This window comes from Prosopis cineraria, unplaced genomic scaffold (genome assembly GCF_029017545.1).
Source record: "Prosopis cineraria cultivar Desert tree isolate PC_DT_omini unplaced genomic scaffold, ASM2901754v1 PC3, whole genome shotgun sequence".
Lineage (NCBI taxonomy): Eukaryota > Viridiplantae > Streptophyta > Magnoliopsida > Fabales > Fabaceae > Prosopis > Prosopis cineraria.
The window spans coordinates 44,139,793-44,208,533 of NW_026555334.1; the positions used below are offsets into that span (position 1 = coordinate 44,139,793).

The window sequence follows — 68,741 nt, forward strand, 5'->3', positions numbered from 1 at the left end:
TTCGATTTCACTCACCGTTGTTTGTTGCCACTTGCCATCGACGAGACTTCATCAGATATCCTCGGCGGCCACCATCAAGCGAGCGTTCATTTGAATTCTTCATCGATCTAAGCTGCCGCTGCCTCTCCTTCAGTGAAGAAGGTTGTTGGAAAGGGGGAAAATCGTTGATGACTTCACTGGCAAGGGTGTGATTGATCAAGTGTGCCAATTCATTGGTGATGTTGTTGATCTTGACGGCAACACAAAGCAAGAACAGGCCAAGAAATCAGTTTTGGTGTTGTTTGCGACAAGCGAAATCTTGAAGGTGGCCCCACTGCAGTCTGGCGAGGTTCGAGTCTAGATTCTTTACACTGCTCTCTGCCATACCGATGCTTATACTTGGAGAGACAAGGATCTTGAAAGTCTTTTCCCACGTATTCTGGGTCATGAAGCTGCCGGAATTGTAGAAAGTGCCGTTGTACTATTATATAAGCTTGGCGTTGTACACACTTTCCGTCGCGAAGGCTGGGGCTTCTAAACAAGTCTACTTGATGCAGAATGCAATGATGGGTCGAGACTTAAAAAAAAAGGTAATTGGCTTTATCAATGGGGATTGTTTCAAGTATACAGCACGGTTGCTTGAGATATTCCAGAGGTTTGATGTAGAGTTTCAACTTTCATGGATTGTTGTTAGTGATTTGGATCTTCTATCTGCTCAAATAATTGAAGAAATTGTGCGGAGGGGTCCGGGTCACTAAAATCTCAAGTCCACTTATCATGAAGCAAGGACCTGTTTTTCATGGATTTTACTTGCAAGTTTCTTATCATTGTTTCAAAACATGGAAGAGTTACTTTGTATGGGGCGGATGCTGATCAAGGAAGAAGTCATTCAAGTCACCAGATCGAGGAGTGGTTTGCATAATTACTGAAATGATGCCACGAGTTCAAGCAAGAGAAGATAAACACGTCTCGAGATATCTTCAAGTTGTTCATGTTGTTTTGTAAGTTGAAAATGTTGGTTAGTTGACCAAATTTGAGAGTGATCTAGTTGATCAAAGTTTTATGGTAAATATTTCAACAAGTGTTTTTCCTCCTTGCGTTGTGTTGGCAAGCTGAGCACCTGGAATCGAAGAGGTGTCAACTTCAACTTGAAGGGAGTGTTGGATATAAAGGGTGCTCTGTTGGCGCCCCCCCCCCCCCCCCCCAAAAAAAAAAAGGAGATTTCTCTATCCTTAGATATATTTTCGATATTGCGATGTCAGTATGATTCTATTATCAATTGGGTATAAACACCATACCATTAAATTAAAATAATAATACAAAAATTATCACTGCATTTTACAGCCAAACTATTTCCACTTTACAACAGTGACGTTTACATGAACAAATGACAAACTCAAGTATCCATGAATCAACTTCTCAAAATAAAACTGATATCGAAAAGGCGAAAACAGAACTCTGATAAACAACAAACACAAACAGATATAAAATATGTATACATAATGAGCAGGCGAACCAAGACCTATCGAATATACATTGCTATGTTACAGACATCTTGAACTCGATCGCTAGTTTGTAGTGGTGCTCTCTCTCAAGCCTCTCCCAACGCCTTCTTGATGTCATTCTGTGAAAGAACAATGATTCAGCACATTTGCTTACCAACCTCAGCAGTTAGTACGACACATACAGAGAACGACAGAGTGGGAATATGAAGAGGAAGAATACCTCAAATGCCAATGGTGGAGTGGTTGGACCATAACGCTGGATCACATGGCCCTCCTTGTCAACCAAAAACTTGGTGAAATTCCATTTTATCCGAGAACCCAGAAACCCATTTTTCTGTGATTTAAGGAATTTATAAACCGGAGAGGCATCTGGTCCATTGACACGTACCTGCATGTATAAAGGAGTATGTTAACAACCAATGCTATACAGTAAAGCAACATATCGCATATCAAAGGACGCATCACACACCAAAGAACAAGTTTATTAATTCTTTCTAAAAAGATCAACATAATCATCCATGCGCAGGGCATATTACACCTTCACCTCAAACAAGTTTTTTTCCAGATGGCTTCTCTAAAATGTATGGAAATGGGGAGCACTAAACTCCAACCAAACATTTCTGAGGCTCAGAGCATGCTTAAATATCAATATCTTAATTCTTAACTACAAGAAAATTCAGATTCCAAGATACTGTTTCTTGTTCAGCGTTCAAATCACAGATGAAAGATGATGAACCGCACTCAAAAGTTTCAACAACTTCACAATTTGTCTTTTGTTACTAATTCCCGTCATAAGGTGTACATTAGCTAAATATTTTCACAACATCACACTAAGGTCGATAAAATAAGCATACTATCACCTCTTTTGTTTTGTCCATTTTCTTATAGAAAATGAAAAGCCCTAGAAGTATCCCAACTTGAAAATGACATTATATGGTTTTAGAAAGCTCTAAAATTTTACAAAGTATAAACATTAGTCTATCTTCATGCTCAAGTGAAGTATATTTCAAGCCGTATCTCAAATATTCCCTAAGGTATATCATACTTGATGATAATTCTTATTATCTTTAGAAGCATATTAAGCTTCTTGCTCAAGTTCAATTTCAACTAGCTCAATTCAGCTGTGTATTTATCAACCAACAATATTCCTGCCTCCCTCCCTAAAACCCCATATAAGGAAAAGAATATCTAACAATGCACTTGCAATTTGCATATCATAAATTTGGCGAGCAAGAATATTTGAAAATGCTAAAACTTTCAAATATACAATATAAGTTCCTACCAGATGTCCTTTGTAAGCAATCCAATTGCATAGAAAGGCTAGTCTGGCCAGTATAAATACTCATGCTTAGAAAAAAATGTCTAATGGATGATTTTGGAAATTGATGCTGGAATCCTGCCTAGCGGTTTTTTTTGTTTGGTGATATTGCAGCATCCATAAAAAAACAGGAGTAAGTCAGACTTTAGGAAACATGAAATGCTAGGAAGCAAATTAAGCCTCTTGCTCAAGTTCAATTTCCATTAGCTCAATTCAGCCATCTTTAGCTGTCCATGCATCAAGTTAAGCAGATAGATCATAGAAACCTTCTCATGCTTGAATTAATCTAGAAGTAAAGCAGAATATTTAGCATATTTTTAAATAAAAGTATATTTATCAGAAAAAGAAAAGTGTTGGCCCCAAAATTTGTCTAGATAGAAGTCAAGCAGCGTATTTAGCATGTTCTTAAATTGAGGGGGAATGGGTAAGCAATTTATCTGTCCGCTAAGGAAATTTATCAACCAACAATAGTCCTGCTTCCCTCCCTAAACCCCATAAAAGGAAAATAATATCTAACAATGCATTTGCATATATCTTAAATTGGAGAGAAAGAATCGTGCTCTTCAAGGGAAGCAGTCTATGCCTTCAAAACCCATTCATGCAATCAACAAAAACTTGAAAAAGCTAAATACTTTCAGGCACAATATAAGTTCCTACTAGATGTTCTTTGCAACCAATCCACTCGCACGGAAGGCAAGTCTGGCCAGTATAAACAGTCAGGCTTAGAAAAGAAGTCTAATGGATGATTTTGCAAATAGGTGCTGGAATCTTGCCTAGGGTTCTTTCTTGTTTTGTTTTGCGATCTTGCATGCAGCATCCATAAAAAAAAAAAAAAAAAAAAAAACAGGAGAGAATCACACTTGAGGAAACAAAAAAATGTTCGGAGGATGCAATTAGGAAGCCAGAGCGATGCATGCCTTCACTATTCTCTTTTAAAGGCACAACACACTCATATGCATCTTCGTTTCTTTTTCTTTTTTTTTCTTTTTGGTTTTTTTCTGGTTAAAAGATGAAATTGTGTCCATATCCATGCTCGTTGAGTCATAATAAGAGAGAAGTTGGAGAAGGAACCAGCCTCTAGTTTGGGGTGACACAGAGAGGTTAGGATTCTCCTAATTAGACATCACATTTAATATGCACCGACTGTGCTTTTTATGGAAGAAGAAACCTTAACTCTTTTATCATAATTCTAATGCATCGTACATGATGACTTCAATTTATTGTATCTTGTAAGGACTTTACAAAGGTTCAGCGTGATTTTAAGTGCTAATGACTTTATAACTACAAACAGCAGTTTATCCGTGTACAATATGAATTCCTAACATTTGAAATGTCAATTATAATCATTAGAAATTAATGAAGGTGGATCAAGCAGTCAATTAAAAAATGCAATGTAATAGTAGATTCATTCATTTTGGTATCTTCTATTGTCACTCTATATGGTAGTTATTTACTTATTTCCGCTTTAAGCTAAAAAAATGTCTAATTAACATACATCTGACAGAAAAAAGGAAGTTAATCATAATCTAAGTAAAGGATCCAGCTGCTCTACGTAAACTACATTCTTAATAGCTAATACCTTTCCAAAAATAGGATATTCGGCCTTGTATCTTGTGCATGCAAACTCTTGCGCCTCTTGGCTTGTCCCAGGCTCTTGCTTCAGAAATTGATTGCACGGAAATGCCAATATTTCAAGTCCTGGAGTGAACCAAACAAAAAATTCTCAACCATGATAAAAGGAAATTTCTTACGGCCAATCATTCAAACTCAATTAACAATACATCGGTAGCTGCAAAGGCACAAAACATACCCTTATCCTTGTATCTGCCGTAAAGTTCAGTTAACTGAGTGTAATTGGAATCCGTAAATCCACTGTTTTATTTTTGACGGAAAAACCCACGAATTCAGTTAGCTAACACCCAAAGAAAAGACTGAAAATTTTTAGCCGCAAATGAAAGAAATGGAAAGACGCCCGGAGGGTTGGATTGGGAAAAGAAAATAACCATTTAGAAGCGACGTTAACAACAAGAAGTACTTTCCCTTTGTAGATGCCGAGGTCCACGTCACTGCCTCTGGCATCCTGTAAAGAGTTTACCCAGAAAATGAACAATAATTCCTACAAATCCATCACTGTAAGTGAGAGTAGAGACTTGAGACGAAAATACCTTGACAGTGAATTCATGGATGCTTTCTTGTGGGACTGATTGTGAAGCGCCCATTTTCTCTCTTCAGGTATTCTTCTCCAAAAGGCCCGTCGTCTATTGCCGCCGCGCTTCTTTATTCTTCGACGTTTTTATAGTCCTGTTCTCCTGTTCTATATATATATATATATATATAATTAACAAAACAAAAAGAAAATACAGGTATTTAGATCTACAGTTGACAACATTTATTACTAGTTTAATTTAATTTAATTTATTTGTAAAGCTACCAATATTTTATTCCTCCACGCAAAAAAAAGTTGAGCACTACACGATTTCTGAAATATCCATGCCATCAAAATGCAGACCGGTCTTGCATTCCACTTGGTATCTGAAGGGATTAACAATTTAACATGGCTGGCATGACTAGAGTGATAAGATCCAGAGCATTTAAATTAAATTTGAATAGTATAAATTTTAAATTTTTATATTAATTAAAATATAAATTAATAAAAATTGTAAATTTTTTTTAATAAATATGTTTATCATCTATTTAGAGAGTCCATATTTAATTTGAAGAGTTTAAATTTAATATTAATATTTTATAATTTTTATAAAATAATTATCCAGATTTATTTTGAAATGTTCAAGTTTAAATTTTTTAACTTATATAAATTTTTTGAAACTGATAGTTAGGAGATTATTTTTATTTTTAATATTATATTTATTGAAAGAAAAATTTATAAAAAATTGAATATTAAATTTAGACAGTCTATATTAGGATAATCAATTTATATTACAAAATTTATTAATATTAAATTGAACAATTTAAATTAAATATGTACTTTCGTGATAAGCAGGTTTATTAAAAAATTTCATAAATTTCATAAATTCTTATTTTAATAAATATAGAATAAAATTATAAAATAAAGATTTTAAATTTAGACAGTTAAAATTAAATTTAGACAGTTCAAATCTCGTCAGTCATACGATGATTGCCAGAGATAATCTATATCTGACACAGCAACACCTTCCTCCTTCCAAATATAGACTGTTGAGATTCGGAATTCATTTTTCTTTTCGTCGGTTTTATAATAAAATATCAGAATACAATAATTACGGTAATCACATGTATTTTCGCTATTTCAATTTTGTAATAAAATGGTTACCCCCATGATACAAAATTAAATTTTTGATAATATATTTATGCTATTTCAAAGTTGTAAGTTGTAACCCAGCGAACACGCTTAGAAGTCAAAGGCCTTTTCCGTCGACTTTTGCAACTTGCATGTGGACACAAGTAATGAGGGGAAGGCACAAGCGGCTTTGCACGTTGCTGCTGACCCAAATCACGTATCCCTCGTGATGTGAGCTGCCAACCATCTTAATAAATTCCCACACGCCACCCGATTGTTGAAGCCCAGTCGCAACTGCCTACGCCACGCTTGACATTTCGCTAAGCACTTCAGGTTCCATTAATGAAAGGGCACAAGGAGCACCTGGTATCTTATATCAATGTTGTAAAATAAATTATCAACTTATTTAAATCAGGGCGCCTAACATTCTCTATCAAATCTAAAACATCACCGGTCTTCAGATTCTCAATGTGCAGCAGAACCATGGTGACTTCTCGTTGAGTCTGAAGTATGTCGATCTCTTGTTGAACTCCTTTAACTGTGAGATTCCAAGTGTCATTCCCAACCTTCCTCAGGTTTAACAGATCAACTTGTTGTATAACCAATTCTTGGGCGAGATTCCGGCTACCTTGGGAGAGCTTCAGCAGCTCAAATACCTCTAGCTCAACTCCTCAACCACAATCTTCTTGAGGGAACCCTGCCTTCAACACTCGCTAATTGCTCATCAGTCATCACTCATGCATCTGAGCGTCCTGGGAAATTAATGTGCTTGGAGGAGTGATTCTGGCAGCCATTGCAACTCTTTCGAGGCTTCATATGACATCTCTCTCTTAGAATATTAATCTTACCAGATCGATCCCTTCTCCCCTTTTCACGATAATCCACAAGATCAACGTCGCAAGCTTCCTACTAAAACTGATATCAAAACATAGTTGATGAGAGCATGCAAGTCCGCTAAACCCACTTCTAAACGTGCATGTGACCTCGGAGGATTGCAGAGTGGGGTTATGACATGCCACGTAGCACAATGATGTTTCTAAAAATGAGAGATGTTCGAATTTGAAGAAAGTAGAGCTAGGCCCACGAGGAGAATAAACATCCATTTGTTTACATTTGATGGAAGATGTCAGACGTTTTGATTTAAATAGTTTGATAATTTATTTGATACCATCTTATAATATAAGGTATTAGATATTCCTTAAAAAATAATTCATGATTAAATTTATACTTTTACCTTTAATTAAATACCAACAAATTGTTACATTAACTTAAATTTAACTTGCAGACGACCAAACAAATTGAACTTAAAGGAATTACTTACGGCCTTCAAATGCTTTGGACTAGCTACAGAATCAAGTTGGGATTGTGGAAGAACAGCTCCACCACAATGGGACGCCCCCCATGCTACACAGTAATTTCCTGGCTTATCGGTATTGGGTAAACGATGGCCCTTTCTTTTACGAATCAACAATTCCCTCCCGCAAGCATTGTAGAGTGTGGCCTTGGTTGTCATTTTTTCATACATGCATGAGGCAACTACGCAAAACCGAGGCCCAATTGGTTGCAACAACGGAACATCATCAAAGTTCAAACATTTTACGGTTTCATGCAAAGCAGCGAACATAACCATCCCTTCACACAAACATCACAGTACGTGGAACAATGTAGAAGGTCAAGGTAGATCTGCATTTTCTCCTTGAGTTATTTCCCTTCATTATAAGGCCCGCACCTACTGAGGTGTAGTAGTACACTCAAAGGCCTTTGTCAAACTAAAATTCAGAATGCAACACTGGCATTGCTCCGTTCCAGCCCAAATCGTAAAATGTTCCGATCATAGGAAATATAAAAAAAAATATATAATTTTTAATCCTAATGTTATTGAGTTTTACTTTTAACCCTTCTAATTTTTTTTTTCAAGATTCTCAATCTTTGCAAGTACTAAAATCACTAAAAAATAAAAATTATAGAGAAAAATAAAAATCACTTAATTCTTTTTAAATCTATAGGAAATAAAAATATTGAAACAAACTATAGAGACTAAAAATAAAATAAGATCAAACTACAAAAACCAAATATTATGTTCTTCCTAATATAAATCACAAATCGTGAAGAATACTTCCAACCCTGACCAAAAAAAAAAAAAAGTGACATATCCTAGTCCAGGCGCAGCACCATCCGGGACTGAACTTCCCGCGTGATTTAATCGTTCTACTACTGCTGCTAGGGAGCGCGTGAGCGAGCTAATAAACAACAAGTAAAAAATTTCGAGCACATACAACGATTATTAAGCAGCGATCAATACCCTTTAGACCTGTTTTAGTTCTTCAACGAGGGGAAATAACAAATTATTGAAATCTATATGGAAATGCCAACAAAACATACTACATTTACTTATCATAGATATGAATACAAGAGAACTAAGAATGGCACCTAGTCCTATGAGTGATTATAATCTCTATCTAAAGATTTCACTCTCTTCAGAGAAGGAAAAAGGGGGGCGGGGGGGTTGTGTTACATAAAGCTGTCCAGTGTTCGGACTAGAGCCTTTGCTTCACCCGTCTACCATTCATGTCACTGCCATCAAGTATTCCTTCATTCCTATCCTTGCACATGAAGTCTGAATGCTCAGTGAATCTAGCCACGTACTCCAAGAGCTCAGTCAGGACAGATTGGCAACTCTCCTTCAGGTACTCAAAACCATCAGTCTGCATCACAGCTGAAGATAAAGAAATAAAAATGCTTCAGTTGGCGATTTTATATGATGAAAAGTAGGTGCCGCCACTAATACATCAGATCCCATCAGAACTCCCGCAGTTAAGTAAACTGTCAGAAAATATTTATTGATGTTGGTCCCATTTACTGCCACAATACATTTTGAAAACGTCTTTCAGCTGTACCGCTTTCGTAATAAGTTGAATAAGATGCGTTTGGAACTGACAAATTACAAATAATTATTCCATCCTCAGTAAAATCCAAATCGTGGAAAACATATCTCGCCCAATCCCTATGTCATTCAAAGTAAGGAAAGGAAAAAAATTTCTTCTATTACATGAATCCGATTTTCATTTCATCCAGAAAAAAAAAACCATCTTTTCCTCAAGATATGTTTGTCGCTCATTCCAATAAAAATACATTAGACAGGATCAGATTCGACAGATACTAATAACTCTTGAATTGTGTATTAAACTGGAAAAAAACCCACCAGGCCAAAACACATCTCATATTCAATTTGCATCTTATTGTTCAACCCCAAACCACAGGCAACTGGCATTAACAGTCAACAATAAATTTAACTCCAGCCTCTCTCACCATGACATGCTGAATTAAAGATAATCTAATATCACAATTACAACGTCCATCTCGCACGGAAAAAAAAGAGAGGCAGAAGCTGGATAAAAATCTTCTCTAATCAAAATAAAATTAGAGTTCATAGATGGAGAACTAACCTCTGAGATTTTCAGGTGTCGCAATAAATTTGAGACAAACTGCTTTGAGCTGGAAACAATGATGCTGCTCTGCCAAGGCTAAAGTTGTAGCCACAGTATTTATTGCAACATCTTCACAGAGACTGGCTTCACACATCAACCTAAGCCTCTCTAAGCCATACCGGTCTGCTGCAGCTAGCAGATGTTGAGCCATTAAGGTTGTTGCCCATTTCGAGTTCAACCCTGTAAGCTCTTGCATGTCAGGCAGTGAATCCCAGTATATAAAATGAAGCAATGCCTGCAAAATAGCGTAACATGGAAGGTTCAAGTGAAGAATAATTCCAAATTAACATTGCTTGACTTCATTTTATCAAGCTAATGACTGGCACTTTTTAAAGAGAAAAAGCATGAAATCGAATCCACAATAAGTTTAAGCATCAAAATGAAACTGGTGATTTCTTGCTAATAAAAACCTGAACCTAGAACATTTGCATTCCTTTCTCACAACTCAGATATAGATAGACAGACCCACTGAAACCAATTTCTTCTAAACAAATCTCAGCACAACACATCCACAAAAATGCAGGAACTGTGCACAAGACCAATTGTTGATCAGTCACAAGAAGTAAAAACAGCAACACAGACCAGTTCAGCTCCCCTTTTTATTTATAACACTGTCTATAATCCTTCCTGATTTTATTATATCACTTTATCGCTGACCAATCTTTTATGAAAAGAGAATAAAACAAAGCCAGAGGGAAAAATGCACAATATATGCAAAGCATATATGGAAAAAATCACAATAACCAAACAACGGATAAAAAACAGATTAACCAAAGGGGCCATACAAAAAGCAAGTATTCAAACCTTAAAAACAGGAGCCTCCATGTCTTCAACTTTTATACAATCAGTGTCCTGATCTTTCATAGGACCAAAAAGCTGGGCTCTGAAAACAGGAGAACGAGCTGCTAATATCAATTTATGAGCAGCAAAAATTTCACCATCAACTTCAAAATTCACATCACTTCCTTTTTCACTTTCAAGTAGCCGCCCAAATTGGTGGCCTATGTCAGATTGTGGTATTGGTATAGAGTAGATTTTAGGGCCCTCTGTGTATGACCTCACAACACCAACGCTGCAAGTAACACAGAGGCAGTCATCTTTAAGGTAATCTGAGGTCTCCAGAACTGTTCTCTTGAAAAATCGCTTGTAACCCCTGAACCATCCAATAGAAATCAATTAGCCTTTACATACCTGTTACCTTCTCACAGATAGTTTCATATGTATTGCAGAGAATTTAGCCATGAACAATAAAAGATCACGCATCAGAATTTTCTGCCATATTTGCCCAAATAAACCAAGGGGGAAAAACCAGGCTAAAAAACTATGGGATAAAAAACAAATTGTACAAGCAAAAAAAGCTGAAAAATCTTGTCATGAAAGTGCCCAAAAAAAATATATATATATATATATATATGTTCACACGCATGACATACCACAGTACCCAGAACCCACAAATAATTTGTTTAATTAAATAAGATATCCTGCGTGACATGCAAGCGGCTTTTCTCCTCAAATCACAAAAAGCCCACCCCTCCAACGCACCTTTCCATTAAATAAATTCTAAAATTTTAATGCCTTTTGGCAGTGCTCCTCTTGATCAATCCCAATCACACAACCGTATCCATGGAACCTATGAAGAAAAGGATAATTCACATTCACACTGTATATAACTTCATGTCAAATTTTTTAGATGGGTACTAGGTTCTCTAGGGTGTTAGATGATATGAGAGAATATTTTTTCAAGAGACAGCAATATGATGATAAATTGTAATAAATATCCATTAGTCATCCATAGGCACGAAAATCTTAAAAGTGACAGCTAAACTCATATTGAAACTGTGGCACATGCAACATTTTAATTCATTTATTAAGCAAGTAGCCCTCAGTGGAACAAGATCTTTCCACTTCCACTGCATAACAACAAAATCATTTCCAACGACTTGTTCAGTCCACCACTTGAACTGCAATCCAATTGCCAGGAAAAATTTTATTCATGCTAAGAGAGAGCTATCATTAACTTCCTATTCAAGGGAAGCCAATTATTTAGCAGCACTAGAACAAGATTTCTTTTCATTTTATTTCTCTCCACTGCACATGCACTACGCCTCCAAAATTCTGAACCATTTAGGCATTTGTTTTTTTAAAAAAAAAAAATATTAAATCTAAACCATCAAACTCGATCAGACAGTTAAAACATCCAAAGCCATTCGTGCACAGTGCAGTGCTTTCTCAAACTTCTCATCAACACACAGCATTCTATATCAACGTTCAGAACTTAGCTGAGCAGCCTAGATATCACCGAAAACATATTCATTTTACCTCGAAAGGCCTACAATATGCCTTCTATTTTTTGTTGTCTCCAGTCCCCTCACTCTTGTTAAGGGTTCTGGAAAACGATAGAATAGGGTATGAATCCCTAATAGTTTGTAATATGTTCCTTCTGCGAGTAATGTTTTTTTATTACCCAAAAAAAAAAAAAGTTTTCAGACAATCCACCGAGCGCCCAAACCAAAAAAAAAAAAATTAAGGGGCAAGAGTAAGTGAGGAAATTTTAATTTACTTGAAATACTAAGAAAGAAAGAGAAATCCTATAAAGGCAACTTACCACATGCTGCCACGGTATTTTAACGTGTACGGCCCGCTTTCCAGCGTCCTCTCAAAATGACTATTAACCTTATGTCTCTCCTTCCCGCTCTGGTCCAAAAGCGTTAGCTCGAAGAGCGCCCTAACGTCCGTCCCCTCACTGGCAAGCGCGATAAATAGTGATACGTAAGTCGCATTGTCCTCGACACTCTTCCCGTCCGGGTAAAAGTAGATCGCCCACTCATACCCACCGACTGAAAACGTGTCAGATGCTATATATTTACCGATCCCGATCCCTTTTGATAAGGAATATCCTGAGATCTTGAACTGGTGAGAACCCCTTACAGTATCGGTTATTGATGAAGATGAGGTTGTTGCAGGTGCCGAAGAGGGGGATGGGGATGAAGAATTGGAGGATGGCTTAGACGTTTCTCGGAGAACCTTACCCATGCCAAAGCCACGATGAGTAAATTATCAAATGTCAACTTTTCTTGGGAAACTATCGCAACTAAACCGGATCGGAGCGGGAGGGTTAGGATAATTTAAATGTCCGGATAAGGATCTAGGATCTACGATACGCGAATTCGGGTACGGAGTTGAGTTTCATGACACATCGGAGTGTCTGAATATTATATCGGGAAAGTGAAAGCTCGAAGAGAAAATCTAGGGCTCCGTTAAGGCAATTCTTGTAAAATGAATTTCTAGGGTTTCGATACAGAAGGGGCTTTTTTTTGGGGGGGGGGGGGGGGGGGCAGGGGAGAGGATGATAAATGTGACTCGACGATCCTAAATTGGCTTTATATGATTTTTTCCTTCCAATCAGAAATAAAATTATTGGAGAGAAGGACCCCCTGTGTGATGCTAATTTGCCCGTCTTCGCCGACTCTCTTTCAGGACACGTGTCCGTTTATATGTAGAAAGTATTTGGCGAGAACTTTGCATTAGAATTTACAATTACAATCATGTATGTGATTTAATTAAAAATTATGACTAAATAAATTTAAAAATACATTACAGGTTATTGAAACTTAAATAAAAATAATATAGTAAGACAAATTATTAAAATATTCTTAATAAAAATGAAGAAAGAGAATGTAAGTGACTGGTTAATATGACTTGTTAAATTATTTATATTATTTACCAAATCTGTAATACTATTTATAAGTTTATTAGGCCCCAATTAAATCTAAAAATTCTTAAATCATTATCTTAACTTGTTAAAAGCGTTATATTACTTGTTAATTTCCTTATGTCATTTGATAAGCTCATTACATTGCTTGTTAATTATTTAATTTGTGTTAAATTCATTATGACTTATTAAATTATTAACTTAACTTGTAAAATCCATTATGTCACTTTGCACTGCAAACAATGTCATAAGAGATTTAACATGACATGTTAAATTATTAGCTTAGCTTGTAAAATATATCACACATTTAACAGATAAATAAAATTTTTAACAAGTCATGTTACACATTTAACAATTCATAAATGCTTAACATTCTCTTTCTTCATTTATATTAAGGGTACTTGAGTCATTTGCCTTACAAAATTACTTTCACTTCAATCTCACATCCTATAGTGTGCTTTTAAATTTCTTCATTTATATTAAGGGTACTTGAGTCATTTGCCTTACAAAATTATTTTCATTTCAATCTCACACCCTATAGCACATTTTTAAATTTATTTAGTCCTGATTTCTAATTAAGTCACATCCATAGTTTTAATGGAAAATTCTCCCAATTATTTATCTAAAATTATTACAACTGAAGTCTTTAGTTATTATGTTGAGAGTTTTTAGTCGTGAATACTAATCATATTGCAGTATATCTTTCAACGTTTATTATTTTTCTTGCATATGCCCACTTTTTTGTTTGCTCTACTTTACCATTGATGAGTGCCGGTCTGGTTGCTCCATTTAGATGAAGTGTTCGAAAAAATGTCAAGTTAATGACATTACGCCAGGTAAATATAATGTCATGCTCACGATCTGAGAGATCTATAAATTGCGTTCTTAAGTCCATGATAGATAATCCATCATCGTTGAAACTCCCCAGTCTCCATTAAAACTTCCGTCATCAATGTTAGTTGAGAGAGATTAATAGGAAGGGCTTTTGCACTGACTTATCGTGAAATGAAGCATTTGTTTAGCAATCGCATTTAAAATATCAGTCACTCGCTCCTACACTTAACCTCCAGCGCTGCATTCTCTTTATCTTTTTTGCTTTCCAGACAAAACAAATGGCATTTCTAAAAATAAAGATGAAAGCGATACTAATCAGTCGTGTAATACAGTCACCGCTCCAGATCCTGCGCATCATGATTAAAACTAGAGTGATTGTTATTGCAAGCTCAGACGCAGCTAGTATTGCTTCCCTTGTCCAATCACATCAGAAACTTGTATATGGATATAAGTAATCAACATTAAAGCTTCAATCGAATGGAGCATTTGTTGTTCAAAGAGACCAATCCTCAATCCATGCCAAACACGTACGGCCAGCTAACATGTCAAGATGATTCACAAATTATTTTCAATTTATGGCAAATAAACAGTCGGCAGTGACCAAGAGTATGTTTCACAAATTCTGCGCTACAAAAAATGACAGTGAAGACGAGCTTCTTTAAAATTTTACTCAGTTCCATCCAGCACGGCTGCTACGTATTAAATTGATTGCCACATGGCATGTGTATTTTCAAGAGAATAAACAAGTCTCAGTGCTTTGAAGCCCTTTCGAAAATGTGAGGACTAAGCTAAATCACAGCATGCATCTCAGCTCAGTACTTTTGACACCACACCCGCACCAACTGTTCTGCCTCCTTCTCTCAAAGCAAATCTTTGTCCTATAAAATTATAGTACGCAGTATATAGAAGTGTCCTCATTTCCAGCACAGAGTACAGCAGTTTACAGAAGAAAGAAAGATTTTGCAGAAAGAAAATCCAGTAGCAGAGATGAGATTGAAAAGTTCAAGTGATACTGACCTGCTTCGAGCGGAACAGGTGAAATCAATTCAAACACGGCCGTAACGTTATCTCCAGGCATGACCATCTTAACATTTTCTGGCAATTCTACTTTTCCAGTGATATCAGCAGTCCTCATGTAAAACTGAGGTCTGTAGTTTGAGAAGAATGCAGTGTGTCGCCCACCTTCATCCTTTGTGAGTACATATATTTCTGCCTCAAACCTCTTAGATGTCTTTAGAGAACCAGGCTTGGCAATGACCTTTTTCCAACAAGAGTAAATTGTCAGCAAAGTAATCTCCCAAATATAACACCCACAGGAAATCACTAGCAGTTTAAATTGAAAACTGCATAAATTGTTGAAACATGAAAGTAGTGCAAATAGGTACCACAGATGTCCTAAATCCCATTACAAGGTCCAATAAAATGAGTCACTGACCTGACCACGTTGGATGTCTTCTCTTTTTAGACCACGTAGAAGGAGACCAACATTGTCACCGGCCTAAGTAAATGGAAAAACTCTAAATTAGTTGAATATATGCAGCGCTTATAGCTTTTAAGGATAGAGAAACCAGCCACTCACTTGTCCCTGATCCAATATCTTCTTAAACATCTCAACTCCAGTCACCGTTGTTTTCAGGGGTCCACCCTACCAAAACAAAATCATAGTATTAAGACCCAACAGTGCGGCTTACTGAGTTTGTCAAAATGTCTTATACAAGAAAATAATTCATTGACCATGTGAGATAAAAAGGGTTTAATAATCATCGATTATGCACAAAAAAAGATCAAGAGATTCAGCTTTATGACTTTAACAGAAGAAATGGCATAAGGATCAGAGGGCAGAACAAAATCCAGGAAGTGACCACAAAAACACACCTGCATTAGACCCAAAACCTCAACTTCTTCTCCAACTTTTATGGTCCCTTGTTCCACACGGCCAGTGGCCACTGTTCCCCGTCCCTTCAAAATAAATTAAAAACATAAGGTAATGGCATCCCAGGAAATCATTCACTTATTTACAATGTACTATTCCAAAATAAAAAGGCAACTAATGCAAATTGTGAGAACTTACAAGCATTTGGTATCCAACAAACAAATAAATAAATGTAGCAGCGCTCTGTCTTTTAGAGGATCATATCTGATTGAAATTAAATAAACTTCACACTTGATCATCTAAACATTAAAGTATTCCTTGAAAACGTGTTTGAAAATATTAAAGGACAGGCACAGTAATGCTAGAATATCATAACATTTATACATTCACAGTAACCAATTACCACTCATTACAAAAAAATCCACATCAGAAGTCAACCTCCTTTTTACCTGAATAGAGAATACATCTTCAATGGGCATTAAAAAAGGCTTGTCAAGCTGGCGAACAGGATCGGGAATATATTCATCCACAGCATCCATCAATTTTAATATGGCCTTTCTACCAATCTCATCATTTGTACCCTGTAAGGCAGACAAAGCTGAACCTCTGACAATAGGGATTTCATCACCAGGGAACTTGTAGAAGCTTAGCAGCTCTGCCAAGTAAATCAAGTTAGCATAGAAAACTACAAAAACCTAGAGGACGGGAAAAAGAGGAAGTCTGAAACACCCTACCTCGAAGCTCCATTTCTACCAGCTCTAGCAACTCTGGATCATCAACAGCATCAACTTTATTTAAAAAGCACACAAGAGATGGCACACCAACCTGCATGATGCGTAGAATATGTGTACATTAAACTAGAAGTTAAGGCAACTCTAGATTTAAAAGTATGCTCAGACAGTATGCTAACAAACCACATTGGAAATAGAATACCTACTTGACGTGCAAGAAGAATGTGTTCTTTGGTTTGAGGCATGGGACCATCAGGGGCAGATACAACAAGAATACCCCCATCCATCTGGGCTGCTCCTGTAATCATGTTCTGCAAGAAGAATTATAATTTTAAATCAATTCATGGCTACACAAGAGCATACTTGCAAAATATATAACTTGGCTGGATATCACGACACTCCAACTGAATGCTTTTGTGTCTTGTATTTTTAGATATAAGGCATGCACCAAAAAATAGGCTTTCATTATATATCGTTTGGCAAGAAAATACTACTAGAAACGCTTTTTTTTATCTTTTTAATTTAAAATCCAGTACAACTAGTAGAAGAAATCATACAAGCAAAATTAACACTAAAACAATAAAGCAGATTTATGAAATAATAACTAACTGATTTGGGTCATTTCTTACTTTCTTTCAGCCACCATTGCATACAAGGAAAACAAGCCTAGAGATAAAAGATTCAATATTTGTGACAACTTCTCCACAGGGTTGCCTTAAAGTATTAACCAGGCAAGTCTTAGAGAGGCAGAAGCGAAGTTAAAACTTACTTTAACATAGTCCGCATGTCCAGGGCAGTCCACATGTGCATAATGTCGTTTAGCTGTCTCATACTCAACATGTGCCTGAAAATCAACTTATTATCATCTCAGAATAGTGAGATAGAAAATGCAGTAATCTATTGCACGACCCAAAAAGGCCTGCTTGAATGATTGATTAAGCAATATATGTTCCAACCGTTGCAATGGTGATTCCTCGCTTTTTCTCTTCAGGAGCCTTATCAATTTCATCAAACGCTACAGCCTTAGCTTTTCCTTCTTCGGCTAGAACCTGATAAAAGCCAGAAAAATAAATCCTGATGCTACAAGAGTGAATGTTTCCTGATTCGTACCAAAACATTGATTTGTAAGGTTGAGATCTAGGAAAGATTGAAGAGGTACAAACCTTGGTAATTGCTGCAGTGAGTGTAGTCTTCCCATGATCAACATGCCCGATAGTCCCCACATTAACATGGGGTTTTCTGTCAGCAAGTGAAGACGACCGGTGAGGAGGAAAGCGAAAAGGGAAAGCGTATCACGTCATACAATCTGTAGCCCTTCCCCCATTCACGAAATTGAAACATATTAAGCAAACGCAATATGACCGCACGTTTAGATTATAATTCTTAGATTGGAATTGGATAATTAACTAGCCGTAAGTCAGCCATTTCTTTATAGACAAATGCACTGTGCAGGATCCAGGGTGTCATCACTGACCTAATTAAGGAAAGGATTTCACCTTATATTTAGATTTGAATCGTTAGATTGAAATTGGAAGAGTAGCTACCGGTGAGTCAGCATTTGATTTACAGACAAATCTACAGCGCACGATGTCATAGCAAGTATATTTGATTTGGCGGCAAGGCAATCTAAGAAAGAAATAGCAAAAAATTTCATCCCCGTGGAACAGTAATCTTTTGGTTATTTAGGGCGGGAAATCATCATAAAATTGCTCTCGATAGTAAAATGTGACTGAAAAGAATCCAAGTGAGCAAGGCTAGAAATCACTAAATGCAGTGTGACACTGGCAGGCAGACTGTTGTGCTGTAGGTCTGCCGCCGATACATTCATAATGTTCAATTCTATGACGCCACGTTTAGATAGAGACACCCGATCGTAGGGATCACAAGCGAGTAGTAACGGATTGAGGCAGAACTTACGTTCGTGTGAAAGTGGCCATGGACCTCCACCACGGATTGGAAGCAGAGGTTGTCTCATGTCCATAAACCAGCTCAGAGAGCAGGGAATTAGCGAAGAGTGACGCTCGAGAGCAACAGTTGATTTGAGAAGAAAATGGGAAGAGACGTTTGGAAGCAGAATTTCTGAGAGCCACCGACGCCATTGGTGAGAGAAGTCGTTGCTTAAGAGATGAAAATGAAGAATCAGCCCTAGAAGCGGAGAATGCAGAGCCTCGAGCGCTGAGAGGCGAAAACTGCACCTTACTGGAATGGGGTTTTAGGAGCGTCGAGGGTTTTACTTACACCGCAGTGTCTGCCCGCCAGCGCCGCCCGACCCATTTAATTCCGCGGCAATGTGGCCCAATTCTCCCAACCCGAGCATTTGGGATGAACTGAAATTAATTATTGATTGTTTTTTAGGGACTAGTGTTGAACCATAGTGGTATTGAATTTTAGAAGAAATGTGATGTGATTCTTCATGCTAATTCACTTGTTGCGATCGGCTTGATTACTAATGGATGTGGTGTTGGCGGTCCTAGTGAAAATTCTCGAGTTATTGGGCCTTGGTTAGCAAAATGAAATTCAGCATTTAAAAAAAAAAAAATAGCGTTCGGCATTCCCTTGTCTCTGCCATTGCGGTTTTTGTATCCAATTTCGGCACTTAACCCCTACGCATCATTCAAAAAGACAGAATATGCATGCCTTGTTAGCCGGAAACATGCATTTAGCTTTTACTTCTTGTTTTTTTAGGTGAGTTGTAGGGGAAAGAAAAACTCAATTGAAAGGGAGGACTAACTAATTTGGTACTATATGTTTCGCTACAATATATTAATTTATTGATTGATGATTGATTTCCTCTGTAGCCGGTCATGAAAAGTCGGGATTGATTTTTCCTTCCATTAAATTGTACCAAAATTTGCATGCCAATAAAGCAAGACCCAGTTGTTGGCTAGATAGAACGAGTCTTGTTAGCAGTGGACCAACCAAGCACAACCGAACAAACAAATTGGTGGTCATAGGAATTGCAAGTTCGTGACTCTTATTAGTGGTGAACTTCAAAGAGGAAAACAATATATCTCACGCGCGATGAGAATTATGTGAACTACATATTTTTTTTTTTATAGATGCATATTATATTGTAATTGTAATAATTAGTATATTCTGTGTTTGACTCAAAAAAAAAAAGGTATATTTTGTCAAACATTTCTGCATTCTTTATTTTTATTCGTGTAAGAAAATATTTTAACGAGATAATATAAATAATATTTGGAAAAAAACATATACAAGTTATAAATAAAAAAATTAAACATTCATACTTTTTGCTTCTCATAAAAATACAAAGTTTAATATGTAAATATAAAAATTTGAGGTGTATACGAAATTAAGAAAACAATTAATTAATTAATTTTTAGGGGGATAACTACTTTTTTTTTTCCCCCTGGCGAACAGGTGCGATATCTTCGGGCTGGGCACAAGACGGACCAGTGACCGAGGTAACGCACAACACCAGCACCAGGGACCGGACCAGCGCTTCACTTTTCTGTCTCTTTGCCGTTCCCTTTACTCTTTGCATCGAGTTCTCTCACTTTCTCCACCGTTTTCCTTGCCAAGCTTCCTTCTCTTTCCCCCTTGTATTTCTAGTTTCCTTTCTTTAAGAAAGAAAGGAAGTTTGGCGAACACAATCAGGACTTAGATTGTCCCAACTTCCTTTGCCGAAAATCCATTTCTTGCTTTGCCATCTCATCTTGACAGTGCTGTGTATTTGGAATTTTTGGATCGATTTCGACTTTTCTGGGTTTCTTACAAATGAGTTGACCGCCTTTCTTGTGTAAACGAATGGGAAGCATTGGCTTTAGTTGATTGGGAGAAGGGTTGTTGATCATCAGAGCTCTCGATGAAGATGGTCCCTTGGGGTGGAGTCAGTTGCTGTTTGAGTGCGGCTGCTCTTTACCTTCTCGGTAGAAGTAGTGGCAGGTAAGTGAATTGTTGTCTATATTCACTCATCAGTATTAAGCTATGGATTATGACTAATACGTGTAATCTATATTTGCGTAAGATCCGTTGTGGCATTCTCTAACATGGGAAGCTATTTGTATGGTACAGAGATGCCGAAATTCTTAAATCCGTTAACCGTGTCAATCAGTTAAAGGAATTAGGTATGTATCAATTCCAGAATCCGATGTGATAGTTCTGGTGAGACTTTCTTCTTTTTATGCTTCCAGTAAATGGTAAGACTATGCTTATGGAAGTTTTATATTAAACATGTATGGTATAAGTCTCAGATCCTAAAGGTGCATAATGCAGGTTTGAATTGGTAGTGCTCTTAGATGAGCTTAGTTAAGTTGCTTACATCACACCTAATTGAGTATTGTTATCTTACAGGAACACAATTTTTTAATCAATAGCATTGTTTCAACTACTTTTGTTTGCTATTCACCTGAAAAAATTATATTAAAACTGGTCGCTGAAAATTACAGATATTGTTTCAACCGGATAACAATCCCAGTGTCACTTTCCAATTATCATCACTGCACACTGATTGTACAGACCGTGCTGTTCTATCTCTTAATTTTGTACAAATTGTCATGCTTTCACCATTTTCTAAAGTTGAATTTATTTTTTTTAGTTCTAGCTTCTAGTGTCTAAATTTTGGTGGTAATGTGGCATCAGTCTCTGAGATAGTTTCTTAGCCCTAAGAATGACCTTATTTGATTGTACAGACCGTGCTGTTCTATCTCTTAATTTAGTACAAATTGTTATGCTGTCACCATTTTCTAAAGTTTAATTTATTTTTTTTAGTTCTATCTTCTAGTGTCTAAATTTTGGTGGTAATGTGGCATCAGTCTCTGAGATAGTCTCTTAGCTCTAAGAATGACCTTATTTGAGTGCTTAGTAATTCCTGGTTTTGCGTAATGAGCAGTCGTTTTAATCATGTTTTGTATTTCTTCACCTTTCAGCGCAACTGTTAGATGGTGAAATATTACCACTGGTTGTTGCAATTTCCGGAAGAGTTGGCTCTGAAACCCCAGTCAACTGTGAATTCAGTGGTCTGAGGGGTGTAATAGTTGAAGAAACGGTAGATGAACCGTAACATTCTACAGAGCTTGAATAGTCCTTTTTTTATGAAAATGTTGCCTATCCTGTTTCAGTCCTTGTCGATTGATATTTAACATGGTTGTGCTTTTCTCTCTAGGCAGAGCAACATTTTCTTAAACACAATGATGCTGGTTCGTGGATACAAGATTCTGCTTTGATGCTATCCATGAGCAAAGAAGTTCCTTGGTATCTGGTGTGGATATATGTTCCCCCCTTTTAAACTTAGTAATTAACTAGTAATTAAAGTTATGGAGTGATGATCCCCTTTCACCGAGATAAATGAAAGACCCAACAATGAGTTTGGCAGAATGCATTTTTCTATAACAAAAACCAAATTCACATGAAGTGAATGGTCAAGTTATATGCATATCATCACTAATTTTTCTATGCTAGGATGATGGAACTGGTCATGTTCACGTGATTGGAGCTAGGGGCGCTACAGGTTTTGTATTACCTGTTGGAAGTGAAGCATTTGAAGAGTCAGGTCGATCACTTGTACGTGGAACATTAGATTATCTCCAAGGTCTCAAGGTGGGAGCATTGTTATATAATTCCCCAACCCAAAAGGCTCTTTCTCACCTCCCCAAAATTGAATTTAGATTAGAGAAGAGGAACTTCCCTGTCTTTTATCAATTGACATAGTTAAAAACACTTTTTAGATGCTTGGAGTCAAGAGAATTGAACGAGTACTTCCAATCGGCACATCCTTGACAGTTGTTGGTGAGGTATGTGATGGGGATGAAGTTGTAGTCGTATGCATTACAAATAATATTGAAATAATTGAACGGGGATTCCTATATGAATTGCAAATGATATTGAAAGAGTAGTCCATCTTACAAAGAGGAGGGGTCTGCATTTTCTAAATTTTTTTTATGCACAAACTCTATGTTTTACTAACCATAATTTGTTTTGCAACGGCCAGGCTGCTAAGGATGACATTGGAACCATCCGAATTCAGCGACCCCACAAAGGACCATTTTATGTCTCTCCAAAAACAATTGATCAGCTTATTGCCAATCTAGGAAAATGGGCAAGGTTGGCTTGTAGATGCATAGATTCTTATTTGATGTTTTGATTTACATCTTTTTGGATTGACTGAAACGTTCTTTTTAGGTGGTATAAGTATGCATCTGTGGGCTTGACCCTCTTTGGTGCTTATTTAATGGCCAAGCATGCTATTCAGTACATCTTGGAAAGACGACGCCGTTGTGAACTACAAAAGAGGTATACATCACCTCATGATCCTTCTCAGTAGTATTGAAAAACTGAATACTATTGCAAGAAATTGAATTAGGAAAAAGGAATCAGACAAATCGCAGTAATTCAATATTTTCATTTACCTCTGTGTTATTCTGTTTATGTAGGGTTCTTGCTGCAGCTGCTAAGAGGTCAGGACAAGATAGTGAAGGTACATTGCTGAGAATCTGTGTTATTTAATTTTGCTGTGACTTTTTGGATAGGTACTCAAAAATTGTGACTTTTTCTTAGGTGAAAAGGCTGACAGTTTACCGGATGGTGCAAAAAGAGATCGCATAATGCCAGATTTATGTGTGATATGCCTTGAGCATGAGTATAATGCTGTTTTTGTTCCGTAAGCTGCTAATCTTGCCCTCTTTCTTGCTCGACCAAAATGTTCTAAATTGCAGGAGTGCAGGATTTGTTGGTCTATGATGTGTTCCTTTGATACTAAAGTCCATGTACAATTTCAGGTGTGGGCATATGTGCTGCTGTACAGCTTGCTCTTCCCACTTAACCAACTGTCCTCTGTGCCGGGGGCGGATAGAGCAGGTAGTGAAGACATATCGTCATTAAAAATGACGGAGCCAAATAACATTTAGGTCAACGGGGATGATACAATTTCTCTAGTTGCTCACCACCCAATTTCACAGGTTCTGCCTCAGAATCTGAAATAAGCAAGCCTTCAGAGATACACCAAGAACATGATTCTTGCTTGTTAATAGCTGGTGCTTGACTTCTGGATTTGTAAATATGTTTACAACTGCTATAGTTGGTGTATTGTACTTTACTGAAGTTTCAAACATCCGGAGCACGTTATTGTTATCCACTCCTTAACATTGATACATTTTTTATGTTGAAAAATTTTTACGATGGCTTTTCATAGAACAGATTATGTGTCTCTTGGTGTTTGTCGATTTTTTGGAAAGAAATAGAAAAGATATGATCATTTAGCTTTGTTTTAAACATAGTTATCTGATATCTTTTATTATTAGATTATGTTTTTTTATTAAAATCAACAGCTAATAGTAGACATGATTTATTGACCGGTGATACGAGATAGAATGTTGTACGAATTGTGAATACATCATTCTTGTACTTTGTTTTTATGGGCTTATTTTAATTGGGCTGACAAAAGTGTTCACAGCCTCACTGTGGGGCTATTTCTGTAGCTGGAGGGTTAAAAGAACTAAAGAAGTGGATTTTGTAGTCGCTAGAAACCGAATTGCGGGCAATGTGTAGCGGTTTGGCATATATCCTTTTCGTCTGTGGCAAGGAGGATAACATAAGATGCTATCGTGGAAAAATGGGTGAACTTCAAAAGGGGGAATCTTTGCCCAGAAAACAATCAAATAAAGGACCTAATACTTGGGACTGGGAGTGCTTGGTTTTCTAGAAATTAGACCCCTCTCGTATTTAATTCCCCCATTTGTTTGATTCAAGGCTCGCCACATTGGACTTTCCTAATCAATCTGAGCAGCATGCTATGCCTGCAGCATATTCCACATCGCTGCCTCATAAGTAAGTCTTCCTTTTCATGCAACATCAAGTGACACGGAAAAAAAAGGGTCCGTATGTATAACCTGACACTGCAGGCCAATCAAAATCATATCTGTATCCCATACACCTGTTAGTTGATTTTCCCCTTTTCTTTCTTTCTCGGGAGTTTGGTTCACATTTGAAGTTCGGCGTCGTTGCACAAGTGACCTCAGAAAATAAAAGAATTGTCTTCTCCTCTCGCGCTGCCTCACTAACACGCTCGCTTCCCACAATTTTTTTCGTTAGTTAAAATACGTGAATGCAACAACGTAGAAATGCGAATCGTGCAAATGATATATGCTATATACGCGACCCTCTGTATTACAAACTTGCAGGGTCTTTCATCATTTGCTGTGCCTAAGATTGGAACTTGAGTAAATTCAGAGGAAACGAGGAAAAAATGGTGGTAAATTGTTATTGTTATATAATTAAGGTATCGTGGATTCTTTCATCTTAGTAACAGTAAATTCAATAAACTATGTAACTATCTTCCCCCAGAAAGCTATGTATTATTCTTACTTTGACGTGTATATGAGCAGTGGAATCACGCCTTCCTACGTGGAAGCCCACATCTGCAATGTAGAGGTTTCTTTATTTCTTCGGATCTACGAGTCTTGCTTGAATCCGATACCTTATCTAGGTGCCCCCATCGCTTTCCCTCACGTTTCAATTTTTATCATTTGTTAAAGGACTGTGTTGCCGAATGAACATATAACAGCATTAGATGGACAGAATAGAACAGCCCATAATATAACAGCTGTAATCACTCGTTTGAGATATTTTAACGTAGAATAGAGGGACAAGTGAAGTGGGAATTGATCCCTCCCAATCACATCCGTGGAAAAATTGGGAAAAGGCTATTTGCTTAGTCGTCGTTAGGAATATCTGCAAAGTGAAATCACAATTATATTGGTTTCCCACGAAGATCAAATTTCGGTAGCTCACCTTTCCCTTTACCCTCTCTCGGACATACACTCTATATAACAACTTGCTTGCAAGCTTCTTCAGATCAGTCGCACTCAGCCCATAATCTTCTCCGTCTTCGCCTAAGCCTTAAACCCTCGTTGAGTAGCGTCATATTTTGCACTTTCAACATGGAAAGAAACAGCCATCCAAAACGTTCCTCCAGGTGTACGAAAATCCGTGAAGCACTGTCAAACAGTTCCGCCGTGCGAACTATTCATCGCATCTCGCACTATCATCACCAAGAACCTTCCGGTTCTCCATTGCCTCGACCTCGGCATCTCAGAGGAAATTATAACGGCGAAGGAAACGGAGCAATTCCCATCAAGTTCGTTGATCACCCAAACCCCACTTTCAATGGGCAGGCCCAAGTAGGCAACGTTGCTACCAGGATTGAACCTGAACGACCACACTATGCTGCTGTGGACGCAGCAGCTGGGCTTAAAGGTGAAGATAAAGGCAAGCCTGCGGCGCGGGGTTTTGATCAGCAACATGATAATAAGAAGGATGTGAATTATATGTTCGGTGAGTACATTCAAAGGGCTAGAGAGAAATTTAGAACCATGTCCAACATTGGGAAGGGGCAGAGCAAGCCTGCACCGGACGAGGCTAGTCTGAACGTTGCCAAGAAAAAGGATACCCACAAAGATCACATTTCTGAGTTTATCAACCGTACTAAGAAGAAGATCAGAACTACTTCAAGTATTCGATTCGGAAAGAATGAATCGTTGAAAAGGCGGTAAGATATTGAATGCGTCTGCTAAGATATCGTATTGCTGATGTTGTTGATTGTGTGGCTTGTTGTGCACCTGTCTTTGTTGCTGATCAGGGATAAAAATAAAGCCCTGCGTACCAGGGCTCTGTGATGTTTATTTCCATACTTTCTATTCAATTGAGATTGTGGAGTTTGGCATTTGATGTTTGACTGGGGGAGTGAATATAATGATTGTAATTAAAAAAAAAAAAAAGGATGGATTCATGGTTCAACTAAATAATTGTTCAGCTCCCCATCTAGATATTCACTAGTTACTTGTTCCATTAATCCTGTAATATTATTCGACGTTATTGCACGCCTTAATTTCTAACAATATGCATCTGCTTACATGACGGCATTATTTAGGAGTTTACTGTTCATGTGCAGCTCATTTAGTCATACGCTTGATGTAATAAAATGTATGCCTGGATAATGGGATAAATGGTTTTCAAAGGTGCACATGGCTTCAACCAACAAGGATAGGTGCGATGATTGTCATCGTTTGTTTGATTAATGCGCGTTACAGCTTTATGAAAAATGAAAATGTTTGATGAGGAGTGTGATTAATATGGAGCCCGAAATCATATCTTGTGAGTTGCACCGTTTGTTAGGATGTATGCAGAAACGTAATTACTCTATCAAACCCAGCCCATGTTCACATATCAAATGCACGAAGGAAGGGAAGAGAGACAGAAGAGTGAAGTCTGGAGAACGTTCTAAGTATTTGAAGAACCTCGTTGAAATCAGTTTGCATCATCTCTCATGCCCCCGTTTACATGAATGTGTGCGGTTATAGATGTGGGCTTAGACTTGAATTTTTTTTTTTAGCTTGTATTTTTTATGTAGAGTCGATAGTTCAGATAAAGCCAGACAGGCTAACCGAAATCCATCTAAAAAAAGTTAGGACTAAATTTAGTTATATAGACTTTTTTTTAAAAAAGGTAAGATACTTTAAGTCTAGTCAAATTGAATTTGACCTGAACAAGTTTGACCATTGAAATTTTCGACTATTTATATATAGAATTAATAATTTTAGCTAAATTTGACAAGCCAACCTGAATTCAATTGAAAAAAGTTAAAACTAGACTTAGTTATATGAGTTTTTTTAAGGGAATAAGATACTTTAAACCCAATTCATATAAGCAAACTCAAATTGAGTCCAACTCGAGTGAGGCTGGCTCGCCCGAATTATCGACTTTATTTTTATGTATATATGCAACAATTTGTTTTAGGATAAGCCAAAATAACAGCATTCCTATCATCTTCTAACTCTTGTCGGGCCACGTTGACTCGATTTCTCCATCAAGTCTAGTCTATTGAACTCATAACTTTAAAGAGTCATATCTTTGCCTCTTGATGTCTATTTTGTGCATGTTTTTGATATTGTTTTCTTCATTTTTTTTTTCAACTTTACATGTTCACAACCCCCCATTTGCCAAAAAATTCCATTTTTTGAGACTCAAGTTTTAGTTTTGTCATCCATTTTTAGAGTTCTTGAAGTTTTCTCACGCACAAAGTTTTGAGCAACGTGTAGAGACTACTAGGGACATATATACAACATATATAACCCAAGAAATAATACAAGAAGTTTCATACACACAAACTGATTTGGAAAAAGGGTACAAAGGAAGAAAAAATGGAAAGCACAATAATGAAAAAATAACAATATATATTTGTATAGAATATGTGTAAGTAAATCATGTATATTCAGTCACAGATGAAAATTAAAATCAAACATATGCTCTAATATCAATGTAAGAATATGGAGTCTGAAAATATACATTGTGAGTTGCACCAATTGTTAAGAAGTATATGAAAATGAAATTATTCTATCAAAATTAATTTTAGCTCACATGGTAAATCTACAAAGAAAAGGAAGAGATAAAGAAGACTTAAGTTTAAATAACATCTTGAGTATTCATAGAATCTCATTGAAATCAGTTTGCCTCATCTCCTTTGACCCATTACATTCCCCCATTTACATGAACTACAAGGTTATAAAAAGAAAAAGAAAATTGTTCCCTCTCGTTTTCAAACAGGAAAGGGAAATTGCACTAAGGGACCTAGAACATATTATACATTGAGACCCATACTTTCTCAATATTTGGATTGAAATAAAATTGTTGTTGTTTCTTTCTCGATTTTTAAACATTTTATATATATCCTGCCACTTTACCACCCAAAACGAGCCCCGTCTTTGAGATGTACAACATAAGTACATGGTACTTTACAAGCAGCGTGATGAGCACATGAGGGCGGACCCACTTGTACAAATGGAGGGGCCCTGTCCTTTATTTTTGCGTTTCAATTTAAAATTTTTCTTGGCACTATAAACCCAATATCCCTATGAATAATAGGATTAAAAATTTTTTCGAGCCCGCAGTGGCGATGGTGTGTGTCGTCCCGGCCCTCAGTCTTCAGAAATATTTTGGGCCTCACTCCGGCCTTTAGGTCGGCCCTGCACCTATGCAAATGTGTAAATGGCGTCACATGTAAATGATAAATCAGATCAAGTCTCCTGCGTAAGCCTTAAAGCAAGTCATATTGATCGTAACCTATAAATATTAAATAATATGCTTGACAAAAAATATATATATACATACATTATATTAAGTAGCATGACTTGTTATGATTTTCATGAGCACATGGGCATAGTGTTTTTGGAGACTAACTTGTCAAAGCCTGGTAATTATATGAAATTAATTCCTGTCAGACAAGATTAAAAATTAATACTGGTTGTATGAATGATGGATTGATTAGTTGTTTGCGTGAAGAAGTCAAGGTGAAGTCCGATGGCAGAGTGCTAGAGCTCTCTCGGAGACTCAGACTCTCCGCCTCGCCTAGCGGCGATCAAATGCTGGATTCCTCCATTATGGAGGACGTAGGTGGGCCCGAGAACTTTCGACTCATCTCTTCGTTGGATTACCGTTTGGGTCTCAACAATGTCGGGTTTCAGAGATGGGCTTTCGCTCATCGCGTGTAGCCCGATCATACAGGCTTGGACCCTTAAGTTAAGGCCCACTTAGTTCTATTAAATGCTCTATTCGTAAATTAATTAGGCGCTGAATTCTATGTCGTTTAGAGAATAATTTGCACTGTTTATATGATACAAAACTATAATATTAATTAGGAATCATTTTATTTTTTATTATAAATTATAAATATTTAGATAGATGGGTATATTTAAAATTATCCTCGGTCAGAGTTGTCATCATCATCCATCTTGTCATTTGATTGCACCCCTTTTAATTTCAAAGGGAGGTGAGAATTAAAGAAATGAAATTGTGGACTCGGTGTGTTTGTAACAGGCATATTGTAATTTTTTGTTTTTGTTTTTTTTTTTGCCATCAACAGGCATGCTCTAAATAGTCTGTGCTTTAAAAAAGTGGGCGTTGAAACATGCCAAATATTGATTAATATTATGCTGATCTGCCCTCTCTTCCATCACATCTAGGTCCAGCCTTCATTTCGTAATTTTTATTTATATTTTTATGTTTCTCTGGTGCGGCAAAGGTCAAGCCGTCTTGCTCAGCTCAACCCCGGCGACAGACACTGGTTGCTACTTCGAATGATTTATTATTAGTTTTTTCAAACATGCCTCGTCATGATGTCGTTAAAATGAACAATGCAAAACGGAACGAGGATTGATTTGAGACCGAAGCTAGAAACCGTCGAGATATCGTTTTCCTTTCAATACAACGAAGTCAAAGGGGCACATAATACTCCAAAAGACGTATTTGGAAGAGCCGTTATTGCTCAGTAGACTTTCACGAGCTGAAACTGTTCAAGAAACAAACTGTACTTTTATAATTCATTGATTCAATCATTATTAAAATTTATACGACGGAGCCACGCAGCGCTCCATCAAACGCAATGTTCCACGCCAGGTGAATAATTATCCAAAAATAAGTTAAAAAATTCAACATTGTTTTTTATTTATTTTGATACAACTAATTGCCATTCCATCACTCGATCCCATTATGATCGCATATTATAATCTTGTTGGCTAGCGTTCAGTGGAGGGGAAGGTGTTTGAAATTAATGTGTGTGTGTGTGTGTGTGTGTGTGTGTGTGTGTGTGTGTGTTGCAAAGCTGGGTGCTTTATGCAACAATGAATGGTTGAGATGAGTCAACAAGGCATCGTTCCTGCCACTTGCACTGTTGATGGCCTAAAAGGGCGAGGTTGGGGGACCACTTCTGCCTGCTTGGGATGGTCCACGCCCTCCATCCAGAATTTCGAACAAAGCGGTGTCCCCGCGCATTATGAACTCCTAATAATCTATCAATAAACCCTTCGTTCCGCCAGTTAGTTATCAATTTTTATACTAACACTTGCTAGCTACGCTGATCGCATTAATGCTTGGAGTTTTTTATTTTTTTTGGGTTCAAGATTGACAAATTCGGGCAAAATAAACAACATAATGGCACTTTAGAATAACAAGATATTTTAAAATGCCAATTAAAGCTCTTGGTCATTTTTATCATTAACAAGATGCCACTGGATCAAAATGCTCCTCTCTGCGTAAATGGAAAAAGAAAACTAGTGCTGTGCAATTTCTAATTTATATTTAAAAATATTAATTATTGAGTCTTTATAGTTTTGACTTGGTTATAACTCAATATATTTAATTTGGTGCAACTAATTCTCGAATTTTAGCTCATTCAAAATATTAATCCATAAATTTCAATAAATAACTTTATCCTTTATAATTTTATTCTTCTATATAGGGACTGATATTTTAATTAAATAATTAAAAGTATAATGATTGAGCGACATCAAGTAATAGTTTAGAGAATACATTTTAACTGAGTTAAGGGTATAGCAACCAAATGATAAATTTGTCCTTAGTCCAATTAAACATAAAGTTGAACGTATGTAAAAATTGGCAATTTCGGAAACTTAAGCAAGGAGACTTGGTGTATGGATAACACCACAGCACTAATCTTCAAGAAAGAATCTCTTTCTTTCATTTTGTTGGGGTTCATCTACACGATTCTCTACATGGCAAAGTTCCCAATGAAGTTGGCACGAGCATATTAAAAGTTTTGAGGCGGGGGGGTGCATGAAGGAGATAAAAAGGTGGTGTAAAATTGGCCTGGTCATCCTCAGGAATTTTAGGCAACTAGATCAATTGGAAATATTCCAATTCCATGTTTTTAACTGAAAGGGAACGGAGTTTAATTTATTCTGAAAAATATGGAATCCCAAGTCCCAAATAAAATAGAAGAAAACAGTCGTTTTACACGATATACACTTAATACACACACAAATGGTGGGTGTAGACTACTAGACTGTAGATGTTTCTGCATGAATGCAATTACGCAAATCACAAATGGCATAATGGATCACTATAAGCATATGCCGGGGGATGATGTAGGCGCACACGTCATAATGCAGGGCAAAGAAAAGAAATTATGTGTATTTGAATTTTGAGGCGTTGGTGCTTTCACTGGTTCACCAAAAGAACGGGAAAAAAGAAAAGACAAGAAATGAATTCATTTTGAGGGAGAGAGCAAGAAAAGAGACCTGTCGCTGGAAATAATTGTAGTTGCGATCATCATGGGAATGGTGGTGTTTTCTATCCATAGGAATAAGGTGCCTTTTTTATCAAAGCCTTACCTTTTAACATGAACCTCTCACTCATGTGTGCCCCCCCCCCCCCTTCACTTTATCTTCTCAAGGTCCCTCGCCTTCATGCCTATTCCGTGGTGGATCCCACTTTTTCAAGCTCTCCTTTGCCTTTTTTAATTTTAAAAGGATCCAAAATTATACATACATTGTTTTTGCCCGTGAGAAGCATTTGCACATTAATTATAATCATGACTGTTCCAGATCAAAATACACTCTTAAACCATTTTTTTAATTTTGCTCAAAAAAATCATCTTTAAGTTCCTTGACGGAGTAGTATTTTTAATTTGACACACACACACACTCTCATACTGTCGTACTGATACGCGAAAATAATTATTGGTTGTTAAAATATGATTTCATCCAAAATTATAGAAATAATCGATTTATATAATATAAGAAGGAGGATCCATGCTCGGGGTTGCTTTCGCTTCTCAAGGTTGGCCGTGAGTGGAACTGTTATTCCTTTATCTTCGTTATTCCAGCCACTTAAGAATCTAAACAAAAGAGATTCTCATTAATAATCGGTAAAAAGAATCTAATAAATAAAAAGTAAAAAGAAGTGGAATGAAAAGCCTTACGTTTTTATTCTCTTATATTCTAATTTATAAATTACTTCCAACATATTTTATTGGAGTTAGTAAAAAAATTTTAAAATTTATTAACTTTAATAAAAAATCTAATAAGTTTTCATTCTGTTCTTATTATATATATTTAGTAAAATATTTTCCCCGACTTATATTTACTGAGAATAAAAAGAAAACTTGTAAATAAATAATTAAGGCTAAAAAATTATTATCCCTTGCTGTATAAATATAAAGAATATAATAGCCTCCATCAAGCGCATTACTTCTTTATCTTATAGTAAACAAGATCAGAAGAAATGTCTTTTATGGTAGGACGTGTGTATTTGTTCGGGTGTTTGTTGTCCTGCAATAGATATTAGTCTCGTTTTGATTTCTGCCATGCACAGTACATTTGATGCTATGGGCATAACTCTATCCCCAGTAATTTAATTTAATTTATAAATATCATGAAACTATCCATGAATAACTATAGATTTATATATTGTCCTGACTCCTGACTCGTTCGTGGGTACCTTTGTTTATTAAAAACACTGGACGCTCCATCATTACGATGCGTTACGTGCTATTGCCTGTTTCTTAATTTATATTTCAAAGCACCTTTGTTTGTGCTCTCTTTTAATATGCCACTAATCAGCGATCACATAAATTCGTTGATTTAACCTTTTGGCAAAGATTATAAAATAAATAAAATCGTTGATTTGACCTAATCAAGAGTTAAAGAATAGAAACTTTGCGAGCATCGTTAACGTTTGTGACAACAACCTCCTTTTCCTGTTTTTTTTTTTTTTTGGGTGTTATGGGCAAAAAACTTTTTGGTTGGTCTAATGGCCAGAAACTTGGAAGTCTCTTATTTTTTTCTTTTCGTTTCCTCTTTTTTTTTTTTTCAAGGAATAAGAACCAGTAATTGGCTAATACCTGAGAGTTCAAATGTCATTATTATTTGGACTGCATTTTAGCTTGTTTAAGAAATAACGCAACAGTGTCTCAAAAAAAGAAGATAGGTTGACACCAAATAATTTTTATCCTTATTCTCAATTAAAGAATGGCAAAAATAATTTAAACATTGTTAAAATCTCGTATCATGTATACACTTTCCCTTCAAACTTTACATGAAACAAAGTACTTACCATACGTATGTCATAATGACGATAAAATACGAATAACGCAACACCCCCAATTTATGCGAATGCTTTATCTAATTAGAAGAGGTGTAAGGGTGAGACAATAAAAAAGCGAAGACCAGTGGGGATTAAATAAATATAAAATATGAAAAAGGAAGAATAGGAGAGTGGGTACGTAGGCAATAGGCCGGGGCATAAAGCAATGGTCCCGAGTCCCGACCAAGCCTTTACGAGGGGAATCGATCGAAAGTTGTGTTAATTTGAAGGCGCTGAGCTTCGCAAAGGGAACAAGAGGGCCGTATACAAAATTGACCCAGCAGAACGACGTCGGATGCTCCTATTCGCTGGTTGTGGGATGCTCCTATTCCCGAAGGGGCCCCGCGCACATGCCCTTTTGCTTTACTTATTCCGCCACCTCATCCCATTGCTCATAGATTTAAATTCAATAATTATATTTAATACAGACATTAAATCATTGTATCATTTAGATTATTAAAATTTAAATTAATAATTAAAATAAATTTATTTATTTATTAATTTTTAGTAAAGTATAAATTTATAATTATTGATATAAATTTTAATAATTTAAATAATGTAAATATTTAATATCTATATTAAATACAGTCATTGGAGCTAAATTGATTGCTTGTGCTTCTCATTCGCATCCCAACAACTTGCACCCTCCCTTCCTATTCTTCCTCATCTTCTTTAATTTATTCTCTTTTTTCTTTCATCCTTTTTTATTTTATTCCCCTTCCTTCCCAAAGTTGATTTCTATCGACTACATCATCCAAGCATCTTTTCTTTTGGCTTTTTTTATTATCGGTCACATGATATGATATTCCATGCATATATAAAAACTGTTAGTTTTCTAATTTATTTGATATTGATACATGCATATCCACCAATATATTCATCTGAGGCCAAGCTTTTTCGAACCCAGTGGTAGATATTTTGTTCGGCAGGATAATCACCTTTCCCTCCGGCGACATTAATTCTCGTCAGTAACAATATCATTCATTCTACTTGATTGAACAATGGTCCTGTATTCTTTCTATTAGAAATTTCGATAATAACAAGTGTTAACATGGTTAGGAAAATGTCTATCCTGATCTACTTCTAATATAATCTCTGTTATCGGTGAGATTTATTTCCTGCAAGGATACAATGAAAAACAAAAAGGAACTGCTGAAATGAAATGCCCTGTGCAATTGGGCAGAACTATATCTGTGCTGCGGTTGCCTGTGTTACTTCCGGTATTGCATTATGAAATAATAATTCGGTTCAGATACACCGACAAGCTTCCACGGAAATTCTTGAAGGTGTTGATTGACATAATTATAAGTAATGATTATCCTTAAAAAAGCTCTGATCAGTATTTGTTAGGCTTGATATATTTAAGTTTAACCACATGATTGATGATGACACGAGACGCAACGGTAACCCAATTATACAGAGTTCGGCCATAATAATACATAAAGGTATAAAGCTATTATGCATTCATTTTACCTGGCATCCACGATACGAACGTACTCCAGCCATCAACGTATTTTTTTAAAATCTTCTCAAAATGTTTTGACAATCATTTACTCCCTCGTGTCTTTTAACAAGTCACTTGTAATTAATTTATTAAAATCAACGTCACTTTGTCAGAATAATAAAAAATTTTTAAAAATAAATTATTTATTTTGTCTTCATATTTAAAAAAGAGTGATTTGATATGTGAGGAAAAAAATTTTAAAATTTGAAATATTATATTTCTTTTGAGAATTTATTAGAGGGTACTTTTTAAATTGTAGATCAAAACTTACAAAACTCAAAAGAAAGTGAAGTACAAAAGAAACTTTCTAAAACATAATTTTTAAAAAGCACTCGAGAGAGTAATTGAAATTTCACATTTTGTCTAGCCTCGGCCCATGATTTTAGATCGAGGAAGTTTTTATTCAACGAGACTGTAGAACATTCAAAGACTATGCCTTAACATTTACTTTTTCTATTTAAAAATATAAAATAATTTTTTAAAAAGTTATATATTTATACCTTTTGAGATATAATCATTATCTTAAAAAAAATGCTCTTATTGATGAATAACTTTATATTTATTATAAAGTGTTTAATAGAAATAAATATAAAAAACATGATTAATTTACAAATAAATAATTACTTTTATTAAAAAGTGAGATTCAATTAAAAATAATTTATATTTTTAAATGGATAATGTAACAGCCCTCCTGGGTCACCACTGCCTCTCCAGGGTCTTTTCCCAGGCGCTGGACAACACACATGTCACCACATGATTGCCGGCTTTTCCACTGGTGGTACAGTGGTTATTCCTCACCCCACCCTCACGGGGGTCTTTTGGAACCTCCCCAGACTCGAACCTCCAACCTCTACCACCTTAACGAAGTTGAGGCGAAGTCTGGTACCATTGAGTCAAGTGGTGAGGAATAACCACAGTGGTACCAGACTTCGCCTCAACTTCGTTAAGATGGTAGAGGTTGGATGTTCGAGTCTGGGGAGGTTCCAAAAGACCCTGGAGAGGTAGTGGTGAGGAATAACCACAGTACCACCTGTGGGAAAGTCGGCTTTGGTCCAGTGATGGGCCAGAGTCCAGTACCGAGTCGAGGCTCAAGGGGTGGCTCCGTACTGTTACAGATAAAGTACATTGTACTTTTTGGATAGAGACAAAACCTCTCACACTAAAAAGTAAAATCAGTGAGAGAGGGGAAAGAAGGAAAGAAGGAAAAATTTCAGTTTAGACCCATGATCAAATGTAAAATAAAACAGAGCTTTTGAAATATAAAATTCTATGGCAGATGAGAGTTATAATAAAATAAAATTAAAATATAAACTAAAATTATTTAATTATTTCTAGTAACTTAAACTTATTAAAAGACACATGTAAATTCTCTGTATTAAAGTGATAAATTTTTTCATTAAAGTTATTCATGCACATTGCTGTGCCTGATTTTATCAATAATATTGTTGTCAGGGGTAAATCTATATATAGTTCACTAGTGAGGGGTGGGGGAGGGAAATTGAAAAGAAAATGAAAAAAGGGAGGCCAAAATCCATTTAAACTATTTTACAAAATAAAATTGTATAATTTTTACTAAGGGACATATGGTGTATGAATGGCAAGAACCCCTGCGTCCCCTCATACTTCTGTCAATAGTAGTTATTATGATAAAAAATAATTACAAATTTCTTATTTTATAGTTATTCATTATTCATATTAAAATGGTTACTTTTTTTTTAGAAGTTGCTTGTATGCATAACTTTATTTAATTTTATTATTAGTATTGTTATCACGGCAAAAATAATTGCAAATTTTTCATATTAAAATTGTTCATTTTTCATGTAGTTAATTTTCTTACAAAACTTGTTAGTACACATAACTTATTTTTATTCAAACTGTTATTATCATGGTAAATAAAGTTGCAAAATCTACATATTAAAGTTATTCATTTCCCATATTAACATAATTAATTTTTTTATCAAAGTTATTTGTGCTCGTATCTTCACATAATCAAAAGGTTAATTTTGTCATCCCTCCCAACATTTTAATATGATTTCATTACCTTTAATTTGTATTGAAATTTTAGACTTTAAAAGACTTTTTAAAAAAAAAATATAATCTTTAATCCCTAAAATTTTATTATGTTTTGTTTTTTGTCGTTGTAGTTTTTTCAATAACTTCAGTTCCTATATTTTTAAAAAAATTAGATAATATTTATTTTTCAGTTCCTTATAGTTTCGATTATTTTAGTGATTTAAGTTCTTATACAGATTGAAAATACTGAAAAAAAATTACAGAAACACCCCATGAAATTACAAGGATCAAATATTGTGTTTTTCTGACTTTTTTTATTTTGTTTAGTTAAGAGATCTATGCCAATTTTTTTTCGAAAAAGAAACCTTGGCTGCCCAGAACTAAAAGAGTGATTTTTTTTTTTTGTAATTAAAAGAGTGATGTTTTTATTTCGATATTTAGTATTTTTATTGTTATTTTCAAATACCTCACGTGCCGTAACTTTATTAATGTGAAAAGCAGGCTCATTCTCGTAACTTCGCTCACCTTCCCATCAAAGGGAGCTGAAACACTAGCTTCCCTGCCACTGCGTGCCTCTAACAATCAGTCCGTCTGACTTGTTACTAGTGAGCTGGGCTGCTAGCTACCTAAACCTCCTTCCACGCACAGAAAAGTTTCATTTTTATTTTTTGGGCTAAAAATAATTTGGAAGAATTAGCTCTATGTTTTTAACAGCAGAATTAAATATTACAGTATAGTTGTTATAGCATTTGTTAAAAATGTGATATTTACCTATGTTATGAAAAATTTAAATGTAATTATCAATTTTTAAAATTTTTTGAAGGCATTAAAATGATTTCCACGTCATGTGGCCTCTAATATTGCCACGAAATCCGAAGAGCCAATATGTACGGCTGTTCCTCACTTTGGTCGAGCTCTCCACGCGTATATATTTTAACTCGCCCCTAAACCTTCACATGTGAAAACCAACCCTCTGTTCCTTTCCTCCATAACTAACCCAGTCCACCCTCCTAACCCGACTTCATTGGATCCAGATTTCTCTCCCCAACCTCATTGCACCCCATTTCTCATATCATTCTACATAAATCCCCGTAGCTCAGGCCGGAATTGGTTTCGAAATAGCCGTGATGCCGATGCCGGCTGGGCCAGCATCACCAACCGATCATGCTCCGCCCCTGGGACCTACTATGGTGCCGATGCAATCCACTCCCATTATGGTTTCGGACTCATTTGCTAAAGATGCTATCATTTCTTGGTTCCGCAGCGAATTTGCCGCTGCTAACGCCGTTATTGATGCTCTCTGTGGTCACCTCGCTCAGCTCAGTGCAGCCGCTGGGGCCTCCGATTATGAATCTGTTTTTTCTGCAATTCATCGTCGGAGACTGAACTGGATACCGGTCATTCAAATGCAGAAGTATCACTCAATAGCTGAAGTGGCGGTGGAGCTTCGCAAAGTCGCCGAGAAGAAGACAGAGGCCAAAGAAAAGGGTCGAGATAACAGAAAGAGTGAGGACGCGGACACTTGTTTGGAGGACAAAAAGAAAATCAATCCGAAAATAATGGACAGTGATGGAAATGGCGGTGACGAGGCTCCTGAAGAGTATGATTCACCGGAAAGTGAAATTACCGATTCAGGTAATTACATGGTGCCGGCAATATTCCTCTTTTTTGGGTTTTCATCGATAAGCTTCTAGAATGTTTCCCCCTGTTTTAGCCACCACGAAAGCTGGGATTGATTTGGCGTTCACGGCGTTGTTTTTTTTTTTTCTTGGCCAGTGGCGGCGTATTCCATGCCTCTCTTTTACTTCGTTCTTTTACTTTTTGAAATAAAAATTACATTTTATAAAGCTTTCAAAGAAAATTGAGCTTTCCTGACTTTTTAAAATGAAGCTTTGGTGTGGGTATCGTTTTCATTGAAAAGCGGAAAGGAGCCTATAAAACTTCCAATAGTGTCATTTGTTTGGTATGGAATTCACAGGTTGCTTGATGTATTGGAAGAAAACCATCGAAGATAGAGATTTTTTCCCCCCTTGATAGTCATGGACAAGAAATTTTATTGACAGATGAAACTGTTTTTTTTATTTTAAAAAAATACAGTTCGTTTCTTGAAATGTTAAAAATTATTTGTTGCTGGACCCAACAAATTCATATTTGACGTGCAACCCGCCAGCGTCGCGTTAATATTTTGATGCCTATAATTTTGAGAATAACAGGAGAATATCAGCTTGAAAATATAGAAGAAGTTTGTTCTTTTTTGTAAAAAACACGTAGAATGAATTTGGGTGGCACAGGGTACAGATAGTGGCAGGAGTGGCATTCACCGCATAGTGGCAGGGGTAGGTATACCTAGAGGCGTGTGCTACAGGCGCCAGCCGGTCAGAGCTGTTTCCTGTTTTCCTTGAAGTAACGTGCCTGTTTCCATCGTTGAGGGTTCGGGTAATCGGGTGGGCGGTCAGGCATCGACAATTTGGGTGCCATTCCCGATGCTAATGCTATGTATTCAATTGGACTACCTGTCCCAGACGGCAGGTCAACGCTGTTCTGGTTGTTAGTTGGAGATCCTGGTATAAATCAATGAGCCATATTTTGTTTGGTCAAAGTAATCAATGAGCTATATTAGCTAGTGAACAAATTGAAGATGCAAAAATCAGTTCAAGAATGCATTTATTGCATGCAAATGTGGACATTTTCATGTTTCACTGTTTCTGTTGGATGCATTGGGATGGCCATTTTGGCCTTATACTGTACAAGGGACACATAATTACCCACGAGGACTTTGTCGGCAGACGGCAAATACTATATAACTATATTTATGATGATTAATCACTGGAACTCCAAGTTTAGAAACATGACTTGTTTGGATTCGTTAATCTTCTCGGACTCTTTGAGCCTCACAAACTACCCTACCAATTGAGATCATCGCAGTTATAGGATGAAAATGTTTTTTAATCTGACTTGTGGTTAGTCCTTTGTTTGTTGAGCACTGAATTTTCCGTGGTATTTTGTTTATATTGGGGTGGCAGGATCTCAAGAAATGCAAGCCAGTTTGATGAACAGCAGTATATGCTTCAACCACGAAGAATGTGAAGGACGTAATGCCCAGATAAAGTTGACAAAAGGCTTCTCGGCGAAGGAGTCGGTGAAGGGGCACATGGCAAGTTCTATCTTTCACAAAATTCAAATGCATTCTTTTTAGTAATGGCGCTTGGATTCGTTTATGCAATAAGAAGCAGGTGGGTATTGGTGAATTGGCAGGTGAATGTGGTGAAAGGATTGAAGTTATATGAGGACGTTTTCTCTGATTCAGAACTCTGCAAGCTCTATGATTTCGTCAATGAGATCCATTCTGCTGGCCAGAATGGTGAACTCTCAGGTAAACCAACCATAGTTTAGTATAATTAGTGTTCTCGAATGTAAAAGGGGAATCACGATAGTCTTGAAGAAATTACTAACTCGCGGTCGTCTTGGACAATTTTAGGCGAGACTTTTATACTATTCAACAAACAGATGAAGGGCAACAAGAGAGAGCTGATTCAACTTGGTGTTCCAATTTTTGGACCGATCAAGGAGGATGCCAAAAGTAAGAATTAAACGATTTCAAGTTTCTCTATACCGATATGAAATTGTAATTTTGTACCCAGGTATTGCATCAACGACTCCAAGTTATGGAGCAGTGTGTAATTCTTATTTTCTTTTTAAAAATCTGTTTACAGGCAATATAGAGCCAATTCCAGCTCTTCTTCGAAGTGTCATTGATCATCTTATTCAGTGGAAACTACTTCCAGAGTACAAAAGGCCAAATAGTTGCATCATCAACTTCTTTGAAGAGGTAAATATTGCATACTCTGCTCCACTTGAGATGTTACTAAAATAGGCACAATGAGAATTTGTTATGTGCGACAAAACAGATTTATCATTGTCTATACCATCAATTTCAGGGGGAATATTCTCAGCCATTCCTTAAACCACCTCATCTGGACCAACCTGTGTCTACTCTGCTTCTATCTGAAGCAACCATGGCTTTTGGGCGTACCCTTACCAGCGACAGTGAGGGGAACTACAAGGGGCCACTCATGCTCTCACCGAAGAATGGGTATATATTAAATACACTTTTTCCTCAAACATGATCATTTCCGCAACTATGATCTTTAGCTTATTTGGATGAAGACAACTCGTAAAAGATTGAGATGTATTCCAACATTTATGAAATGAGCTTACACGTGAGAACTCAAGCATATTCATTTTCCTTTCCTTTTGTTTTTTGGTGAACTAAGGCATATTCATTTGAGGCTAATCTATTCAACGTTAGCTAACATGGTAAAATACATTGGCATATCTCATTATTAGCATCACTCGAGTGGAGTTGCAGTAAACCAAACGATCAAGCAGATTCCCTAATGCCTGCCTGTTGGTTTTGTAACTCCCATGGCTCATCTAAGATCTTTAGTTTGAAGTTAAAAATTTCTTGACGTCCAAGTCAACTGCTTTATTGTTCGTTGATAGCATAACTGACAGAACACCATGGAAACTTGCAGACATGTGGGGAAGGGACAAAAACAGAGCCTTTTTTCTCTTTTGGAGACATCAATAGGTAGAATTGTAGTTTTAGAGCTGAAACCTAGTTTATAATTTTCTTCATCATCTCGGGGGTCGCAATTGAAATATTCGATATTGGAAAGCTTCTTATTCCTTTTTTCGCCTCCTGTATGAACAGTGTGTGCATGATGTGTGTGCGAGACATATATATCTTAAATGGTGTAATTCATAGCGGACAACTAGAATCATGCACCGGTTTTCCCGCTATTCAAGGGAATGCTGGGTGGCACTGGTAGGTATGGTACTGTCATCTTATGACTAGTAGCGTCAGGCCATTCAAGGTCCGTTGAGCATTTGGTCTCAACTTCCCCAAAGGGGCTGCATCCGAATATTCTTAGCATCGGCGCCTTTGTCTTCATCATTAATCAAACTAATATAAGCATCACTAGGGTTGTCGCACTTTTTCTTTCGCAGCGCAGAATTTTATCTTGCATGGACTGAGTTTTAGCTGATCACAGGAGTGACACATTTGAGCTTTGCAGGTCTCTTATAGTGATGAGAGGGAACAGTGCTGACATGGCAAGGCATGTGATGTGCCCATCCCCAAACAGAAGGGTCAGCATCACCTTTTTCAGGGTAAGGCCGGACTCCAACCAATGCCAAGCACCAAATCCTTCCATGCCAAATACAATGACTCTTTGGCAACCTGGAATAGCCAGCCCATATGCTTTGGCAAATGGAGCTCTCAGTGGCAATGAGGCTGTGGATATGATGCCCAAGTTGGGAATAATTCGTGCCCCAGTGGTCATGTTAACCCCTATGCGCCCTATGGTGTTGAGTTCTCGAAAGCTTCCTCGTGGTGGGACAGGGGTGTTCTTACCCTGGAACGTGCCTTCTAGAAAACATGCCAAGCATCTTCCCCCTCGAGCCCAGAAAGGACGGCTTCTGGCATTGCCTCCCCCAGTTGAGTCTCACACTCACGTGGAAGAGTCCACTTCCGGACCCACCATTACTGTTGAAGAGTAAGTCTGAATTTAGTTTGAAGCAGCGTGCCTTGGGTTCAAGCAAGTATGAACCGAGGAAGGTGGTGGCTTGGTTTCATTGTCCTTGATCAACTGAGCCTGGGTGCTGTTTGAGCAGTTTGGTTCTTTCATTTTCCCCACTTCTTCTTCCGGCCACTTTAAGTTAGATTGTATCGATGATCGCAGTAGTTTTTCTTAATGGATGTCAATCGCAGCAGCGAGCGTTTCTGAGTAGTGATCGAGGTTTCAAATTCCAGTTAGTGAGAATCATCTTAGAGGGTAGAATTTTGTATCGACTGTAATGTATGTTAATCTTCTTTTGAAAAGGGCCAAATCATCTTCGGAATGCTAGCTATGATCATTTAGTTCAGCAGAGAAGGCAGACGTTTCAAATCTGAAGGGAATGCCATGCCATCTGAGTGCAATGGATAGCTGTTAATACAAGATCACTAAAGAAAAAGAAGAAAATAAGTTATTGGTGTTGTGCCAAGTTCTTATGGCAGCTGCAAGCTTCCATTCTTGCCATGATTGAACAATTAATAAAACACTTCGATCAAAAGGACAATTAATAAGGCATAGCTATCTTAAAAAGATTTGAATTCAATAACTGTACTTAATATAGATATTGAATGCTTACACCATCTAAATTATTAAAATTCAAATTAATGATTATGAATTTATATTTCACTTAAGATTAATAAATGAATAAATTTATATAAATCGTTGATTTATATTTTAATAGTTTAGATGAAATAAATACTCAATACCTGTATTAAGTACAGTTACTGAATTCAAGTCCCTATATAGAAGCTGAATTTGCTATCGTCAATGAAACGAAATTGTGTAAAACAAGAAACAATGCATTCTAAATGAGTATCCATATATCATCACGTACCTGTACAATTTAAAATCATTGCATTCTTTGGATTTGCGGCAATAAATGAGAAAGATTTTATACAATTAAATGAGAAAGCATGTCCTGTATATTTTTTTGGACCATTTCTCGATTTGGCGAGGTATGTTCTACGAATTATCGAATCAAAGATTATGGCGCGGTATGTTTTACAGACAAGATAACCGTTATTGAATAACGCTATTAATAGGGTTCAATAATTTGAGTGTCTTTTTGTTTTTGTTTTTGTTTTTGAACTGTTAAACCAATCTGTTTATTTTTTTCTTTCTTTTTTCTTTTTTGCCAGAAAGTTAAACCAGTCTGTTTAGGTAACTTCTAACCAATATTAAATGTTTGAATACGTAATGAGGAATTTGAAAAATAAATTATACTATTATTTATGATTTGGAGATAGTTAAATTTATTATAAAATTAATGGCATTGATTAGCTGATATTGATATTGAATATAATGATTTGACATTGTATCAACAAAAGAAAATGTTTATTTGTTTTTTATGTTTTTAAAATTTTTTAAATATGTACTGTATTATATTTACTCAATAAATACTCCCACAAACTATTGCCGCGGGATGTTAACCAAGGGGACATGAAAAGGGTTGAAATGAGAAAATTTTGTTGAACTGGAATTGGGTTGAAAAGAATGTACAATCTATCAAGATATTCAAAGAATAGGATAGATATATAAACGAAATAGCATCTCAGAAGGGACAAAGAAAAATCAGGACAGGGTTCCTGTCATGAATATGACAAGGCAGCCACTAATGCAAAATGGTACCGCCATTACCATCATCCAGGATCAATGCTCATGATTTTCCTATATCCAAAACCCAGCTTGATCTCCCTTTCTTCCTCACCGAACTGCAAAATGCTGAGTGACGCTCTCAACGGAAATCATATGGCACTACTTTGACAAGGACTGTCAAATGAATTATGGTTACTTACATCTCTCACGCATTCTTCCTATCATTCTTTGAAAATAAGATCTTGTTCTTTCTGTCTCTCCAATAATCTAAGCCAAGCTCCCCACATGCGGCAGGTGTGCCTTCACCCAGCAACACTCCTCCCCCTAAAACTCCCATGATCATTCCTCCAAAGAATGAGTGTCGGAACGGTAAAGATCATAAGGTGCCCAGAGATGATCAACGGTGCAGGGCTTCCTAGAATCCAGCCTCAACCACGGCTTACCTTTCCCGCTCCAATGTAGCAAACTAATTGGACCAGGATGCAGATTCCTACATTTGCCTTCAAGGTTATCCCCTCCTAACCCATGTTGGTTCCACCTATGGTCCACAGCCTTTATATCGCCGGCCAACACCAGCAGAAAAGGAGGCAGAGACCCTAAATGGTAAATCCTCTTCTGCTTCTGCACTTCCATCCACCTCTCCACTTTCTGAGTATAATCCCCTTCCCTCCATTTCTCCACGTTCACTATCATGACCCCTGTGTTGAAATAGCATGGGTTTCGACCCTCGAATGCTCGAGACAGAGCCGCGTCTGTCCAGAACAGGTCCGTGAAGTAGTTGGTGAAATTGGCGTGGCAGTACTCAGGCGCCGCCACCACCTTGCCCTCCAAGTCAACCTCCCAAAGCTTCGCTATGTCGTCCACCACCACCAGGTCAGAGTCCAAGTATATGACCCGATTCACGTAACTGGGGATCATATCAGCAAGGTAGATTCTTGCGTAGTTCAAAGGCTGGTCCAATGCCTGACGTATGGATTTGGAGATTTTCCCACGCACCCTGCCGGAATCGAAGCGGTAAATTTGGAATTTGAGGTAGGGGAAGGTGGTTTTGATGCTGAAAAGGACCTCGGGTTTGAACCTAGCCCAGAGGAAATGGAACTCAATGTTCTCAGGGCAGGTGGAATGCTGCAAGATGGAGAAGACGGCGGCCATTGTGCCTCGGAGGTAGTTAGAGTCCAGTGTCATGGCAACGTGGATCTTCTCCGCATTGCAGGCGTCCCCGTTGCGAAAGGCCGGGGCTTCACGGAAACTGGGGGCATCGGGGGCGGGCTTCAGGACGACGCCAACGCGGATGGTAGCGGCGGCGGCGGCGCTGAGGAGGAGGAGGAAAGACAGGAGGCCGACGAGGTGTTGGGATAGGGCCCAAAAAGAAGCACTATAGGAGGCCATCCTGTCCCCAGTAGTGGGAAATTGGCGGGAGGGGCGGTGAGGGAGCGAAGAGAGGCTAGATGGTGGAAGCCATTGTCAGGGTGGTTGAGACAAAGGCCACAGTTCATGATCACTCATTCCATTATACCAAAGGAAAGCAGGTCCGTGGGGATTGTGAGGAACAGAACAATCCTCGGAGCCTCCCTGCTCTCTTCTTTCAACCATTTCTCCTTTCTTCTTTTTTTCCTTATTTATATCTCTGCCAAATAAGCTGCGTCTCTAATCAATTCCCTTCGTTTCTCACTCATGTTTTTATCTATTTTCCTTTGCCGTGGGATTTTCTATATACTTTCCTCCTCTCGTGCCTGAATTCGGGGAGCATGCTGATATTTAGTTGATTGTTGGCTCTCTGTCAAATTTTGGTCTGTGATCCTGGGAAATTCAATTCTTTCCCCAATTAACTGGCCATTAAAAAGGTGTAATATTATCTTCTGTCTATGTCTGTGGTGTTATCTTCCGTTTATTTTTTTCATTTGATTATTTGATATTTCAAGCCTGTCCTGTATGTGTTACTGACTCACCGTAAAAGAGGCGACCTTCCATGAACAGCTGCCTCCCTTCCATTTATTTGCCGCCAAAATAAGGCATTATAAGATTTTCTCTCTTTAAAGATTATAGACTTCAATTGGGTTTATATTTTCTTTTTTGGCCAACCAATTGGGTTGATCTCACTTGCCATATTTATCCATACGAACATTTATGATGAAACATTTAATACGGGCTCCCTTAATATGTGACCCACAATATTTTTGGGCCCGACATCAAGTTCAAGCGATGCCAATATGTCATAATGACTTTTTTCTTCATAAGCACATTAGATTTACAAAACTAAATCAATTATTTAAGAAAAGAAATAAATATTATATTAATAATTAATAAATGATATATAACAAGTAAAATTAGTATATCACCATAGTTACTTATTTCTTTGGGTTAACAATCATTTTGGTTCCTCACTTTTATTTGAAAGATTATTGAACATCTAAATTCAATCATAAATCAATTTTGTCTCTTACTATTAAAGATTTTTTTTTTTATCAATTTACCATTAGTGAACCGTACATTCAATTTTTAAAATATTTTTTATTATAAAATATTAGGTTAATGTTTATTTTTACCTCTACATCAAAAAGTTAGTAAATACCGTCATCTCAAATATTTTATAATAAAAAATATTTAAAAAATGAATGTAAAATCCACTAAAAAATATTTTATAATGTGAGTTAACTATAAAAAGATAAGAGAAAGAATCTTTAACATTAAGGAATAGAATTAACTTATAATTAAATTTAAAATGTCCAATAACCTTCAGCTAAAATTAAAAGACAAAAATAACTGTTATCCCTGTTTTTTTTTTTTATCGCGGTAAGATTATACCCACCAATATCTAAATAACTAGAGGGGTTAGTAGTGGGTACATGGGACAACCGCCCTCGACCAAATATTTCCGTGCATGATCATTACTGTGCACGTTGACAGTGAATTGTGGTATCGTACATCTTGCCAATAAAATGCCCTGTCTTCATCCCTTTCCCTTGGATCCAATTCTGGTAAATATTCTTAACCGGCTCGACAATCAGGCTTCTGTTAGGATACGTATAAGATACATGTTTAAAGTCTCCATTTTTACCGGTTTCGTTCACTCAAATGGTATACGTAAAAATACATCAAAAGAAAAGCTCGTCCTAATTTTGATTTTTCCAGCTGTAAAGGAAATGACAGAGCAATCAAGCCTGATTCAATTATAATTCATCTTTTGGATGTGCTTGAAAACATTGCTCATCCCAGTAGTAAGGAAATTTCAATCTTGCTGCAGTATGAGGCATGGACCAGTCCTCGTATATAAACCTACAAAAGAGTCAAAACACATAAATAATGACAAGCGAACAATAATAACCAAGAAAAAGGAAAAACATGACAGAATCAAAGAAGCAAAAATGTCTGCATCAAAACTCCATAATTCAATAAACGATATACCTCCTGCCCTCCACAGTTCCATGTATCATATTAGAGATGAGTTTTAATGGACATAAAAGGCCGAAAGTGTAAAGAATCTCTAAACGGAGTCTCCAGCTAGCTACCATTTCTCACTAGTCTCGTGCTAACATGGTATGGCATGGCCCACCCCAAAAATGGAAACCATCCCCGGATGCACAGTGATCAAGAAGCAGTTAAATTTGAGAATAGTTTACCTACTATGATTTCTTAATAAATATATTTATGATGCATTTACTCGCCCAGACAGTATGATAAAAGTCGGTCTTGATAATATTTTTATTAACATCAATAACCAAGCATGTGGTCTTTTTAAACGCCAAAAAAAAGAGGGATGAAAATGATCATCGACTAATTGAGAGAACACAAGGACATCCAGCATTCACCCAAGTCACTAGGTAGTTTAAAGTGCATTATACAATAAGAGAGATGAAAATGGTTCAAAACAGACCTACTCCTCATTCCGAGCCATACCTTGGTCAACTCTGGAATGAGCAAAAGTAAGCAACTATAAAATATAACTTTTAGCTCCTAAACTTTTCCTTAGTTATTGATTTAGTTTCTAAACTTTAACTAAAAACAACTTAATCCCTATAGTCTCTTGATTCAAAACAATTCGATCCCTACAATCTCTTAACTCAATAAGCTACAAGGACTAAATTGTTTTAAGTCAAAATTCTAGGCCTGGATAAATAATTGAGAGAAAGTTCACAGAATAAAAGTTATATTTTTTGAAAACTTAACTTCCAACTTAAATAAGGAGCATATAAACGAATGGTTAATAGAGGTTACGTACACTTTAATTGGCGGTCTTGATATGATAACAAGCACTTGTAAATCCTCGCGATCATTGGTATTCCATAACTGCAATGCAGATTATCTTTGATAACTTAAAAAATTGTAGAATCTGCCCACTCTTCCAAGCCCCCTTCCACCCACCCAACTAGACCCCAAAAAGAAAAAGAAAAAAAAAATTCGTGCTTCACATTCTGTTAAGATCAGTAAGCAACATTAAGAGCTAACATCCTATTAGTGTATGACATTATAAATCAATAGACATAAACATACCGCAAGTTGAGAAGTTGAAGAGATTTCAAAGAAAAATTGAGCGGGAAAATTCTCACCCTATTATATCAGATGTTTACCTGATGAGCATCATTAACCGGAATATGAAATGTGCTATTTGGAAAGATAAAGTGCTCCTGTGGCTTTCCCGGGTATCTTTCGTGAGAACTTGATGCAAGATAGAGAGTGCCACTCCCTTTGAGGACAATGAAAACTTCTTCACAGGAATGCCTGTGAATTGGAGTGCGTGATCCTGGTGAAAATGTTTGAAGCCATACCTCAACCTGTTTTAAACCAGATGATTTTCGAAAGTAAATGACACTTACTAATAACACACATATCAAACTCATCTGGCAAACGGAAAGCAGCAAAACAATGTTTCAATATTATGACTTAAATTGACTGGTCGTGACTATGATTATTAATTCTTTTTTGTTTTGTTTTGTTTTGTTTTGTTTTTTTTTTTTTGCTGCTAAAAGATATGAACAATATGATTACACCATATCCAATTTTTTCATTCCAATAAACAAAAGACATAGTTAACATCAACACAAAACCAGTTCTCGAGTTAACTTTGCATTTTCTGCAATGATGATCATAGCTTGAGGCATTTTCTTAACGTTCACTATTATTGTAAGAACTTCAATAATTCTGATGGTATTTTTTATCTGGTGAGAATATAAGCAAGTTTAATGTATCTAAAGAAAATGAAAATGATCAATTATATCATGACAGATACCTCTCTCATTCCATGCAAGACTGAACCTACAATAGTTATGTGAGAAAGACCTGCCCTTCCATAGTTATCCTGAGGAATCTCACTGATATTCCTAACAAGCGGTAACCCTGCATATTCGTAGATTAAGAAAGCAAAAAGTAATTATACATTGTGCCATTAAGATTTTGAGAAAACCCGACATTCATCAGCAAAGACCCTGTCTATTTCACTGGAGTGTTCATGCTTCTTGTGGTTCCCGTAATTTAGACCATTCTATCAAATTTAACACATAATTTACACAGAATAAGCACATGAAAACCATCGCTGAGTAGGTCCTGGATGTAAAAATGAAGGTTATAAGCTGCTATACACATGGTGTAAAGTTTATGCCTGCAAGTTAACGCAGTAGAAGAATAGCATATAAGGGGGAAATAAAGAAAGTCGCGTATGACATGTTCATTCAATTCGAATCAGCGTACAGAGCTCTGCGTCAATTATAACCCCCCCCCAAAAAAAAGAGGCACTGTTCTTGTTCGTGATCTAATTCTACCCAAAGGCTCAGTAGCAGGATTCAGGAAATGGTCATATTATCATTTTTTGTCATGAATAAGTTTACCCATAACTCAAATACCGTTTCAGTAACAAAGGTAAAAGTCCAGAGGAAGAAATTCATAGATTGGATGCTTTTTTGCTGATTTAACATGTTAAGATCACCCAACAAATTTTGAAGTAATGCAGCCAACAATCGTCGAACACAAACCTACTCGAAGCAGAATGAGCAAGAGCTACTGCCAAGATTGACCCATCACATCAAAGCATCATGGATGAAAGGAGGAGCATTCACATATGAAGAAAATTAACTTCCGAGGCTTATTCAGAAATTTAAAACACGGAAGGAAAATGACCGTAAAAGAGGAGGATTCGAGCTACACGAAGTAATGAAATTAAAAGCTTAGGAGTCATAATCATATCCAACCTGTGATGGAGCAATAAGAGGCAAGAGCGACGACAGAAAAAGCGAGGAAGCTAACGAAGAAGGCGAGAGAACGCCCAACCATCTTCGAACAAATTCTGGTGACGGAAGAGGGGGCTGCCAACCACCTCATAAAGCGACTGAACACGTGACTTGCACGGGACCTTGATTCGCCCGATTGCAGTTGTTCGGGATTGTGCATTGCGGCCCGTCGGGCAATGGCTGTGGGCGTACAAGCGAACTGAGATATTATTACACGTGCATCATTTTTCGTTGCCAGAAAAGTAATTAGCATAATTTATAAAATTAGTTTTTTTTTGCCAGAAATTTATAAAATTAGTTGATAATTTTAAATTTAAATGTATAAAAAATTATCGAAATTTTTTAAAAAAATTACTCCTATTACAAAAAATCATTAGTTGCATTAATTTATCTTCCCATCTTAATCACCTCATTCAATATCTCATTAATTAATCTCTCAGCTTTAATTATCTTTTCTTCATTTCTTGGGATAACCACTTGCATTTCCTATAAAACTGAAGGAGTTTATATTTTTTATTAAGGTTATTGAATACAAAAGTTATCTCCAAAAGTCAATACTCCAATCTCATGTTTTGGTTGAAAACTATTTTATTAGATTGTTTTGGAACAATTTTCTACTCTCTAAAGTAAAAAAAAATATTTAATAATGCATTTTTAGATAATGTTTTGAAAATAAAAAAAAATTAAATATTGTCTTGAAGAGTATAAAAATGGAAACATCTTTTATTTGTTATGGAATTATTATTCTAAAGTAAAAAATATTAATTTTTTATTATTTTTTATTTTCAAAACATATTTTATAAAACACTAATTCATAGATTAATAAAACAAAAATATTTTTAAACAAGCGCTAAATCCCTTAAAAGATGAAAATGAGATATATGACCAGATGTATGATCTTAGAAACCAAGTCAAGTTCTTTTTAATTATTTGAGATTTTTTTTTCAAGAAATGGGTGGTATAAGAAAATCAGAAAACGAATAACAATGAAAAAAAAAAAAAAAAAAAAGAATATTTAGCATATCAAATAGTTAAAATAAAATTACGGTAAAATTTTTATTTGATGTGAATTTTTTTTTTCTTTTTTTGATTTCACGATCATGGAGAGAAGTCTAAGTACTATCGTTGCTTTTTTAGACTAGTCCAAATTATTACCCAACACTGTATACTGAAATATATTTGACATAATTACTTAACATGGTTATATATTCTAAATTTAAAATTTAGAATTTAAATTTAGGATAAGCTGAATCCATTCTTTGACATGATACTATCACAGATTTTTTTAATACTAAATTTACAGGCATAAGTTTTAAAATTTGAGTAATTAATTTTTTATCTATATCTTATTAAAATTATGGAAAAATTATGTTAAAATTTCATATAAAAAATTCATTAAAAAATAATAATAAAATACTTCTAATTATGTGATGGAAATATGATCTATTAAAATACTATAATTTTGATAAAGCCTCTAAACCATTTTGTATTAATAAATTTTAAATTTAAAAGATTATTTTATCTATACTAATAAATTATAATTTTTTATCTAATTTTTATAATTTTTTAAATAAAAATTATTATTCTTTGAATAAAAGTTATGCTTGAGTTTATTATTTTAAAATTTTTTTTAATAATAAAAATTATATATGACAAGCTGTAATTCTTTAATTTAATTTTTATAAATTATAAAAAAAGTTATTATTTTTTAATTAAAAATTATTATTATAATTTATTATTTTGAGATAAAAAATATATTTAACAAGTTGTGATTTTTTTTTTATTATTGAGATCCTCAGAATAAAAATTAATATTTTTTTAATAAAATTATGAAGCTTTTTGTTTTCAATAAAAATAAAATAATTTTTATTTTAAAATTTATTAATATAAAAATTGTTATAAATTATAATAAAATTATAATATTTTGAGAGATTAATATTATTTATATAATTAAAAATTTTATCATATTTTTTTAATTAATTATTATAAAATTTATTAATAACTTCTGTCCCTTATTAATAAATATTGTAGAAATTAATTTTTTTATATGACGTTGCATTTAATTTTACCAAATTAATTATGGCGCCGACGAAGCCCGTTGTCGTGAGCGGTGGATACAGTGCTCTTCGTAGACGAACAAGCATTTCACACCCCGTTGAACGCCGTCCACAGCTGTCAGACCTGCGTGGTTGTTCTCGGGCAAGCAGTTAAGAAGGTTCGAACCCTTGGGCTTTTTCTACTCCCAAAATCCGGTGAGATTGATTTGTTCAATCTGGTTTTGAATCTAGATTTGAATTGTTCCCGGTGTCATCTGTTCTCTGCGTGGCTGTTCTTGCTCTGTGTTAAATTTTTAATTTTAACTTGGCTTTAACCTGATCGTGTAATCGTTGAATATTGACGCTTTTGAATTTGGGAATATTTACGTTTTTTTTTTCACTAGTTTTTGTTTGAACGGCATGTAATTGTCTATTATACTTCTTCCTTCTTCATTTTGATTACCAGCGACTTGTATAATTTGGATTGTATTGTTTTGTGCAATGCTGGTTCTCGTGTAGTGGCATTCTGTTATCTTGTTATATTATCATCAATTTTGGAAAATTCTGAAGGTATTTGTGATGTATGATCTTGTAAATGACTTTGCTCAATTTGTGTCAAAGTATCTGGAACAAAGATTAAAAGGGTATTATATATCAACTATGCATAGTACAAAGATTTCAATGGGGGCATACTGAGTGTAGTATAGGTCCGGCCATGCTATGTGCTTTAATTTTCATGTTAACTTTGCTGATTATTCTTGCTTCACCTTCTGTTTGAGGGTATAACAATTGCTCTATCAAAATATAGCGAATTCAATAAGCCTTCTTGACTAAACAGGTGGTTGGTGCTTCGTATTGATTGGATCGTGGGAAAATGCATCCTCCTCTAACCTTACACAAACACCCAATGTGCGCAGAAGTGAGTTTAAACATATGTTTTTGCTTTCTTTTATTTTTAAATTTTTTAATTACTTTATTAAGTTCTTGTTGTTCATATTTTCGTTATTTCTTTCCATCTCCATGACATGTGACTGCAAGACGGTTGTTGCCTTGTTGGATATTTGGCTTTAAATGAAAATATTAACTGTGAAATAGCCCTGGAATTTGTTTCGAATATTTGGGGTGTGATTATCTTTCTTGCAACCTAGTGTTGGTGTGTCTACCCTTATGTCTTTCCATATTGTGCTGTAAATTATTATCAGTAATGTTGCTACGATGATAAAGATTTGTGGTATCATCAGTAAGAAAGGGTTCTGGCTCTGCGTTTAGCAGGTTATTGAGCAGTTCCAACAGTGCCATATAGACCATCCATATGGAAAATTCTTTGGTAAATGTACAGATCTGAAGATAAAGTTGGATAGCTGTTTCAGGCAGGAAGTGAGTTTTTACTGTTTTCCTTTTCACTGGCCTGCTCTGTTTTTCTGTGTTTTCCCACTCCTTAATGACTTTTTCAAGCAGAAAGCTTTGAGGCGAAAGGCAAATTTTGAAAGGAGTAAGGAGTTCAAGCAAAGGCTAGATGCTTTTAGGAAAGAAAATGCTGCAAGCAGCAGCCAGTAGAAGAATTTTCGCCCATCTTGGAAGGTCCAAACTCAAGTGCCAAATTGTTAGAACAACACAGAATTTAGAGGTTCCTTGAGACTGAAGTGTGATTAGAGCTTTCCTATCTTGAGCTTGGATACGTTCAAATCTACTATGAAGAATAAAGATCTTGGCTATTGTTAGTATAGTCTGTTTTTTCTGTTCCTCGTTGTGTTAATTGTGTTCTAGCAAACACAAAAGTATAATAATAAAAGAGAGAGAATGAGAAAGTGATTGAATCTGTGTTTATGTAGTTATGTTATTTTGAAAAGGGGAATAAACGACTCAGTCGTGAGGCTAGCAAGTTAAGTTGAAAGCCAAACTTACCGGTCTTGCTCTCGTCTAAATTATGCTCTCTGGTTGATCCGAAGGAGCTTCTTTGATCCCATTAATAACACTATAAACTAAGGAGCAGACTAGCAGAGAAGTCCCGTGCTCAAGATGGCTTGAGGAAAGATGGAAAAATTTTGCATGGTGATGGATGCAAGAATTGGTAACTGCCATTGTGATCTATTAGTGAAGAGATTTTTTTTAATTAAAAAAAATTAGGCGGGTTGGATTTTAAAAGCACACTAGATTTAATGAAGAGCATTTTATCAATGAAGAATGGAAGTTTCTCATAGGTCATAGCATGAAGGGACATTCTCTAATGAGAGGAAGGCCAAATAAGAGGGGATTGAAAGAAACAGCTAATATATTAAACTAATCCCAAAATATCCCATTGACACTCCTAGCCCAAGATAGAAAACAGTTGAATCATCTGAAAAATAAAGTTACGCGTGCATGTTCCCTACGAGTTCCAAGGTGTTACGTCACACGAGACCCTGAACATTTCACCCAATCATGCATGTAATCTTTCTCCCAGCTGAAGCTTCCAACACAATCTCATACTGGGTTAAGTCAACTGCATAAAAAATTGTTTGTTTCCATTCAATTTTCTGGCAAACATTGGTGAAGAGCGTCAGGGAGAAGTGTTGCATTTCTCACTGAAGCAGAGGAGCTAGATTCACTCCAACGTTTGAGCAACGACCCCTTTTTATACCACATGTGCTTACACAATGGCACACCGGAATTTATGGATTTTCATCAGTTTCTTTCTTTGTTTGAGCTTTAGATTCTGCTCATCATCGTCACTTAAAACGATCAAGCCACCAGCTGGCGTGCTTTTCTTTTATTCAGCTTTTCCTTGATCACCTGTTCAGAATTCATGGGAGCATCTGATTTTCTTCCGTCAAAATCTGAATCAGACTGTGAGTGCCTTGGCTGAGAAAAGGCCAGATTTTGATGTTGCAATGCTGGTCGGCTCAGAAAGCACACTATTGCTGTTAACTTAATAACTTGCTTAACTTTTGAACTAGATTGAAGTTGCTTCCTTGGAGGAGTGCATTTCTCTTGGACAAAAGCAGTAAAAGGTGATTGGTCAATAAAAGAAGAAATTGTCCCACCATCTTGGCCTTTCACTTCTGGAGTCTCAGGGGCTGGGCCGCTAAAGTTTAAACGTGTTCATGAATATTTTCCGCAGATACTAAATGTTCTGAACACCACGTAGATAAGCCCCACAAAAAAGCTTGAGGCAAGTAAAAATCGCTTTTAATAGTGAAAGGGTATTGGACTAAAAGGAGGCAATATCAATCCAAAGGAGGATGCAGTAGATGACATAGGAATGAGATATCATAAGAGACATTAATCTTATTGTATTAGTCCAAAAAGTAAGACATTAGTCTCATTGTATTTAAATTTTAGAACAGTATAAATAAATAAATTGATTAATGGATCTTCACGGGTTGATAAATCGTAAGCTTGAACAAGAATCAAATGGCCTTATAAAACACTGAGACAGAAAATTCCTAACTGAACTTATTGAGTTGCTACAAATTACAAGGACAGATAGAGGAAAGAGAAAGATTGGCAAACCTGCAGTGGTTTTAGAACGATTTCCAAGAGGAATGAAAGGTTCTCCAGGACAAATTTTGGTAAGCCATTTTGCTCTAGCTTATCCTTGCTTGGGGTAGCCTAACCTCTAGTCCATGAAGAAAAATAAAAAAAGAAAAGAGACCCTCTTCCGCCGTTAGGTTTTCTTTTTTTTTAAAAAAAATAGTTGTACGTTTTTTTCAATGGGACAAAAAATAATAACAATCTTGAAGCTCAAATAAATAGCAATCCCAAGAGCTGAAACCTTCTGCAGTTTGAAACTTATTACAAGTCCTCCAGAATGATACAAATTTAAATAAATTGGCAAAAGTTAAGGTACGTTTGAGAATCTTACTTTTTACATTTAAAAAGCAAGATTTCATTTTAAAATGTTAAAAATTGTTTGAGTAAAATATTTTATAAAAAATATATTTAAATAGTGGTTGAAAATTAACTTAAGAAACATGATTATTTAAAGCTTTTCGAATGTATGTATTTTGGTACTTCTTTTTCTCTCTGTGCCATTCCTTTGTTTTCTTATCTTCTTTCACTACCCTTGAGAAATGCCTGACGCCAATGCTGCGATAATGTTCAATGACTGATGATATTCTACTTATAAAATATTGACTCCAACTGCTTCTCATAACTTTTATCGTCAAATATAATTAATTAAATCCACCAAAAATATAACTAATTAAGAAAAAGGGGGAAAAGGACGGGTCGTCCCTATAAATGTAATTTAGACTGAACAATTTTATAATGTTAATTTTATTATATTTTTTCATGGAATCGTTGGAGTAAAAAAATCTTAGAACAGCATATTCTAATCCTTCTAATCTATGACTTCTATAAATATTCAATTTTTAACAATTTAATTAACAATAATTTAAATTTAGTAGAAGATATCTCCAAATATTAATATTTATATTCTTTTTTATGACAATATTTGTACTCTAAATAACAGGATGCATTGATTTATAGGATATCTCCAAATATTTTTAATTTTTTTATATTTGTGTACTAAATATGATATCCATCGACTTGAGGGGAAAAATCTGACCACCATTAAATTGGATATGTGATATCACATCAAGATAAAGTGAAAAAAAAATCCATAAAGCATTTAATTTTTAATAATAATGTATATTAAACTATTTATATAATTTTTGTTCAATATATTAAACTTTACTATAATTTTTTATTCTTACTATGAACATATAAAATTTTTCATTTTTTAAATTTTTATTGCATATTTTTTAAACATTTTTAATATGAAATATTTGTATAATAAAAATTATAAATTATAAAAATTAATTTCTTTTTTTAATAATTGCACATTCAAAAACACATTTTACCATATATAATCCAAATAATTTTTATTTTATTAAACTGACTTTTACAAAAATATATCTAAATATAAATTTTATTATAATAATTAATTTTTACTAAACTGATTTTTAAACAATAAATTTTTGACAAAGTGACTTTTGATCAATGAAAACCAAACACACACAATCCTGTCAACACTTGTTCTTTTTGATTCTAAAGAAGTTAATACAGTCAAAATTCATGTATAACTATATATATATATATATATATATATATATATATAACCAAATCATCTTAGCTTTCCAAACTCGTATGTTACAGCGCGTGTTGACATTCAGTTTTGAAATCACTGAACCCTAAAGATGATGACAAAATCCCGAAATAATGGACTTATACTATATCTCCCCAAACCGCATTGTTTAGCTTTCCTTCTCTCTTCATAATTCAAAAGTAGTCCAGAAAACAAGGGAATAAATGAACTCTCTTTTTTTTTCCTTCTTGTATTTGATGAATTCATTTTTCTACAATTTGCCATTTCATCACCGTCCAAATAGACTGAGAGAAAAAAGGAAGGGGGACAAGATCCTGCAATAACGAGCCGTAAAATTTCAAAATCAACCTATATTATCATCCTGTCAATTGATAATAAGCTAGGGATCAGTTTATGGTATCTTGCATTCCTAGAGATGCAGACTGCTGCGACATTATCATCACTGTTTGCAGTATGCACATGGGATCCATGACAAAGTTGCCGCACAAAATATCTGAAATATAAATGGTGGGTTGCCACCACATTGATTTCCCTAGTCCGTCGTTCTCTGCAGCCATCCAAACTGTAGAAAGAGGTATATTTCACATAATGAGTCAACAGGAAATGGAGCTCATTAAAAGTTCAGGCTTCAAGAGCCAAGGTAAAATATGTACCTTCCATGCATACATTCCAAAGAAAGCTATCGTGTCTGCAGTCCAGACAACAGGAAAAGACTTCCAAAAGAATGGGATTACAACATTGAGCAATGGGATGAGAAGAAACAGATAGTTCAGCGCTTCTTTCTCATTTTTTGAACAGTCTCGAGCTCTTAGTGAAGGAATTGCTGCAAGTTCAAAGGGTCACAATTATCTTCTGACTCCATAGAAAAAGGAGTCGTAATTATTATTCAAGTTTCTCTACTAAATCAAAGAACATGAGCAACATTATTTTGCATAGATTGCAGATCATAATAACGTGTAGCATCAGATATCATGATGCAGGGAAATTGAACTTGAAGCAAGAACAACTCGCTGTTTCTCGGAAATGCGTGATCTAAAGAAGGTTATGAAATTTCTCACTGACTGCCGAAATTTTCTTTTCTCTTCTTTTGGGTGATAGACTGCTGAAACTTTCTATTAAGACTGAAAATGGTAGGAGTGAACTTACTAAACATCCAAATGGACCACATTCCCATTAACCTCCAAATGTCTGGTTCATTTGATGGGAATAAGAGGTTAAAAGACAAAACTCCACCTAACAACATTGAGGCATACCCTTGAACCCCAAAAACAGTATACAAGGCAGTTCCAGGGACGGCGGGATTCTTTGAGGCCATTGAAGCCCTTGGCGCGAAAGTTGAGGCAGTCTTTTGAACAACCTGTCATGTAAATAGAAATAAAATTCAGTCTACATTATCTAGTATCCAATGTCTTCTTCAGTACCTCTCAGTCTCACGAGATTGTACAATGTTTCAAGGGAAATGCATGCATTATCCACAATTAACTATAGCCTAGTGATGCTCGCGGAAAGCAGATGAAAAGTCATCACGGAATCCACCAAAACTGCGATAACTTGTTGAGCGACATTCGTGCTAATTTTTTGTATCATTGGCAAACTTTTCACGGGAACAAAGTGAGTGCCCTCGCTACAACTTGCATCCCTGTTACTTGAAAGAATTGAGGATTCGGATTTTAAAATCACCACATAGTGGATTAAAAAATATATATATATATAACTTCAAGGGCTCAAGTACCCAGTCCCCAATATGACCTGACCGAAGTACGGACTCAATGCATTAAACAAATTACTGATACGAAGCGGACATTCTGAAAATCGAATTAAATTGCGCATAAAGGATGGTCCGGGGAGCAAAACTGGCCTTTTTAATATCCTTGTCGATTGAAGCAGAAGAGGTGGGTCGACTGGAGACCGTGCTTTTCTCGATGGATTCCGCTTTTAGCTCCTCCGAGAGTTGCTCACCAGCTGCTTGTGTGTTTGTTTCGTCGGTAGTGGCACATATAGATACCTTGTTGCGAACTAGAGAGTAGGATAAGTTGGTTCTATCGAATGAAGAGATGGAATGGAACCCTGGCAACTTTATGTTCGAAGGAACCGGAGAAGCGAAGTGGAGCCCCGAAGGATGACAGTTGCCAGGAGGCGTGGAGATTAACATGCTCATCTTGTCCGAAATCCCTTATGCCTTCAGCTTTCCTGCGGAAACTGGAATGCCAAGACTTGACAGGGATAAGAACTGCGTGGCAGAGAACTGATCAGGTGGTGGACGAGCAGCCACGAAGTTTTGCCAGTGCAGTCCTCACAAGAACAATAATTGTTAAAACCTTCGATTATTAAAAAACGTTATTATCTTCCTTTAAAAATATAAAATATTTTTAATTAAATATTATTTTTAATCAAATAAATTTTTTATTTTTAAATTAATTTTATTTTTTTATATATACTTTTATTAAATACTCTATAATAAATATAAATTTATTATCAATAAGAACATTTTTTAAAAAAATAATAATTACATCTCAAAAGATTAAAAAAGCCTTACATTTTTAATATCTAATTTTTTAAAAAATACATTACATTTTTAAATAGAGGGAGTAATATTTTTTATTTATATTTTTACTAAATATTTTATACAAAGTGATAATAATAGTAATTAAAATTGTAATATATAATTCTTTAAAAAAAAGAGTAATAAATAAAGTAAAAATATAATTAAAAAATAAATATAAAAAATTTTGGATGATATATATTTTAGATAAGGTAATATTTCTATATGATGTTTTATATTGTGATCCAAAAGTAATACTCTCTTTATTAAAAAATATAAAATATTTTTAATTAAATTTTACCTCAATAAAGTAGTTATTTATTTTTAAATTAATCATATTTTTTATATTTATCACTATTAAATATCTTATAATAAATATAAAGTCATTAAATATAAAGCTATTCATCAATAAAGAAACTTTTGAAAGAAAGACAATTACTATATATTGAAAAACTAAAAATATCTTATATTTTTTAACATCCAACTTCTCATAAAATGTCTTACATTTTTTAATAGAAAGAATATATTTATTCTATTTCTATATTTACAAATCTACCTTATTGTTTAAAAAAAACATTTTATATTTTTAAATATCAAATCACTCTTAAAAATATCTTATAAAATAAGACAAATTGAGTATAATTTAGACTAAAGTACATTGTACTGTGCCCTTTTTCCATTACAAAACATCTTCTAAAAAAAATTATTGATTCTCAATATAAAGAAAAAATTATTTTGCAAGTCTTTCTAGTTTTTATCAATTATGAATTAAGTTTTTTTAATTTATTTTATTTTAATTGAGCCCTAATAGTTTGATCAACTAAATATGTTGATTCATGAGAATTAAAATCCTTAATTTTGTCTTCTAAAAAATAAAGTTAAGCACTTTTATATTTTTACTAAAAGATTACATAACATTAGAATTAATTACATAATTTTTATAACTCAAAATTTATATAATTAAATTATGTTTTCTAAATAACTATATGTATATATATTTTTTCATAAGAAATAATAAAAATATAAACTTTCTGTATTAAATCAGCTTTCTTTGGCCTAAAGTATTTAATCAATTTTTTTGTAAGCTTTGAAAGTGCTTCTGTTTTAGAAAAATTAATCATTTATTAATAATTTTAATCTTTAGAGACTGATATATTTACTCGATCAAACTATAAGTATTTTGATGAAAACTAGAAGGAGCTACAGATTAACTTTTCTTAATATAAATTATATATAGGATTATTAATTATTATTTTTCAATTTTATCCCTATTGTAAATTATTAAGTGGAGAATTTAATTTTAATTTAATGTTTCTATATAGCTCATTGAATATTGTGTTTTTTTCCCTCAAATATGGCCAAGGTTGTGATTTTTTTATAATTTTAAGATAATGTTAATGAATTGATTATATTTTTTTATTCTAGTGAAGTGATTGATTTTTTTTTTGATGGAGAGGTGGTTGAAATTGATTTAATAAGGACATGAATGAATGCTTACAAGTAGGGCCATAGAAAAGATTGACAAGATGGAATTTTGGCTTAACTCAAAATTTGATCACTTTCATTAAAAAAACTAGATTAAACAACTCATAGTCTGATCTAGTTCAAATTTAACTTGAGGTTGAACAAAACCATACTTGATCCATATAATTAAAAAGCTGATCTCAATAGTCCAATACCTTTCTTTGTTTCTCTCCTTTGTGAGAGGCAACAATTTATTTCAATCTGATAGGCTTAATTAAAATAACAAAAATACTTATAATTATGTAAACTTTATCATAAAATATGAAAATATAATCATATTAAATCCATAACAATCTCCAACAAAAACAAAAAGCATTTCAATTACAAAAATAAAATACTCTAATATTTAATAAGTTTATCAACATTTAATAGGGACAAACAGGTAAAGATGAACACAATAATTATTGAGATACTTTATAAATATGATTAAAATAAATTTTATATATCTACTATATAAATAGGACAAAGGGAATAATGAAGTTGAGCGAATATGTGGCATGGCAAACTATAGTATTTCAAAATAAACGGACGACTTATAATAAATTGAGAAAGTGGACAAGCCATTTCGCTTTTATAGCCCCTTAGGTCCTTAGGGCTGATTAGAACTCTAATACTCAACATTTTGTTAAGGCCTGTTATAAATGAAACAAAGAAGTGCTTGGATTCACTGAAGCACGAAAAAGAAGATTACTTACTTGTTTGGATGGAATAACAAGATAGTTAACTTTTCGTGAGCATGATAAGGGCTTGGAAGATCTTTAACATGAACTTTGGAAAGATCTTGAGGAAGTTATGGTGCAAGAAAATTTTCTCTGGGCTTAAAAAGCAAGACAATACTAGAATATTCATGGTGATAAGAATAGCAAATTTTTTTTATTAAGTAGCTAATGGTAGAAGAAAACATAACAAAGTGAGTGCTTTCTAGAATGAAAATGGAGACTGGGTATTCAAAATTACTATAATTAAAACTATGGCTACTTCTTTCTTTAAAACTCTGTGTCATGAAGATATAGAGAATAAACCTGAGTTAAATTATTATAAGATGTATCCAGCTATTCTAACTGGTATGTTAAGGAGCTTCAGGCAAGTTGTGACTAAAAAGGAGATTAAAGATGCATTATCTGATATGGGCACCTTGAAAGTGCTACTAGGACTTGATAGTTTGATCGGCCTCTTCTTCCAGAGCCAATGGGAGCATGTCCAAGAATAAGTGGTTTGCATGGTAAAACATCTTTTTAGTAATCCTACTTATTTGCATTCTGTTAATAGTACTCTTATTGTTCTTATTTCTAAAAATGATCACCCAGACATGCTTAAAGGCTTGCGCCCTATAAGTCTTTATAATGTGATTTACAAGGTGGTGACCAAGATTATTACAAAAAGAATGAAAATTTTTCTTTCATTGAGTATTAGTCCTAATTAATGTAGCCTTGTTCTAGGAAGATATTTTTCTGACAATCTCATTATGGCTCAAGAGGTCATTCATACCATGAAAAATTATGAAAAGTAAAAAGAGTTTTATGGCTATTAAAATTGACTTAAAAAAAGCATATGATAGAGCCAAATGGGACTTTTTGAGAAATTGTCTCTTGGAACTTCAATCACTAAGTCAGATAGTGAATGTTATATGGAATTGTGTAACCACCTTTTCCATGTAACTTATTTGGAATAGGGGACGAGCTAATTCATTCAAATCAACAAGGGGTGTCCGACAGGGTGATCCTATCTCTTCTTTCTTTTTTGTGATTTGCATAGAAAAAGTTGCCTATTTGATCCAGCTGAAAATGGATGATTGTGAATGGAAGCCAGTTAAAGTTTGTAAGGATAGGTCTCCTATCTCTCATTTATTTCTTTGCTGATGATATTGTTCTTTTTACAAAAGCTTCTCTTCAACATGTTGATGTGATTAATGATTGATTAAATCAATTATGTGAAAGTTCAGGACCTAAGGTTAATGCAGCAAAGATTAAGGTGTTCTTCTCCTATAGGGTGTGCTTGCTTCAAGGGGAGGGGAGGGGAGGGGAGGGGAGGGGTTTTTAATGATGTTTTGCTTAATTTAGGAGGAGAGGGGAGGAAGGTAATAACTAATTTATTAGTATATCCTTACACATTAGTTTAAATTTTTTTAATTTTTTCTTGTAAAAAATAATTTTACATCTCAATTTAAATTGCATGATTTTTTTAAAAATTCACTTTCAACCTATCATATTGTCAATATGTGAAAAAAAAGTAAACCAATAATTATAATAATAACGATTTTTTATAAAAAATAAAAAATTAAATCTATAATAAAATATGATGAAATGCAACTTTTATAAATAAAAAAAATTCAATGAGGTCAGTCAAGATTTAGGAGTATAACACAATTTGATTTAAAGGAGAGTTTTTTTAGTTATGGGTATGCTTAGAATATTAAAAATTAAATAAAGGTAGAATAGTCAAAAAAATTAGCTCCCATCCAAAAAATCCAAAATTGAAGGGGAGAAATATGAAGGAAGGAAAGCGGAGGGGTTATTTTAGCTCCCTTCCCCCTCCAAATTTTTTTAACTAGATGAAAGGGAAGGGGAGCATCATTGTTCACCTCTCTTCCAAAAAAACCCCTAACCAAACACACTCCTAATATAATTTACCATAAAAGCTAGGAGTTGAGTAATGCTCGTTGTTTCTCTTACACCTTAGATCTTGGCAAGTACCTAGGAGTACCAATCCTTCACAAGCGAGTGGATAAGAATACATACCAAGATGTTATTAATAAGGTGAAAAAAAGGTTGACCAATTAGAAGGCTAATTCACTCGCTCTTGTTAGGAGAACTACATTGATCAATTTTATCACTTATAGTATTCTTAATTATACCATGCAAACAACTAGCATCTTGGCTGCAACATGTGAGGATCTAGAGAGGGCAAACTGGAACTTCCCTTAGGGTACTATTAGTAAAAAGAGGAAAGTGCATCTAGTTTCTTGAGATAAAGTGTGTAGACCTAAGGCTCATAGAAGACTTAGAATTATGCATGCATAACAACAAAGTCAAGCTTTTCAAATAAAGCTCGGTTGGGGTATTATCAAACATGGTGATGACTTTTGAGTTCAAGTTATAAGAAGTAAATATAAATATGGTTCTGATATCTTTTCGACTATTAATAAGAAAAGACTAGGTTCTAATATATGGTATGGAATTAAAGCCACTCAGGATTTTGTCCGAACTAGGATCATTATTAGTGTAGAATGACAAGATGTTAGTTGGAAGTGGAGTAAGAGTAGCCAATTCTTGGTCAAGTCTACTTATGATAAAGTGGCTCAAAATACAATTGATTATGATAGCAGCTGAAAGCAACTCTCTAAGCTTTAAGTCCCAGAATGCTATAAGTATTTTATATGGCTATCATATCATAACAAGCTTCTTACTAGTATTGGTCAAATGCAATATGGAATGCTTGTAGATGTCCAGTGTGAGATCTGTCAGGATGCTTATATGATCTCATCCATATCTTATGAGAGTGTCCAACCATAAAAAGCTTTTAGATGGAACAAATTTGGCATGAAGATAGAGCGAAGTTCTTTGGTATGGATCTACATGAGTAGATCAAATGAAATGTGCAATCCCAAAGAAAGAAGAGAGGTGTTCCTTAAAGCTCTTTCTTTTCTATTGTGTGTTAGCTCCTTTGGAGGAGACGGAATGAGAAGATCTTTCAAGACAAAACCACTCTGAATGCTACTATCAATGGTCAGAGTCTAGCAATTATAAAGACTTTTAAAGAGTATTAGAGCAAGCTCATAAGAATTATATGGTGAAGGCATACTAGCCCTATTCTTAATGGAACTTGGTACCTACCTATTGGTGGATGGAATAAATTAAATGTGGATGGTGCCTATATTGTAATTGAGAATATTTCTAGATGTGGTGGTTTGTTTTGCAATCATAAAGGAGAATTCCATAGTGAATTCATGTTTAAAATGAGTGATGGAGACCCACTGCATGCTGAGTTATGGGCTTGTTTGTGGGGACTTAAAGTTACTTAAGATCTTAGGTACAGAAAGATCATTCTTGAATCAGATTCCCTGGAAGCTACTGAAACAATAAATAGAACAATCTCTCTTACTCAACTAGATTTTGGTATTGTCTCTAAGATACAAGCCTTACTGAATCATGTTTGGAAAGTACATGTTCAAAGGATCTCCAGAGATGCTAATGAAGCAGCGGATGTTCTTGCAAAGAAAGCCTCATCTTGTATAGCTGCGTTTCATCCTTTTTATGACTTAATCCTTGTAATGCAGCAAGACGCTCTTTACTACTATATAGTTTATTTTCCTTTGTTATCAAAAAATTAAGATTTAATAGTTCATTCCATGGAGTTTATTTTTATTAGAGTAAAATACTCTAACCTCCCATCTATTTCACCTCAATTACATATGCACCCGCTTCTATTTTTGAAACATGTACAAATATCCCCTAATATGAATGGTTACAAAATACAAACATTTACTCTAATTTTTTAAATTTTATTTTCATCTATCCAACTATCAGTTGATTGTTGAATCACACATGCATTCAAATTGCTAAAAAATTAATGCATATATTTTTAAATTTATATTTTAATTTTTTAATTAGGTAAATGTATTTATTTTGTAATTTTTAAAAAAATTAAATACATAAATAGGAAAGATAATGTTCAAACACATGGTTAAATTTTTTAATGAAATAAGGATTTAATATAAAAAATTACTCAATGTAATTTATGTTTACTTTTCTTTTAGTTTCAACTTTAATACAAAAAATTTAAATTATTTATTTAAATATTAACATAATTATTTAAATTTTTTAAAATTGAGAGAGAGGGAGAAAACGATTAGATCATAAGGGAAAATTAAAAATGTTAACATTTTTAACATAATTATAAATAAAAAATTAAGTATTCTATGATATTTAATAGAACATTCCTAATGGTATTAGAAATTGGACTAAAGTGTGGCTTTTAAAAATAAAAGTGAGGTCTCTATAATTTTAGCAAAACAAAAGGAAGGTTATTGTATTGTATTCTTTTTATTATCTTTAAATCTTTTAAAGAAGCATTTTTTGTATAAAAAGCTTAGGTGTGTTAAAATTTTGGGGCTCATTATAGCCGTGACATATCTCTAGACTTAAAGAATGCTTACACACACACACATTTACATATTACTTACCAATAAGAACTTAAAATCAACACTGGTAAAGAGATTTAAGCCCAAAACCTTATGGGTTATTGACCAATTTTTTATCAATTTAAAAAAGTGTTTGGCCACACATCATATATAACTTTCACATTCCAACACTTGGATTTTTATGATGACTGACGACAAACTCAAACTCAAGGATGGGTGGCATTTTGCCAATAATGATGAAATCAAGCATTATATCCAACGATAAGCCATGCTTGGGTATTGGCTGCTAGTGGCTAATAATATTTGTATAAAAACTTGATTGGAGGGTCTTGATGCATCAATATTTATGGTTTTTTTAATAAATTAGCAAGTCTATAGTATCTAAACCTTAGAATTTGAATAAAAGGTGAATTGCACTAATAACATGAAGAGCTTAATGCATTCTTGTATTGTATGGAAAGCTTAAAGTCCTTAAATGCAAATAAATTATAGAAGTCAATTACTTAAATGCTTTCGTTTTCTTTTTTTATTTTGGATAAAAAACCACTAGCCAATCAGCTATCACTATTAACAGGCTTGACACCATCATTAGTAGTCAACTTTGGAAGGGGGCCAGGAGGTTTGAATTTTGAACCCAAAACCTCTTAGTTCCCCAAAACGTTGAAAACCAATGACCCATGTAACATCCTAATTTTTATATAATAAAGAAATTGTGGAATTTAGGTTTTGAGGAAAAAATGATAATAATAGAAATTTATATTATTTGAGGTTATTTAGAAATGATATTATGGTTAGGTATTTAATTATAAATTTAAAAATTTAAATTTAAAATCACATAAGCAATATTTAGTTAAGATATAATACATAAATAATTTTTTATTGCGTGTTAAAAAAAAAGAGAAGGTAGAAGGAACAAAAAAAAGGGGGGGTGGAAGGTTGTTGTTTCTAAGTCCCACATTGGTTAGATGAGGAAAGAGAAGAGGTGCCTTCATGTATAAAAAGGAGGGGGTGTGTGCATTAGGAAGCATGAGAGGCTAAGATGCAATTTAGAGGAAATTGTAACTTTTGGCCCAAAGGTTTAAATAATTAAATTCAAACCTATAGTTTTTTTTAATATAATTTTGGGATCACAATCCTATTTTTATATTATTTTTCTCTCTTCCTCTCACATTGCTCGACGTTTTTCTCACAAGGGGGGATTATTTTCTTTTTCAGGTATATTCTAACTTTTCTGTTTAGATTAGCATTTAAAAATTTATTTAATTACAGAATTAATTTTATAATTATTTTCTAAATAACATTAGCTTTCTAGTGATATGATTATTTTATAGGATAGAGTAAATATTCTGATTATGATTTTTTTCTATAGGATAGTTAATCTGATGATATGATGGATTAAAAATATAGGTTAAAACTCTTAGGGATATAATAAATATTATAGAATATTTTCTTGAGGTTGAAACTCATGTTTAAGAATTTTTAAGTTAAAATATAGATCTATATGGTTGAATTTATGTGGAATCTGAGATGTAGGGATAAATCTATGATTATTAAATATTTATTTAAGTATGAATAGGTATTTTTGAAGTTATAGAAAGGTGATTTGAGGCTTCAGGATAATTTTAAAATTTTTAATTTATTTTTGGACGAATTTTTAGAATATAGAAGGATGAAATTGTGATACTAGAAGTGATTTGAGAATAAAAAAATAGTTTATTAGGGTACGAGAATTTTAGAAAAAGAATTTGGAAAGTTAAATGAGGCATAAATCTTAAATTAGTATTAATATGGATTATAGATCTAAGAATTTCTAATTCTTTAAATTAGAGTTATTTATTTTAATGT

At 34.9% G+C, this 68,741-nt stretch overlaps 10 protein-coding genes across 14 annotated transcripts; 4 read left to right on the forward strand and 6 right to left on the reverse strand.

Annotated features, from left to right (window-relative positions):
• Positions 1-1,258: 1,258 nt before the first annotated feature.
• Positions 1,259-5,116, reverse strand: LOC129304711 (probable glutathione peroxidase 4). Its single transcript, XM_054944468.1, has 6 exons — positions 4,968-5,116; positions 4,806-4,882; positions 4,613-4,674; positions 4,382-4,500; positions 1,705-1,872; positions 1,259-1,603 (listed from the first exon to the last, which is right to left on the reverse strand). The coding sequence occupies exons 1-6, from the start codon at positions 5,019-5,021 to the stop codon at positions 1,571-1,573; spliced, it is 513 nt and encodes a 170-aa protein (XP_054800443.1). The 5' UTR covers positions 5,022-5,116; the 3' UTR covers positions 1,259-1,570.
• A 3,242-nt stretch (positions 5,117-8,358) lies between these two features.
• On the reverse strand, positions 8,359-12,888 carry LOC129304710 (BTB/POZ and MATH domain-containing protein 2-like). Its single transcript, XM_054944467.1, has 4 exons — positions 12,173-12,888; positions 10,372-10,720; positions 9,526-9,802; positions 8,359-8,795 (listed from the first exon to the last, which is right to left on the reverse strand). Exons 1-4 carry the CDS (start codon positions 12,598-12,600, stop codon positions 8,617-8,619), a joined length of 1,233 nt encoding a protein of 410 aa, XP_054800442.1. The 5' UTR covers positions 12,601-12,888; the 3' UTR covers positions 8,359-8,616.
• A 1,776-nt stretch (positions 12,889-14,664) lies between these two features.
• Positions 14,665-18,941, reverse strand: LOC129304844 (elongation factor Tu, mitochondrial). Its single transcript, XM_054944667.1, has 12 exons — positions 18,635-18,941; positions 17,881-17,956; positions 17,674-17,766; positions 17,487-17,561; positions 16,924-17,028; positions 16,721-16,811; positions 16,436-16,641; positions 15,989-16,072; positions 15,693-15,758; positions 15,549-15,611; positions 15,131-15,371; positions 14,665-14,991 (listed from the first exon to the last, which is right to left on the reverse strand). Exons 1-12 carry the CDS (start codon positions 18,814-18,816, stop codon positions 14,921-14,923), a joined length of 1,353 nt encoding a protein of 450 aa, XP_054800642.1. The 5' UTR covers positions 18,817-18,941; the 3' UTR covers positions 14,665-14,920.
• Positions 18,942-20,111: 1,170 nt separating this feature from the next.
• LOC129306099 (E3 ubiquitin-protein ligase SP1) lies at positions 20,112-23,874 on the forward strand. Of its 2 annotated transcripts, XM_054946454.1 has the most exons (11): positions 20,114-20,626; positions 20,756-20,808; positions 21,610-21,728; positions 21,846-21,941; positions 22,142-22,279; positions 22,408-22,473; positions 22,671-22,783; positions 22,862-22,972; positions 23,113-23,156; positions 23,237-23,339; positions 23,458-23,874. In XM_054946454.1, the coding sequence occupies exons 1-11, from the start codon at positions 20,547-20,549 to the stop codon at positions 23,558-23,560; spliced, it is 1,026 nt and encodes a 341-aa protein (XP_054802429.1). In that variant the 5' UTR covers positions 20,114-20,546; the 3' UTR covers positions 23,561-23,874. The 2 variants fall into 2 exon arrangements, with proteins under 2 accessions (XP_054802430.1, XP_054802429.1); XM_054946455.1 differs by lacking the exon at positions 22,408-22,473 and having other exon boundaries at positions 20,112-20,626.
• A 1,526-nt stretch (positions 23,875-25,400) lies between these two features.
• Positions 25,401-27,581, forward strand: LOC129304831 (uncharacterized). Its single transcript, XM_054944642.1, has 2 exons — positions 25,401-26,225; positions 26,852-27,581. Exons 1-2 carry the CDS (start codon positions 25,618-25,620, stop codon positions 26,868-26,870), a joined length of 627 nt encoding a protein of 208 aa, XP_054800617.1. The 5' UTR covers positions 25,401-25,617; the 3' UTR covers positions 26,871-27,581.
• A 10,499-nt stretch (positions 27,582-38,080) lies between these two features.
• LOC129306568 (RNA demethylase ALKBH10B-like) lies at positions 38,081-43,039 on the forward strand. Its single transcript, XM_054947241.1, has 7 exons — positions 38,081-38,765; positions 40,154-40,284; positions 40,386-40,503; positions 40,609-40,710; positions 40,844-40,959; positions 41,069-41,223; positions 42,209-43,039. Exons 1-7 carry the CDS (start codon positions 38,258-38,260, stop codon positions 42,690-42,692), a joined length of 1,614 nt encoding a protein of 537 aa, XP_054803216.1. The 5' UTR covers positions 38,081-38,257; the 3' UTR covers positions 42,693-43,039.
• Positions 43,040-44,198: 1,159 nt separating this feature from the next.
• Positions 44,199-45,922, reverse strand: LOC129306996 (probable galacturonosyltransferase-like 4). Its single transcript, XM_054947838.1, has one exon. It carries the CDS (start codon positions 45,731-45,733, stop codon positions 44,684-44,686), a length of 1,050 nt encoding a protein of 349 aa, XP_054803813.1. The 5' UTR covers positions 45,734-45,922; the 3' UTR covers positions 44,199-44,683.
• A 1,350-nt stretch (positions 45,923-47,272) lies between these two features.
• LOC129305088 (auxin-binding protein T85) lies at positions 47,273-50,704 on the reverse strand. Of its 3 annotated transcripts, XM_054945005.1 has the most exons (5): positions 50,527-50,683; positions 49,572-49,678; positions 48,913-49,116; positions 48,564-48,631; positions 47,273-47,620 (listed from the first exon to the last, which is right to left on the reverse strand). In XM_054945005.1, the coding sequence occupies exons 1-5, from the start codon at positions 50,654-50,656 to the stop codon at positions 47,515-47,517; spliced, it is 615 nt and encodes a 204-aa protein (XP_054800980.1). In that variant the 5' UTR covers positions 50,657-50,683; the 3' UTR covers positions 47,273-47,514. The 3 variants fall into 3 exon arrangements, with proteins under 3 accessions (XP_054800980.1, XP_054800982.1, XP_054800981.1); XM_054945007.1 differs by lacking the exon at positions 48,564-48,631 and having other exon boundaries at positions 50,527-50,703; XM_054945006.1 differs by lacking the exon at positions 47,273-47,620 and having other exon boundaries at positions 48,572-48,710; positions 50,527-50,704.
• Positions 50,705-52,648: 1,944 nt separating this feature from the next.
• LOC129307124 (uncharacterized) lies at positions 52,649-54,428 on the forward strand. 2 transcript variants are annotated; one of them, XM_054948003.1, is made up of 4 exons: positions 52,649-52,780; positions 53,440-53,520; positions 53,874-53,978; positions 54,060-54,428. In XM_054948003.1, exons 2-4 carry the CDS (start codon positions 53,476-53,478, stop codon positions 54,156-54,158), a joined length of 249 nt encoding a protein of 82 aa, XP_054803978.1. In that variant the 5' UTR covers positions 52,649-52,780; positions 53,440-53,475; the 3' UTR covers positions 54,159-54,428. The 2 variants fall into 2 exon arrangements, with proteins under 2 accessions (XP_054803978.1, XP_054803977.1); XM_054948002.1 differs by having other exon boundaries at positions 52,658-52,817.
• Positions 54,429-57,890: 3,462 nt separating this feature from the next.
• LOC129306800 (protein RESISTANCE TO PHYTOPHTHORA 1, chloroplastic) lies at positions 57,891-59,983 on the reverse strand. Its single transcript, XM_054947536.1, has 4 exons — positions 59,549-59,983; positions 58,837-59,047; positions 58,344-58,513; positions 57,891-58,252 (listed from the first exon to the last, which is right to left on the reverse strand). The coding sequence occupies exons 1-4, from the start codon at positions 59,846-59,848 to the stop codon at positions 58,223-58,225; spliced, it is 711 nt and encodes a 236-aa protein (XP_054803511.1). The 5' UTR covers positions 59,849-59,983; the 3' UTR covers positions 57,891-58,222.
• Between the last annotated feature and the right edge of the window lie 8,758 nt (positions 59,984-68,741).

Coding starts and splice junctions, on each gene's coding strand:
- LOC129304711 (XM_054944468.1), bottom strand. CDS start 5,021: ATGGGCGCTTCACAATCAGTCCCACAAGAAAGCATCCATGAATTCACT. Junction 4,883..4,967: donor TCCATGAATTCACTGTCAAG/GTATTTTCGTCT, acceptor AACTCTTTACAG/GATGCCAGAGGCAGTGACGT. Junction 1,873..4,381: donor AATATCCTATTTTTGGAAAG/GTATTAGCTATT, acceptor TTATACATGCAG/GTACGTGTCAATGGACCAGA.
- LOC129304710 (XM_054944467.1), bottom strand. CDS start 12,600: ATGGGTAAGGTTCTCCGAGAAACGTCTAAGCCATCCTCCAATTCTTCA. Junction 10,721..12,172: donor AAATACCGTGGCAGCATGTG/GTAAGTTGCCTT, acceptor TGGATGGTTCAG/GGGTTACAAGCGATTTTTCA. Junction 9,803..10,371: donor TGGAGGCTCCTGTTTTTAAG/GTTTGAATACTT, acceptor GCTATTTTGCAG/GCATTGCTTCATTTTATATA.
- LOC129304844 (XM_054944667.1), bottom strand. CDS start 18,816: ATGGCGTCGGTGGCTCTCAGAAATTCTGCTTCCAAACGTCTCTTCCCA. Junction 16,642..16,720: donor GGTAGAAATGGAGCTTCGAG/GTAGGGTGTTTC, acceptor TTTACTTGGCAG/AGCTGCTAAGCTTCTACAAG. Junction 15,759..15,988: donor AGGTTTTGGGTCTAATGCAG/GTGTGTTTTTGT, acceptor TTGTTTTGGTAG/GGTGGACCCCTGAAAACAAC.
- LOC129306099 (XM_054946454.1), top strand. CDS start 20,547: ATGAAGATGGTCCCTTGGGGTGGAGTCAGTTGCTGTTTGAGTGCGGCT. Junction 20,809..21,609: donor CAATCAGTTAAAGGAATTAG/GTATGTATCAAT, acceptor TTCACCTTTCAG/CGCAACTGTTAGATGGTGAA. Junction 21,942..22,141: donor AAGAAGTTCCTTGGTATCTG/GTGTGGATATAT, acceptor TTTCTATGCTAG/GATGATGGAACTGGTCATGT.
- LOC129304831 (XM_054944642.1), top strand. CDS start 25,618: ATGGAAAGAAACAGCCATCCAAAACGTTCCTCCAGGTGTACGAAAATC.
- LOC129306568 (XM_054947241.1), top strand. CDS start 38,258: ATGCCGATGCCGGCTGGGCCAGCATCACCAACCGATCATGCTCCGCCC. Junction 40,504..40,608: donor CCAGAATGGTGAACTCTCAG/GTAAACCAACCA, acceptor GGACAATTTTAG/GCGAGACTTTTATACTATTC. Junction 40,960..41,068: donor TCATCAACTTCTTTGAAGAG/GTAAATATTGCA, acceptor CATCAATTTCAG/GGGGAATATTCTCAGCCATT.
- LOC129306996 (XM_054947838.1), bottom strand. CDS start 45,733: ATGGCCTCCTATAGTGCTTCTTTTTGGGCCCTATCCCAACACCTCGTC.
- LOC129305088 (XM_054945005.1), bottom strand. CDS start 50,656: ATGAGGTGGTTGGCAGCCCCCTCTTCCGTCACCAGAATTTGTTCGAAG. Junction 49,117..49,571: donor TCTTGCATGGAATGAGAGAG/GTATCTGTCATG, acceptor GGTTTAAAACAG/GTTGAGGTATGGCTTCAAAC. Junction 48,632..48,912: donor CGGTTAATGATGCTCATCAG/GTAAACATCTGA, acceptor TCTGCATTGCAG/TTATGGAATACCAATGATCG.
- LOC129307124 (XM_054948003.1), top strand. CDS start 53,476: ATGCATCCTCCTCTAACCTTACACAAACACCCAATGTGCGCAGAA. Junction 53,521..53,873: donor AACACCCAATGTGCGCAGAA/GTGAGTTTAAAC, acceptor TGCGTTTAGCAG/GTTATTGAGCAGTTCCAACA. Junction 53,979..54,059: donor ATAGCTGTTTCAGGCAGGAA/GTGAGTTTTTAC, acceptor TTTTTCAAGCAG/AAAGCTTTGAGGCGAAAGGC.
- LOC129306800 (XM_054947536.1), bottom strand. CDS start 59,848: ATGAGCATGTTAATCTCCACGCCTCCTGGCAACTGTCATCCTTCGGGG. Junction 58,514..58,836: donor GTGGTCCATTTGGATGTTTA/GTAAGTTCACTC, acceptor TTGAACTTGCAG/CAATTCCTTCACTAAGAGCT. Junction 58,253..58,343: donor TTGGAATGTATGCATGGAAG/GTACATATTTTA, acceptor CTCTTTCTACAG/TTTGGATGGCTGCAGAGAAC.